Source organism: Amblyraja radiata, chromosome 37, assembly GCF_010909765.2.
Source record: "Amblyraja radiata isolate CabotCenter1 chromosome 37, sAmbRad1.1.pri, whole genome shotgun sequence".
Taxonomy (NCBI): Eukaryota; Metazoa; Chordata; class Chondrichthyes; order Rajiformes; family Rajidae; genus Amblyraja; species Amblyraja radiata.
This window is the reverse complement of record NC_045992.1, coordinates 645,947-718,035: the sequence shown is the minus strand read 5'-3', so window position 1 is coordinate 718,035 and position 72,089 is coordinate 645,947. Positions and strand designations below refer to the sequence as shown.

The 72,089-nt window shown below is 46.7% G+C and overlaps 2 protein-coding genes and 1 long non-coding RNA gene across 5 annotated transcripts in view; all 3 read left to right on the top strand.

The window, feature by feature from the left end:
• Positions 1-4,740, top strand: part of echs1 (enoyl-CoA hydratase, short chain 1) — an 11,726-nt gene extending 6,986 nt beyond the window's left edge. The window contains 6 exon segments of the mRNA XM_033012866.1: positions 1-24; positions 27-68; positions 1,452-1,555; positions 2,770-2,890; positions 4,417-4,484; positions 4,568-4,740. The exon segment at positions 1-24 is cut by the window's left edge and continues 30 nt beyond it. Coding sequence (XP_032868757.1) covers positions 1-24; positions 27-68; positions 1,452-1,555; positions 2,770-2,890; positions 4,417-4,484; positions 4,568-4,633 — 425 coding nt within the window. The 3' untranslated portion in view covers positions 4,634-4,740.
• A 25,166-nt stretch (positions 4,741-29,906) lies between these two features.
• LOC116966533 lies at positions 29,907-34,600 on the top strand. Its single transcript, XR_004410046.1, has 2 exons — positions 29,907-30,059; positions 34,420-34,600. It is a non-coding gene; the product is annotated as an uncharacterized LOC116966533 (long non-coding RNA).
• Positions 34,601-57,453: 22,853 nt separating this feature from the next.
• Positions 57,454-72,089, top strand: part of caly (calcyon neuron specific vesicular protein) — a 15,372-nt gene continuing 736 nt past the window's right edge. Inside the window, exons 1-5 of one of the 3 annotated variants that reach the window (XM_033012425.1) lie at positions 57,454-57,627; positions 64,264-64,416; positions 65,565-65,684; positions 66,185-66,298; positions 69,445-72,089. The exon at positions 69,445-72,089 is cut by the window's right edge and continues 736 nt beyond it. In XM_033012425.1, the coding sequence (XP_032868316.1) occupies positions 64,288-64,416; positions 65,565-65,684; positions 66,185-66,298; positions 69,445-69,648 (567 nt within the window). In that variant the 5' untranslated portion in view covers positions 57,454-57,627; positions 64,264-64,287 and the 3' untranslated portion in view covers positions 69,649-72,089. Of the gene's footprint in view, positions 57,635-64,260; positions 64,417-65,564; positions 65,685-66,184; positions 66,299-69,444 lie in introns of all 3 variants that reach the window. The other 2 variants (XM_033012424.1, XM_033012423.1) reach the window with 2 other exon arrangements.

Sequence of the window (72,089 nt, the reverse complement as noted above, 5' to 3'; positions counted from 1 at the left end):
GTGACATCATCTACGCTGGTGAAAAGCACAGTTTGGACAGCCGGAGATTCTACTGGGAACGATTCCCGGCAAGTATCGTATCCGGTTTACCCGGCGGTGAATATGCGGTGGTTCTGCAGGGCAGAGGCTGCTGGAGGTGGTGGGAATCTTTCCGGGTGTGTTCACAGCGTTTAGTTTAGAGATACAGCACAGAAACAGGCCCTTCGATCCACTGAGTCCATGCCAACCAGCAATCACTGCATACTCTAGCATTATCCTACATACTTGGGACAATTTACAATCTTTGCTGAAACCAATTAACCTACAAGCCTATACGTCTTTGGACATGTGGGAGGAAACCAGAGCACCCGATGAAACCCACACAGCCACGGGGAGAACGTACAAACTCCGTACAGACAGTACCTGTAGTCGGGTCACCAGCGCTCTAAGGCAGCAACTCTACCGCTGCGCCACCCTGCCACCCATACCGCTCAGTGCCAGCCTCTGAGGGCCCAACGTCCACTCACCAGGACCTCCCGTGCCGAGGGTTCAAGACCGGCACAACGACAGTTATGGACTCATTCACAGAGTCACACACAGAGTGGAAACAGGCCCTTCGGCCCAACTTTCCCACACTACCAACATGCCTCATCTCCCACCTGCCTGCGTTTGGCCCATATCCCTCTAAACCTGTCGTATACATGTACCTGTCCAAATGTTTCTTAAGTTGCGATAGTCCCAGCCTCAACTACCTCCTCTGGCAGCTTGTTCCATAGACCTATCAACCTTTGCATCAAAAAGTTACCCCTCAGGTTCCTATTAAATCTTTCCCCCCTCATCTTAAACCTATGTCCTCTGGTCTTCGATTCCCCGACTCTGGCCAGAGACTCGATCTATTCCTCAGTGGAGCTGGGGATATCGTACTTGCATTTCAGAGTTAGTCATTTTTAAATATTAGTCATTTTTTGCTAAGATTCTTATGGGGACTACTGGTGTACATTTTGATTGCGTGTGCATGTGTATGTGTGTGTGCATGTACACATGTGTATTTATGTGTGTGTGTGAACACAGCCGTGGTTTGTGTGTGTGTCTGACTGAGGGAGAGGAGGGGGGCGAGTCGAGTATGGGGGGAGGGTTCGAGTCTTTGGGCGAAGTGTGGGGGGCAGGACTTTAGGAAAGAGACAAAGAGGATTTTCTTTAGCCAGAAGGCGGTGAATCTGTGGAATTCATTGTCACAGAAGGCTGCGGAGGCCAAGTCAATGGATATTTTTTAAGGTGGAGATTGACAAATCTTCTTGATTGGTACGGGTGTCAGGTTATCAGGAGATGGGGTTGAAAGGGAGAGATAGATCAGCCATGATTGAATGGTGGGGTAGACTCGATGGGCTGAATGGCCTAAATCTGCTTCTGGAACATATGAATGTATGAAGTGTGGGATCATTAAAGCCTGTGTCCCTGTGCTCTGCGGCTAGGTGCCGGGGGAACACAGAGGTTGACTAAAGCTGTGGGCAAGTCGCTGGCCATGGAAATGGTGCTCACCGGAGACCGCATCTCAGCTCAGGAAGCCAAAGCAAGCGTAGGTGGTCTGTGTTTCTGCATCATCGCCATCTCATGGTTCATGCTGGCTCACCCACTCCACACCACTGGGGGAGCTAGAGGTACTGCACCTGTCAGCTTGGCTCTGTAGGTGGAGCTCCTGCCTATGTGTAGCTGTAGGTGTAGTCCCCACCTGTAGGTGTAGTCCCCACCTGTAGGTGTAGTCCCCACCTGTAGGTGTAGTTCCCACCTGTAGATGTAGTTCCCACCTGTAGGTGTAGTTCCCACCTGTAGGTGTAGTTCCCACCTGTAGGTGTAGTTCCCACGTAGGTGTAGCTGTAGGTGTAGTTCCCACCTGTAGGTGTATTCCCACCTGTAGATGTAGTTCCCACCTGTAGGTGTAGTTCCCACCTGTAGGTGTAGTTCCCACCTGTAGGTGTAGTTCCCACCTGTAGGTGTAGCTGTAGATGTAGTTCCCACCTGTAGGTGTAACTGTAGGTGTAGTTCCCACCTGTAGGTGTAGCTCCCATCTGTAGGTGTGGCTCCCACCTGTAGTGTGGCTCCCACCTGTCAGTGTAGTTCCCACCTGTAGGTGTAACTGTAGGTGTAGTTCCCACCTGTAGGTGTAACTAGGTGTAGTTCCCACCTGTAGGTGTAGCTCCCACCTGTAGGTGTAGCTCCCACCTGTAGGTGTGGCTCCCAACTAACATCATACGATTGAATAATTTCTTCCAAGCTCCAATACGTACCAAAGCCGTCCCGGATTTCTCAAAAGGCTAACCCTCTGTTTCCACGAGCCTAGTGACTGTCTCCAATGTCACCATATCCTTGTTTAGATAAGAGGGCCAAAACCATGCACAGTATTCCAGATGTCGCCTCACCAATGCTCTGTACCACTGGGGTCAGGCAGCATCTGTGGAAGGAATGGACGGATAATGTTTTGAGTCTTCCTCGTCAGATGCTGCCTGATTTGCTGAGTTCTTCCAGAAGATTTTTGCTCTAGATTCCAGCATCTGCAATCTCTTGTGTCTCCCTCTCAATGTCACATACTTGCAGTTCCTCCCTTTAGATAATCTGCCCTCTGATCCCTCTTATCAAAGTGCTTGACTTCACACTTCCCCACATTAAACTCCATTTGCCAAGTCTATGAACCCAGCTCACACACAAGACTCTGTTTGCGCCCATTCTTGGTGTTTCGCCACCATTATCCAGGTCCCAATGCCGGACAGTCACGGTTTGCCTTTTGTTCCCGCAGGGCTTGTGAGCAAAGTGTTCCCAGCATCTGACGTAGTGGATGAGGCCATCAAGTGTGGAGAGAAGATCGCGTCCAACTCCAAACTCATTGTGGCAATGGCAAAAGAGGCGGTTAATGGCGGTGAGCAGACTAACCATCTAACGGCAACACTGGATATTGTTCATGAACCGATGACACGGCTTTCTCTGGGTCTACACCATACGTTATCTCTTCATGATATGAATTCTTCACGACGCAATTATTTGGGAGAATTATTTCATATTGAGATTTATTGCACCTGATTTATTAACTGTGGGATGACTGTGTAAAATGCATTTATTTATTCTAGAATGTGTACAGGGTGGCACAGTGATAGCGTTGCTGCCTCACACCACCAGAGACCTGGGTTTTATCCTGACCTCGGGTGCTGTCTGTGTGGAGTTTGCATGTTCTTCCTGTGACCCCCGTGGGTTTCCTCCGGTGCATCGGTTCCCTCAGACGTTCCAAAGGGTTTGTAGGTTAGTTGGCCCTCTGTAAATTACTCCTAGTGTGTTGGTGAGAGAGTGGGGCAGCATAGAACGAGTGTGAATGGGAGAGCAATCTTCTTCTTTCGTGTGGCTTGCACAGCCTAAAGTTGTTGGACAACTTATTCTATTTGATCTTCCGTTTGTGCACGTCGAGTTGATTGCATTAGTCGAAACAGGGCGGACCACGTGAAGGTTGCAATCTTCCACCCCGGGAGAGCAATGGTCGGAGTGGACTCGGTATCTGAACTAATCCCGACTCTGATTCGAGTTGGCCGGAACTGGGAAAGTCTTGATGGGCTGAATGGTGGTCTCCTCTACTCTGGTTCAGTTACACCAATGGTGTTACTGTTTGATATACTCCTGGGTTAGCCTTCCACATCATTTCAAAGACTGAATTTCTAACTATAGTTCCATGTAAAAATCTTGATCTTATTTATCAGCTTGCACCTTTATTTCTAACTGTTTTGTCTGGTGTTGCTGTTTCACAAGCCCTGGCCAGTGAGTTCCCACCAGCCTCTGTGTGTGAGGTTTAAGCTGAGTGGTCACAGTTTGAGGTTAGGACAGGGATGAGAAAAACTGCGGTACATTCTCACCACCAGGGAGACGTGGAGATTGACTTTAGGACATGCTGTCCCTGTAGATCTGACAAGATTAGCTCTTGGGGAAAGTCATGAAACTTAGTTTAGTTTATAGATGGAAACAGGCCGTTCCCCACTTCCTCATCCACTCCCCACACACTAAAGGCAATTTACAGAAGCCAATTAACCTACAACCCTGCACATCTATGGGATGTGGGAGAAAACCAGAGCACCCGGAGGAAACCCACGTGGTCACAGGGAGAACGCGCAAACTCCACACACACAGCACCAAGGTCGGGATTGAACCCGGGTCTCTGGCGCTGTGAGGCAGCAGCACAAACAGCTTATTAATGTAAGTCACTACTTCAGTCCAAATTATCTCTAAAAGCCTCAACACAACAGTGGGGATTGAATATTTTATGATAAACTTTGATCTGCGATATCCCAGACAGTGTTGCTGTAACTCAGTAACTCAATGTTCTCCTGGAGAGCCACACTGCAAAGATCATAGTGTTTATTAGTGTCGATCCACTGTGCGTAACTATTCCATACTTTATTCCAGCATTTGAATTAACATTGGCGGAGGGAAACCGACTGGAGAAGCGTCTGTTCCATTCGACATTTTCCACCGTAAGTGACTTGCCTTCAATTAAACTGGAACTTGCATCTCATCCTCAAAATGTTCCAACTGTGACGTGTAAACTTTGTTTCAGAACGATCGGAAAGAGGGGATGAATGCATTTGTTGAGAAGCGGAAGGCGAACTTCACAGACCAGTGAATGAAGTTGTGAGTCTTGAATTGTGGGAACGCAAGGCTAGAAATGGCATGAAAATACATCCATTATAACATGCCTCTTCACTACAAATAAAAATCCTATTTTTAATACTTACCGGGTACATATTTTGTTTTTTTAATCTTTATAGTGGTGAAGGTAGGAATGTGAGCAATGATTTATCACAGTTACCCAGCATTGAAACAGGTCCTGCAGCCAACTATCTATCCTGCAACTAATATATAAACATGAATCCTTCCCAATCTTTCCTCTGCATGTACCTGACCAAATGTCTTTGTTAATCTTGTTATAGTACCTGCCTCTGGCTGCTATTTCCATATTTCCATCACCCTCAAAGGACATTCGTGGGGTAAGATATTTTTTACACAGAGGGTGGTGGGTGCCTGGAACGAGCTGCCAGGGGTGGTGGCGGCAGATACGTTAGTGCCGTTTAGGAGACTTTTGGATAGGCGATTGGCTGTGAGTGGAAGGGAGCGATTTGGATAAAGTGCAGGCAGAGGGAATGTGTGCAGCTGGTATCATATTCACAACAGGTGTTGTGGGCCGAAGGGCCTGTTCCTGTGAGTCATAGAGTGGAAACTAGCCAACTTGCCCACACCGGCCAACGTGTCCCATCTACACTAGTCCCACCTGCCTGCGCTTGGTCCATATCCCTCCAAACTTGTCCTATCCATGTACCTGTCTAACGGCTTCTTAATGCTGTACTATTCTATGTCCTATATAACTTTTATAGTTTGAAATGCAATGTTAAGGCCCTCTGTATATCAAGATGCCAAAAGCTAATTAATGAATGAATATTAAGGTTGACTGTGTGCCAGCTTGCTAGAGGGGTGAACACTGCTGTTGATGCTGGTCTAACGGGTGCAGTACATTAGTATTGAGCCTCCACCGCAGGTGAGTGGGGTATCGGTCACCCTGAGGTTTCTCATGCCCGGCCCTACGTCAGGCTGATGTATCAGTGTGGACCATTCCCTCAGCACTGGTGATGTCCACTGATGCTAGTTGCCTGCATCCTTACCCAGCCCACAATCTGCTCAATAATCATATACGGCACCTGATCAACTGTTTCCTGAATGTCCACATACTGTAGTCCTGTCATAGTCACACAGCACAGCACCAGGCCTTTCGGCCCAACCTGCCCATGCCCACCACCATGCCCCGTCTAAGGTAGTCCCACCTGCCCACTTTGTATCCATATCCTGCTAAACCTTTCCAACCCATGTTCCTGTACAAATGTTTATAATGTCATTATACAACCTGTCTCTCAGAACACCATCAAATAGACTGCAGTAAACTCCACATCTGAAGAAGGGTCACCCATTCCTTCTCTCCAGAGATGCTGCCTGTCCCGCCGAGTTACTCCAGCATGTTGTGTCTATCATCGGTTTAAACCAGCACCTGCAGTTCCTTCCTGCACATAGTATCTGTGATGTTCCGGCCGCGCTGGTGAGCGGGTGGCCGCTGGGTGGCGCTGGTGAGCGGGTGGCGCTGGTGAGCGGGTGGCGCTGGTGAGCGGGTTTAAGTTTAAGTTTTATTTGTATAGGGACAGTGCATATTAATAAACATTTACATGTAATACGCAAGATTGTAGCCAGTAGCTAATTTCCATCTTTAGTCCCTCTGGTAAACAAGGTAAACACATCACAACACAATCAATCAATAAGAAAGAGACAAAACAAAGACAAAAACAAAACAAAACAAACAATATGGTTTAGCCTGCAGTCAAACATAGGATAAATAACAAACACTCAACACAGTTTAAAGTCCCAAAGTCACTGTCCCTTCCCTCCTTGCTCTCCCTCTGCGCTGAGGCAATCCAAGCCTCCGATGTTGTGACCCCGCCGGGTGAGAGTAGGTGGCTGAATCCGAGCTCCGCAAACGGGCCGGTTCAAACTCCGCGGCCCGGGCGGTCGAAGCTGCCGTCCTCCAGTCCAGCGGACGCAGCTGTAGTTGCGGGAGCTCCGGAAAACAGAACTCGAGCTCCCGATGATGTCGTCCACTGGCCCGCGGCCGAGGCTCCATAGTCGGGTCGGAAGTTGGGTCGCCCCGCAACCACAGCCCCGAAGTCGGCCAGGCTCGCGCCGGTAATCCTGGCTCTGCCTCCACAGCCTCGAGGTCGGTCGCAGTTGGAGGCCGCCAGCTCCGCGATAGGCCTCAGCGCAGACGGACACGGAGACGGGGATACGGCAGGAAAGGTCGCATCCCCCTGAAGGAAGAGTAAAAAAACATGTTACACCCACCCCACCCCCCCCCCCCCCCCCCCCACACACACACAGCTAAATAACCGAAATAAACTGTAAAACAGGACAAAAGAAAACAAAAACAGAAAAGACAAACGGACTGCAGGTGAGCCGCAGCTACAAGGCAGCGCCGCCACTTCCACCTGGGTGGCGCTGGTGAGCGGGTTGGCCGCTGGGGGCGCTGGTGAGCTGGTGGCCGTGGTGAACGGGGTTGCCGCTTGAGTGGGTGTTGGGGCCGCTGGTCTTCGGGGCTGGTGGAGGGCAGGGGTGTGGGGGGTGTGTGGCCGCGGGTAGCGCGTGGTGTAGCGGGGTGGCCGCGGTGGGCGCTGGGTGAGCGGGTGGCGCTGGTGGACCGACCCGGGACGCGGAAAGTTGGGGAAAAAGTGAACTTTGCAGCAAATGCGGGGAAGGTGAAGTTGGCTTGGCTTGGCCCGGCTTGGCTTGGCCCGGCCCCGGTGCTGGGAGAAGACAAGAGGCCTGCGGGCTCCCTGGGCCGCTGCATAAGACCCACAGTGCTGGAGAAACTCAGCGCGTCAGGCAGCATCTGTGGAGGGAATGGGCAGGCGATGTTTCGGGTCGGGACCCTTCCTCAGACTGTTATGGTTCCAACCAGAGACATCGCCCGTCCGTTCCCCCCACAGATGCTGCCTGACCCGCTGAGTTACTCCAGCACTTTGCGTTTTTCTCCAGACTCCAGCATCTGCAGTTCCTTGTGAGCTCTAATTGAAAGCTGCGCGGACTGGTCATCAGAGATGTGTGTAGTTTAGAGATACAGCACAGAAACAGGCCCTTCGGCCCATCGGGTCCGTGCCAACCAGCGATCCCTGCACATTAACACTATCCTACACTAGGGACAATTTTTATGTTTACCAAACCAAACCAAACCTGTACGTCTTTGGAGTGTGGGGCAGCACCCGTAGTCGGGATCGAACCCGGGTCTCCGGCGCTGCATTTTGCTGTAAGGCAGCACGGTACGTAGACACAATGAACTACAGATGCTGGTTCACAAAAAAAGGACAGAGTGCTGGAGGATCTCAGCGGGTCAGGCAGCATCTCTGGAGAACATGGATGGGTGATATTTCGGGTCGGGGCCCTTCAGGCTGTGTTTGACGAACTCAGACTTTAGTGATTCCCCATTCTGGTTAAAATAATCTGCGCGTTCACCCGATCCATTCCCCTCATTATTCTACACGCCTCTATAAGATCCCCCCTCCTGCGGTATACTTGTCAAATGTTCTACTTTTTAAAAACAGGTCCAAATCTTCAGGCAATCTCGTCTCTTAATCTGGAAAACCCTGCACCCAACTAACCCGAGGCCGAGTGCCAGGGGGTGGGGGTGGAGGAGGGGGAGGGGGAGGGGGAGCTGGAGCTGGGGAAGGGGGGGGGGGGAGTTGAGCGCTGTTTCGCTCCTCATCTCCACACACAAAGCGGCGCTGGAAGCCAGAATGCCGCCACTTTGATGTCTTTCCCATGCCAGTTAAAGGTCAAAATAATAAATGTAGACTCAAATTGAAGCGTTTAGAGCGAACAATGAGGGCAAAACGGTACATTCTGACTGTGTCTGCCTCTCGGAGCGTGATCTACGCGTTTGAAGAGCGGGACCAAAGGCGGAACAGCGTGGTTCCCTGGCGAAGAATAGCGCATTGAGGCGATGATAAGGCGCCCCCTCCCCACCCCACCCCCGCCAGCAGCTGCCCCGCTCCCCCCCTACCTCCCCCCCCTCCCCCTGCTCTCCCCTCGCATCCCCGCACCCCTCCCCGCTCTGTTCCCCCACCTCAGCCCCCCCCCCCCCCCCCCCCCCCCCTGCAGCTGCGGGCTCGGCTCCACATATTCATCCTGGCGGGGACATTCTCCCCTCAATGTTCGCGCAGCTGCGGGTCGGTCGCATTAGTGCATGGTTTGTGTTTGTGAACGGGTGGGGGTTGGTGGGGGGGTGGAGTTGGTAATGGGAGCAGAAAGCCATCATTTATCCCCGGGCCGGGCCGGGCCGGGCCAACCCAGGGCTGTTGTGCTGAGACGCGGCTCCGGTGAATGCCTTCACACGGCAGGCAAATGATTGATCACAATCCGTGGGTTGATCGATCAAAGCCGCCGCCGACGCCGCCACCACATCCCGGCCGCTTCTCACCCGGTGACAGCGAGTCGGTGAATCTGTTTAAAGGGCCCGAGTGACGGGAGCAAGAGAGAGGGGTTTTATTTACCGGGCCGGGGTGTAGCCACGGATCCGCGACCCGACGGGACACGTCTCACAATTACACCGAGATTCAACTCCTACACACTTTGGTTCAACTCATTCACCGAGTTTACTCCCCACGCGACCCCATTCAACGCCCGAAGCCGCTGCTTTTATTCTGGGTAGAAACACAAACAGTTTGAAGCCACAAAGTTTACACGAATTTTAGCCACAAATGACAAGTAATCAGAGCGGTGGGCGGAGAGAGTGAGGGAGAGTGAGGGAGTGAGAGCAGACTGGAGTTGGGAACCGCGCGGAAAACCGCCCAGCAAAGAACATTACATTACAGTTTTGGAAGAAAAGACTCAAAACAACGGAGTTAGTGGAAAGATGGGGATTGTCAGTATGTTTTAAGTTAAATTAAACAATTTCAGAGTGAGTGTAAACTTGTGCCAAGTGTCGGTGAATGAAAGTCGCGTTTTAGAAAGGAAGGCGGCTGGGTTTCAGCGGCGGCTCCACTATTGAGCAGCGCGGATGAAGCGTGAGACGGGTGTGAGTTTGTCTTTGGGGAAAGATACAGCAGCTCGGCGGCGGCCCTCTAATTGATTGATGGCCGCGAATATAAGTTGCTGATAAATGACTGACATCAAAGAAATGATGGAGTCGGCCTCGGCCGAACAACAGCTTCCCGGCTCATGAATAGACACTTTCCACCACAAATTAGCCGAATAATTATTGAAATATTCTCCAGCAGCAAATTCCTGCCGAGGTCCCGCCTGTGCTGTTTAATTGAAGTGAATTGATGCGAAGTTGCCTCGTCTGCGGCTGCAAATTAATATTGGAACCGAATTAGAACTGAACTGATATTTTCCACTTTGAGTGAATGTATTTTGATCAGGTCAGGCCGCTCCAATCGGGACTTTCTCAAATCCGCTAGTGATATCCGCGCCGCTCGCGAACATTAATTTCATCACAACAGGTTAATTAATTTATTTTACAATATGAAACCATTCTTTGGGCGGCATCGGGCGATATTTATTTATTCTGGCGGGGTTCTAAAGAACACAACGCATCGAAATCCCTCCTCAAATATAAGACTTTTGCTTTACGAGTTTGTTTGGATCTGTGTTCGCATTATCGGATCGCACAACTCGCCGCGCTAATAGCGAGTCAAATCTTTCATCTAACTCAAGATTAAACCATCGGGGAACCCGCGCCAAGGAAGTCTCATCTGAAATAGTTTCTGCTTTCGTTTCTCGGCACGTTCCTGGAATTCTCCGCGGCTCCTGAAACCGGGAAAACTCTCTCCCCGTTTAGTGATGCGGATTAATGGTGAAGATGCGGATTAATGGGAATATTGAACCGCGGTCGCTCGGGATGAGAAGCGCCGCAATAGAACAAACTCTCAGCTTCCAAACAGGCGAAGCGAGTGTTTCATGTTAGAGGCAGCAGCAGCAGGCAGCAACTGGATGAGGAAACACAAGGAGCAGACGGCGAGCGCGGGCGGAGAGCGGCTGGGTGAAACTTTGTGGATAATTCGTTCATTAAAGTCGGGGCGAGGTGAGTGGGCGCGGGCCGTCGGTGGCAGAAGAGTTGAACCGTCAGATGTACCGAGACTGAGGTCTGTGAACAATTGGTAATGTCATAAACAAACGTGAAAACGTTCGATATATAAAACAATATCATGCAAAAAGAAAGTCCTCATTGCGTTGCAAAAGGTATTTTCTCACCGGAGAACGGAACCCGCACCCGCACTCCCACCCCCACCCAGACCGGCTTCCCCACCCAGACCCGCACCCAGACCCGCACCCCGACCCGCTTCCCCACTCCGCCAGGTTGTTTGTGTCCGTCTCAAAATTAAAGTGGAGTTGACGTTGTGAACTAACATCGGGAAATGTCCCCGGAATTGTATTTTTGAAGAAGGGTCCCGACCCGAAACGTCTCATTTCCATGTTCCCCATTAACAGCTACTGTAGATTAAACCGCGGCCAGAACTGGTCAATTAGAGCCAGTTACACCGAGCCTCTCAATCCTTCTGAAATGTATTATTTACCATTTTTAAAGCGAGTTTGTAAGACGAGTTCCGCGCGGCCGGGGCGAGGTGAACACGAACTTACAGTAACAAATGTTCACGTTCTTACACAGAATATAATTCCCAAATGATGCATCTTTTAAAAGAATTCACTCGATTCTCCGTCTGCTGTTTTTTTCTATGTGATGGACTTGAATATAACCCACAGGCAGCTCCATCCCTGGAACATGATGTCACCAACAAACACTAGTTCCCAGCCCGAGGCTCCAGACCACTTTGGATCGAATAAAGTATTAATTAGTTAATAAAATGCTCATAAAATATAGGGGATGATCTGGTAAAATTGTACAAAAACTTGCGGTGAATAGACTGGATAAATAGACAGAGACTTTAACTTATAGTTGAAGAATCAGGAACCAGGGGACATGGGTTTAAGGTGAGAGGGGAAAGATACGAACCTGAGGGGAACATATCCACTCAAGCGGGGGTGGGGGGGGGGGGTTTATGGGGGGTGGGTGTTTATGGGGGGGGGGGGTGTATGGAACGAGCTGCCAGAGGAGGTAGTTGAGACAGATACAATGACAGCATTTAAAATACATTTGGACATGTCCGTGGATCGGAACGGCTCAGAGTTATTGACTGGCAAATGGGTCTGACCTTCACGATATTCCTTGGTCATCATTAATCTCTTCTCCGTGAATGTTACCTGTGTAGTGGAACACAACACAGGGGAAGAGGCCGCTGCGATCCGTGCTTGCATTTAAAGTTAAGAGAACGTGTTTAGAGAGAGTCTTAAACGCTCTCAGGGATTCACGTTGACCCCAGAGTTAATGAGAACAGCAGAAATTAAATTAAAAATAATGCTCATTATGCCTGATTGTGACAACTCATTAAATCGTAAATTGATCAAAAAAATCAATGAATCAGCACTTTGGACAATTGCAATCTACAAACAGGGTGAGAGGAACAGGTGGAGAGAGAGAGGCCATCAGACAAGGTCAGGTCAAGAGAGTTTAATTGTCATTGGTACTTAAATGAAACAATGAGGTTCTTACTTGAGGCAGCAGCAGCACAACGTAAACACAGTAATCAATAAATAATATCATAAGCAAACCAGACAAACGGAGTTCAATTAAAAAGATATCGTGCAAAACAAAACATGATCCCAAGTCTCCCGCACAACCAGGGAAAGATTGCAAATGATACACGGACACAAAGTGCTGGAGTAACTCAGGGTCAACTCAGAGTAACTCAGCGGGTCAAGCAGCATCTCTGGGGGAAATGATGGGTGACATTTCGGGTTGGAACCTTTCTTCAGACCCTATTCTTTTTCTCTAGAGATGCTGCATGACCCGCTGAGTCCCTCCAGCACTTTATGTGCGTGTTTGGTGTAAACCAACACCTGCAGTTCATTTCGAGACAACGTTTGCAGCTTTAGTGAAACCAAGAGAATTCAGGTAAATAGTGTAAAAAATATAAAAATATATATAAAAGCAAAGAAACAGAAGAATAGATGGAAATCCAAAGGTCATTTAGATAAGAGGCTTTTAGACAGGCACATGGCAGTGCGGGGAATAGAGGGATATGGATTATGTACATGCAGATGAGAACTTGGCCACACATTGTTCAATAGTAAAGGTTAAACAGACTGAATATCTAATGTCAAGAACAATCAGATATCAATGTGTAAAATAACTGATGGATCAGCTGGAATCAACAATGAAGAATTTTATAAATCAACTTGGAAATGTAGACATGAAAAAATCCTCAGGCAGCAAAAATGTTCATTTTACTTTAAGTTTGTGTATTACAATGAAATCCTTTGCTTTGGATGTGGTGTTTAGTTCAGTTTAGTGTATTATTCTCACATGCGCCGAGGTACAATGACAAGCGTTTTGTTGTGTGCCGTCCACAGTGTGCAGATACAGAGTAAAGGGGAGGAGATCAAGAAGAGCGTTGTTAGAGTAAGGCGCTGCTGTGGAGTAGAGGTTTCAAAGAGTGGATTGATTGTAATGGATGATAATGGATCTAGTCTGGGACCAGCACACAAAGAGTCTCCTGGCTTTGGGGCCATCTTGTTAAAATGCCCAGACGTGTAGGTCCAGTGAAATAATCTTCACGTTTGCTGACACACGTGATCTGTGAAGGAAGGGCCATCATTTACACGGTCTTCACCAAACGGTCTGAAGAAGGGCCTCGACCTAAAACATCACCCATTCCTTCTCTCCAGAGATGCTGCCTGTCCCGCTGGCATTTTGTGTCTATCCTCTACTAATTCACCTCGCTTTATTGCCTGATTTGTATTCCTGAAGCATCCACAACAAGAACTGAATACTCCTTTCATCAAAGTTCAACCTGAAACCTTCCTGGAAGAAGCAGACAACATTGTTTTTTTGGCAGCAGTTTTTAAATTGAACCTGTGACCACTTAAACTTTGATCAGAAGAGTTTGTATTCCTTCATAGGACAACAGGCATGGCTTAAAGGACAGAATTATTACCATCCATGATGCATATTGTGGCACATTTCAGATGGTTGGCCAGTATTTGAAGGAGAGAAGTGGTTGACATTTTTGTCACGTGTGTAAAGTATAAACACACAGTGGAATTATTTTGGTATGAATAGTCCAGTAAAATGTTGCCAAATCCAAGCACGTAACCGATTGGCAAATTGTACAGAAATAGTCCACTGATCCCACAGGTAAGAGGCACCATGCTTTGAGTCCAGTCCATGTTCTAGTGATGAGCGATGCCCAACCCAGGCGAGCTCCAGGCTGCTGCAGGGCCTCCAGTCATCACCTTCCCTAGGACGTGTGAGTTGACCCGTGAACCCATGTCCCTCTCCTCACCCATCCACCTTGATGTCCCGGATTTCAGGATTTCAGGATGATGGGGAGCGAGGTGGATAGGGAACAATTGATTTGCTCTTTCATAGAGACAAGAAAACCAAAGTGAAACAGTTAGCTTCCTCCTGTACTGTAACATGTAATGTTTCTACGTAAAGGATTCTACACCCACACTTGCCACCCAGTGAGATATGGGAGGCTGCTTTGAAGTAAGACATCATTCCATTGGCAATATAACTGTAGCTGACTGGGTGTGGGTGTGATGCCACTCTGTGTATCAACACCTGCAAGTGTGTTTACCTGAACTTTGCATTTGTTGCATCCTCACCTATATCTAACCAGGGACCATTCCATGATGTACAGTGTTGATCTCATCACTTTGAGTTCACCAGATGTCAATCCTTTGTTGAAGAAGGGAAATGAGATAAAGCAAGGAATTATAAACATGGGAGCTTTACAGCAGTGATAAGGAAGCTATTGGAGAGGATTCTTAGGGATAGGATTACTCACATTTGGAACAGTATGCGCTAATTAGGGACAGTTTCATTTGGATAGTTTGTGTCATGCTGATAAAGAAGAAACGTAATAGCTTTAGTTTAAATTGTCAAATGTTTAATTCATCCGGAACAGAAGGAGAGTGTTGAAGGAGTGGTGGTAGGCAGGTAGATCCATGGAAGAACCTGGGGGAAGGGTGATTACAATGATTTACTCCAGCAATGTGGTGGGACTGGGCATGTGGTCAGATTGAGGGTTGATACCATATGCAGAGCTGTTCCTGGCAACAACCTCCACGTTGAGCATCTGAGCAGGAACACTAGGTTTCTCTTGTAGAAAACGCAGGTGCTAGTTTATACCAAAGTAAAACACAAAGTGCTGGAGTAATTCTGGAATATCTGTGGAGAAAAAGGATGGGTGATGTTTCGGGTCGGGACCTTTCTTCATCCTTTCCCCCCAGAGGTGCTGCTGACCCACTGAGTTACTCCAGGACTTTGTGTCTATCTAGGAGATCCTCTTGCTCCACCACTGACATTTACGCGAGGCCTCTGTACAATTTCATTGCCAGATATGCAAGCTGCAGAATCCATTTATCAGTGAAACTGCACTGAAGCGATTGCAGCTGCTGCATTAGCACTTGCATCTGGGAATACTTTGGCTCCTTTGCCTTGGAGGACTTTGCGTTCCTTAAACAAACAGCATTTCAATTCTGGCAGCCACCTCTTATGGCAAAGGAATCGTTGAATTGTCAGCTGCATGTTCACAACTCTGCATTCTAGACTGCATCATTCCCCTCCTCTCTGCAGTGGGCTTTTGTGAAGCGCTGTCCCACGGGGACTCATTCATCTCCAGAGTTGTGACATTGTGTTCTTGCTACGCTCATTTTCCAGCTTCCACCGCGTTACTCTGGTCCAGCTGAAGTGGGAGCCTGCGGCAGGCGTTACCATGGATCCATCAGTGGCCGTTCAACGCACGGCAACAAATAGCAGAGATAGGAGGTACACAAAAATGCTGGAGAAACTCAGCGGGTGCAGCAGCATCTATGGAGCGAAGGAAATAGGCAACGTTTCGGGCCGAAACCCTTCTTCGGAACCCGAAACGTTGCCTATTTCCTTCGCTCCATAGTTGCTGCTGCACCCGCTGAGTTTCTCCAGCATTTTTGTGTACCTTCGATTTTCCAGCATCTGCAGTTCCTTCTTAAACAAATAGCAGAGATAGTTGCTTTCCCAATATCCATGATTACAGAACAGAGTCACAGAGCTGTACAGCACAGAAACAGGCCCTTTGGCCCCACTTGTCCACGCTGGCCAAGCTGAAATGCTGGCCTGGTCAGCCCATTTGTCTGCATTTGCCAACAATCCCACTAAACCCTTCCTATCCATATTGACCAATCTGAACAATTGTGTTTTCAAAAGTCGTGATTGTATTGGTGAACAAAGGAGGTTACATAAAGTGGTGGACACTGCCCGGTCCATCACTGGTACTGACCTCCCCACCATCGAAGAGATCTACAGGAGACACTGCCTCAATAAGGCAGCCAGCATCATCAGAGACCCACACCACCTTGGCCACTCTCTCATCTCGCTGCTACCACCAAGGTACAGGAGCCTGAAAACCGTGAGCTCCATGTTCAAGAACAGCTTCTACTTAACACTACACAACACTAACCTCAGCCACTGTGATCTACTATGGACTGTGACTTTTGGTTACTCTACGGACTTCAGTTTTGCACCATTACAATCTAGTTATCGAGTATTACTGATGTAATGTATTGATTTATAAATGATTGTGCATTTATTTATCTATGTTGGTCTATTAGTAAAACTGTAGTCAGTAAGAATGTCCTTGTTCTGTGCCAAAACACTTTACAATTATACACTCCCGACAACATTTCCAACGGAGTCAGACTCCAGGAACAAAAGTCAGTCTGAAGAAGGGTCTCGACCTGAAACGTCACCCATTCCTTCTCTCCAGAGATGCTGCCTGTCCCGCTGAGTTACTCTGAGTTACTTGTGTCTTGTCTAAAAGCAAGTCGATATTTCTGCTGTGGAGCCAGCAGGTGGCGCCCGTCTCCATACAACCCAGTGTTGGTCTCTGATGCATCCACAACAGTTCACGTTCCCTCGTGTTTCACACTCAGTCCTTCAGCTCTACACACGGAAACAGGCCCTTCGGCCCACCTTGTCCATGCCAACCAATTCCCATTTGTCTGCATTTTTCTCCTAGCCCTCCCTATCCATATATCTCAGTCGTACCTTACAGAAACAGGCCCTTCAGCCCAACCTGCCCATGGCGACTAAGATGCCACATCTACACTACTCCCACCTGCCTGTGATTAGCCAGTCTGAAGTCTGAAGAAGGGTTTCGGCCTCGAAACGTTGCCTATTTCCTTAGCTCCATAGATGCTGCTGCACCCGCTGAGTTTCTCCAGCACTTTTGTCTACCTTCGTTTTTCCAGCATCTGCAGTTCCTTCTTAAACACATGTACCTTTCCATATATCTTTTAAATGTTGTGATAGTACCTGCCTCAACGACCTCCTCCAGCAGCTTGTTCCATACACCCTCTGCCGCATGGATGAAGAAATATAAAGACAAAGATGTTGAGGAAGATGCTAGAGACTTCTGGACCAAGGAATCAACATCCCGCTGAGTTCCTCCAGGTGTGTTTTTGCTGCCCATCAGGGAATACTTCTTTAAAATGAATACTTTGTTGTCTTTACAAATGTTATATCTAATATTTCACGGTGTTACAATCAGGAGAAGGTGCAGGTTGCATCTTTATTTAGCGGCACATAAAGTGGGTAAATATTCCATCGGAGATTGAGTCCAAGTTTGATGTCAGTGACGACGATTCTTCAATGTGATTGGCTGCTCACACACTCAATGAGATCACGGCTGCTGGAACACCATTGGACTGTTGCCTGTGGGGCAATAAATATTCTGCAAAATTCCACTGATAATCCCAGGATCAATCCTAATCCCAGGTTGAATCCTAATCCCAGACTCAATCCTAATCCCAGGATCGATCCCACTGCAAATCCCAGCACATGATGCTGAAGAGGCTGCGAACAATGAGGGAATGTTGCCCCATTTAAACTTATCGAATACTGAAAGCCTCATTGAAATTTATTGAACAGTGAACGGCTTGGAGTGGATGTGGAGAGGATGTTTCCACCAGTGGCAGAGTCTAGGACCAGAGGTCACAGCTTCAGAATTAAAGGACGTTCCTTTAGGAAGGAGATGAGGAATTTCTTTAGTCAGGGGAGTAATGAATCTGTGGAATTCTGCCAAAGAAGGCTGTGGAGGCCAAGTCAATGACAGAGAGAGATTGATTCTTGATTAGCACGGGTGTCAGGGATTATGGGGAGAAGGCAGGAGAATGTGGTTAAGAGGGAAAGATAGATTGAATGGCGGAGTAGACTTGATGGGCCAGATGGCCTAATTCTCCTCCTATAACTTATGACTGGCCCACTGCAGACTGCAGGAGTACGTGCTGAGGGACGCACTGAAGCTCGGTGCAGCCAACGCCAAGGCTCTGTGGGGGAGGACCACAGTCGAGGGTCCTTCAGCTGCTGGACATTGGTGGACACCTCTCCAATGAGGGAAGGGATATCACGCCAAGAGGCCACATGAGTTGCAAGGGTGGGGGGGTATAATTATGGGTTTTTGGAACACTACAAAATATAAAGCTAACAAATATATGTTTAACTGTGGAAAATGTTGGAGGAATTTGGCACAGTCCTTGTTTTGTACATATTTTTTATCCTGAATAAAATTTATTTTGATTAATAAAACAGATGATTTCTCAAGCCCCTTCCATGGTTTTCCTGGAACCAAAACCTGCTACAATCTCCTCCTCAGCATTACTGATGTCCGCACCTCTGGGCCGACATCTTCATTCGAGTATTGCCAGTAAAAAAAGGGGGAGGCAATGCAATAAATTCTAATAACATTTTAGTTTGAATTATCACCTCAGCTATTCGGCGAATTGTAGAGATACAGTGTGAATGCCAGGCCTGAAGAGATTGTAGAGATACAGTGTGAATGCCAGGCCTGAAGAGATTGTAGAGATACAGTGTGAATGCCAGGCCTGAAGAGATTGTAGAGATACAGTGTGAATGCCAGGCCTGAAGAGATTGTAGAGATACAGTGTGAATGCCAGGCCTGAAGAGATTGTAGAGATACAGTGTGAATGCCAGGCCTGAAGAGATTGTAGAGATACAGTGTGAATGCCAGGCCTGAAGAGTCTGAAGAAGGGTATCGATCCAAAAACGTCACCCATTCCTTCTCTCCAGAGATGCTGCCTCACCCGCTGAGTTACTCCAGCATTTTGTGTCTACCTTTGGTAAGAATACAACATGATGATCATTCCTACTCCACAGTTCAAAGCAGTGGGGATGATCCAATGAGTTTGCTGAGTTAATGATAACAGCAAGTCTCCGAAAATATTTACATGAGATTTGTGTGGCAGTAAGTCTGAAATATCACTGGAGATAGACGCAAAGAGCTGGAGTAACTCAACGGGACAGGCTGCATCTCTGGAGGGAAAGAATGGGTAACGTTTCAGGTTGAGGCCCTTCTTCAGAAATATCGCTGGCTAAACTGAGCCAAGAGGAGTGGTGACAGGCAGTACTTAGTAAACATTTGTCAAACACTTTAATACAATCTGTGCAAGAGCAGATGACTAAGTTTCCCAAAATACGGAGCCTGTTTGTGGAGCAAGTGATAGGTTGTTGCTTGGAGACCAATGTTTCCTGAGCCTCTGAGAGTTTATGAAAGATTCTTGGGATTGTGTGGAAATTAGTAACAATGCCGAGCGTAGAACCACTAATACAAGTGCCAGCAGTGACTGAGATATGTGGCAGTTCATGGAGTCATAGAGTCTCACAACATGGAATCAGATCCTTCAGCCCACCTTGTTCCTGCTGACCAATATGCCCCATCTAGGCTGTTGTCATTTGCCTGTGTTTGATCTGTATTCCATATACCTATCCAACCCCTTTTATATATCGTTATTGTATACTTGTCTCAACTACCTCCTCTGGTGGTTCATTCCAAATGCCCACCACCCTCTCTGTCCAGGCGTTGCCCCTCTGGTTCCTATTAAATCTTTCCATTTTCACCTTTTATCTGTGTCCCTTTGGACTGTAGACTTTGAGATACAGAGTGTAAACAGGCCTTTCGGCCAACTGAGTCTGCATCGACCAGCGATCACCCCGTATACGAGCATTATTCTGCACACTGGAGATAATTTACAATTTACAGAAGCCAACTAACCTACCAACCTGTCTGTATTTGGAGTGTGGGAGGAAACTGGATCTCTGGAGAAGACCCACGCGGTCACAGGGAGAAGGTACAGATAAGCACGTTGTCAGGATCAAACCTGGGTCTCTGGAGCTGTCAGGCAGCAACACTGCCGCTGTGCCACCATGCCGCCCCCTGGCTCTAGATTTATATGAGTAAAAGCTGTGTATTACCACTCATGGTCCTATACATCTCTATTAGATCACCCCTCTGCCTAACCTATTCATCCTCACCTTACAGCTCAGGCCCTCAAGATCTGGCAACTTCCTCCGTCCAGCTTAATGGCATCTTTCATAGCAGGGTGAGCAGAACTGAACACAATACTCTGCGCAACCTCACTAATGTTTTGCACAGCCATAACATCACGTTCCAACTTCTGTACTCAATTCCCTGACTGATGAAGGCCTTCATTTCATCTTCACAGATTTGCAGAACAAACTGACGTAAATCTGCGGCTTGATTTAACCGCAAGAGAGATTCATTTCTATTCGAAGCAAATTTAAAATCCTACTTGTTGTGAAAAGAGTTGCGGTTTCACCATGGGACAGATGAAGCATAATTTTACTTCGGAGTCACGTGAGTGATTCCGTGAAGAACCCGTTCAGCACGCATGCACGGCATTACGTCCAGCAGAGCAACAGCGGCGCAGCGGGAGTCAGGCGCTCCCGCTATGGAGGTGAAAGAACGGACCGTCAGGTAAGCTGACGTCGGGTTTTTCTTTCACAGGGAGCCTTCTGCTGTCCGGCAGAGAAGAAAGGCTCTACAACAAACCTGTCCCCGCTCGACTCCACGGAGGAGCGTTCCATCTGGGGGGCAGCATCAAGGCGGTAGGACCACTTACCCGGCGCTCCGCTATCCCGACACCGTGCCGAGCCCAGCCCCGCTAGCGCCTGAGCAGCGGGCTGGATGTAAAGCCAAGGAAGATGCATCCAGCCGGTGGCTCCGACTTATCAGACGGGGACGTCTCTCCACCCAGGCGGGGGAGAGATAGCCGCCTGAGCTGCATGGAGCGGCTATTGGAGCAGGAGCTCCAGCGAGGTGCACCCCAGGAGGGGCGCTCTCGCAGAGGGGGGTCAGGCACTCCCTCCACAGTGCCTTGTGCACTGTCCATTGCTTCCTCCTTTCCAGAGGATAGCTTTGGTGACCAGGACTGGGCTGGTCAAGAACAGGGGCAATGGCTGAAGATCTCGGGAGTATGCAAGGGGTGCAGGAACAGGAAGAGCTGCTAGGTGTGGTGGACAGCTACGTGGAAACCCCACGTGCAGGAGGCCGTTAAAAGCCTGACGACAGCCATCACATCGTGTTTTCCTCGTTCCGTGGACAAATACGGAGATGACCACAACCTTCGTAAACAAGTCATAAGACCCCAGCCACTGAGCCAGGCCCACTGCTCTTTGGCAAAAACCTCACAAAGCATATGAAGGACATGCAAGAGGTTTTACAAAACTTTCGGCTCATGAGGGCAGGGCCGGGACGAGTAACCAAAAACAGTAATTCCTACGCAGCAGCACCCTATTGCAACCATCAGTCAATGTCTAACATATCGGACTGATGAAAGCTCGGGGTCCGCATTCTATCACCGAAAGTCTTCTTTAGACCAGGGCCCAGAGCGGACCCCATGGAAAATGTGCCACCCCCCAACGTCACCGCCACGTCAGACGACGTGCAACACTCGTTGGACCGGCAGGAAACAGAAGAATACCCATAACCATGGAGGTAGGTGGGTCTGGTTCCTACCAGTATATAGAGTAATACTAACACATGGGAGTCTATCAAGAGTGACCAGTATACACTCAATGGCATTAGTGAATACAAATACAATTCATACTAGAAAAATTGCCACCAGGTCAACATTCACCCTAGAGGGTATTTTCCCCTCTCCGTTAAAGAAACAAGAGGGACAAGCTGAACTGGTGAGAATAATTACAAAGGGTATCATGGGAAAACCTGAACCCTTGCAATTCGTATCAAATATATTCACTAAACCCAAAAAAGATGGTGGATGTCGCATCATCATTGACTTAACTTCACTAAATATGTTTGTTAAGTATATACATTTCAAAATGGAACCGGTTGTTACTGCCAAACAACTAAATTCCAAAGGATACTTCATGGCAAGCATTCATCTTAAAGATGTTTACTATTTAGTACCATTCACAAGGATCATCGCAGACACCTGAAATTTACCTGGATGGGGCAGCTATAGCAGTTTAAAGCGTTACCCAATGGGTTCACATCAGCCCAAGAGTGTCACCAAGACACTAAAACCAGCTCTGGCAATATTCAGAAGACAAAAACATATTGTCATGGCATATCTTGATGATATCCTAAATGATAGGCAAGACCATGAATTTGACTATGTTAGCTGTTCAGCTACCAAACAGTTATTCGAAACCCTGGGGTTGTCTTACATCCAGATAAATCTAAGTTGAAGCCATCCTCTATCATGGACTACTTGGGCATCACAATTAATTCAGTCTACGTGACTGTAACATTGCCAAGAGACAACATAGTTGAATTGGCACAATCATGCAACAATTTAATGGTCAACAAACTACCAACTACTCGACAAGTAACAGAGTAATTGGGAAAATGGTAGCAGCATTTCCGGCTACATAATTCGGACCTTTGTACCAAAAACGACATACAGGTCATTATGATCGTTTCATGAAGTTACCCACTGAAGTAATATCAGAACTACAGTGGTGGGCAAAAAACGTTTGACATAGTTTCAGCCTATTATCATCACTAACCCTATGTCAGTTATCCAAACAAATGCCAGTGCTCAAGACTGGGGAGCAACTAACTCCATATCCAGCACAAGTAGTAGATGGACTAACCCAGAATCATCGTTACCACTTACACTGGGCATTAATTATCTAGAGATGTTGGGTGACTTTTATGGTTTAAAAGCATATGCATGAATATGCATCACTTGCATGTACGGTTATAAATAGATAATACTACGGTGGTGGCCTACATTAACCATATGGGCGGCATAAAATCGGTATCATGCGACAAGTTGGTCAACACAATTTGGCAATGGTGTGTCCAAAGACATATTTGGCTATCAGTAACTTACCTGCCAGGTAAGCTAAATACAGTGGCAGACACCAGGTCACATAAATTTAATGACAACATCGAATGGATGTTAAAACCCAAAAAAAAATGTTCACAAAAGTTATCAAGCAATATGGCACGCCAGATATCGATTTATTTGCATCAAGGCTAAATCACCAGGTACCTATGTATGTCGCTTGGGAACCAGACCCTGAGGCAGCAGCGGTAGATGCGTTCGCGCTGGATTGGGGAAATTCTTCTTCTATGCATTTCCTCCCTTCTGCCTCATCAGTCGGGGACTACGCACAGTACAAATGGACTCTGCTTCAGGTATTTTGATAGTACCTGACTGGCCTACACAGCCATGGTTCCCAATACTCCATGACATGGTTGTTGAAACTCCGATGGTATTCCCCAGTGACCCAGAGTTGTTAACACCCAGTGTCGGGCACAAGCCACCCGTGCCATGAAAAAATCAAACTCCTGGGTTGCAGATTCTGCACAAACCACTTCTGGGACTGGGATTATCAGAACAAACCGTCGACACCATGTCAGCATCCCTCCGAACATCCACTAAAAAACAGCACTTGTCCAGCATCAAAAAATGGGAGAAGTACTGCTTGGATACAGGGACCACCTACTCAACCGCTACAGTTACCAACGTACTGGAATTCCTGGCGAACCTTCACCACGATGAAGGACTCGGCTACAGAGCCATCAACACAGCTAGAATTGCCCTGCCTGTCTATTTAAAACCAGCTCCAGGACAACAGGCCATGGGGTCCCACCAGCTGGTGGTCAAACTAATGAAGGGTATTTACAACTCTAACCCCCTAGACCAAGGTACACCCATATATGGGATGTCAGTGTGGTCCTGACATACCTCAGGGGATGGCCACCAGCCAGATCCCTCAACCTGGAACCATCTATGCTCAAAACACTCATGTTGATGGCACTTGTAGCTGCACAGAGGGTCCAGTCACTACACCTATTGGGACTGGACACCATGCTCACAGCTCCAGACCAGATCTCTGTCGTTATCCAGGGAATGATCAAACAGAGCAGACCAGGAACACCTAATCCAGTCGTGGAATTCCGGGCTTACCCGCCAGAAACACGGTTATGTGCCATGACCCTATTATCCTACATAGACACAACCAAAATATTCGAGGGAGATGAAAAGCCTTGTGGGTCAGTCATAAAAAACCTTATGGACGGGTGACGAGCCATTTCGAGATGGCTCAAGCAGGTGCTAAAAGCTGCTGGGATAAAAAAATAACATGTACAAATTTCATTCCACCAGGGCAGCATCCACGTTGACGGCTAAAAGAATGGACGTGCCTATAAACCACATCCTGGCTACAGCAGGATGGTGGGGAGGAAAGACCGTTCAGAAATTTTATAATAAGCCGTTGGCAAAACCTGTTTTATTTGCAGGAAAGATTTTACAGACTGCAAATATTTAATTTAAGCCCAGGGGAGCAATTTAATTTCTTTGTTGTTATTGTTAAAAAATAACAACAAACAGATTCATTGGTTGGTTACGATAACACACTTCCTCCCTCAAAGACTTCGGCAGTGGTGTAGTAATAACTGTTACACGGTTTGAAATCACAGAGCTTTGAAATCTTCACGGAATCACTCACGTGACTCCGAAGTAAAATAGTTAGATTAAACGAGAACTCACCAGTTTGAAGTTTGATCTGTATTTTATGAGGAGTTACGATGAGGGATTACGTGCCCTCCGCTCCCACCCTCAATAATATGGGTCAAATTCATAAACTGATGTCTCCTTATCTTTACTATGTTTACTTCAATAACTGTGTCTATCTGTGATTCCACACCGCTGCTTTGAAGTATGCCACGCATGCGTGCTGAACGGGTTCTTCACGTAATCCCTCATCGTAACTCCTCATAAAATACAGATCAAACTTCAAACTGGTAAGTTCTCGTTTAATCTTACTATTTTACACCATCACCCTTTGTCAGTGTCCGCTCAGCAGCCATCAGGTGGTTCAGAGCTGTTCGCAGTTTGAATTGGCTTTGTTTGATATGTATTGTGTGGTTCAGATCACATTGTAATTACATCCCGACATCACGCTGCCATTTGAGCCAATGCTTCGTGCGATCCGAGAAAGAATACTTGCAAGAATGGGAGTGGAGGATCCTGGTCGCTCCTCTGCCCAGGGCACGACATGGTAGAATGATGAACAGCAAGGTGGAGATGACTCATGCAACAACACATTTGTATTTCCCCAGAGACCTGGAATCACAAGATGCTGGTTTACAAAAAATGGCATAAAGTTAGAAAAGGTACAGGGAAGATGTACAAGGATGTTGCCAGGACTAGAAGGTCTGAGCTACAGGGAGAGGTTGATTAGGCTGGGTCTCTATTCCTTGGAGCACTGGAGGATGAAAGGTGATCTTATAGAAGTGTATAAGATGGTGAGAGGAATAGATCGGGTAGATGTTCAAAGTCTCTTGCCCTGAGTAGGCGATTCGAGGACCAGAAGACATAGGTTTAAGGTGAAGTGGAAAAAGATTTAATGCGAACCGGAGGCCAAACGCAGGCATGTGGGACTAGTGTAGCTGCAACATGTTGGCTGGTGTAGGCAAGTTGGGCCGAAGGGCCTGTTTCCACTCTGTATCACTGTATGACTCTAAGTCCTGGAGTAACTCAGTGGATCAGGCAGCATCTCTGGAGAACATGGATCGGTAACGTTTCAGATCAAGGTCTTTTATATTGTGAAATTGGCACAAAGAGCTGAATATTGTTCATCTATTTTATTATTTTGGTAAAGGAAATTTCTCAGGATCATTGTTTAGAAATTGTATTTTTTTCAGTCACTCAGCGTGGAAACAGGCCCTTCGGCCCAACTAGCCCGCACTAACCATGGATTAGATTTTTTTGTCCTAATGGACAGTGATGCTAAAATGTGTAATGGGCAAATCCAGATCAATATTAATAATCTGTAGTTCAGGGTGACTGCAATGTAGCGAGAGGGAAGCATCCTTGCAAGTAACTCGGTGCAGTCTATGCATTGAGAACCAAAAGCCTTCCAATCCCCGTACCATTGTTGGTCTATTGTGTTGGGGTGTGACGGGCTGTGTATTGTGTAGACATTGTGTTGTTCGCAGAGAGAGGATGCTTTGTCACGAGTCACACAGTTGGTGATGTAGCAGCCTTCCTCTGTTGGAGCTTCACTTACTGCCATGCAGAGCCAATGTTGGGCTCTGCGCCAGTGTTTTCCCGGGATGAAGAGACTGCCAATTTGTTTCATATCGGAAGCTCTTTTCGGCAAGAGATAGAGGAAATGTTTGTTCCATCACTCTGGGTTGGATTTATTCCCAGATCGCAGGGCCTTTTACAATTTCTTTATTTGAATTGGAAAATAAATGCAAGTTGTATATTATCAGCAGTTTCTTGTTTCTGCATCTCCAGAGATAATCGGCAATAAGAGAGGTGCTGGCCTTCTGAGCCTCATTTTGTCATTTCCAGCAGAAAATATAAGGTGGAGATAGGATAAAATAGTCTAAGGTAGATAAAAACTCAGCGGGTGAGGCAGCATCTATGGAGCGAAGGAATAGGCGACGTTTCGGGTCGAGACCCTTCATCAGACAGAAATACAGTCTAATCATTATTCAGATGGAGGCAAAATATAGAAGAACTGTTTGCTTGTCTAAATCTCTAATTACAGAAAGGACAACTTGCTCAGTAAATCTAAAACGACACAAGACTGTTCTCTATCGGGTTTCTGACGCAGACTGAATCTATAATTCAAGACACCGCATTAAACGAGAAAATGAATTAGGCATGGAAACATGATAAACAAATTAGGATGATTTAAAAACCATATTGCTTCAGTTATAAGAATTAAATTTGGAAACTTATCGCGCGTGCTTATTATGCTAAACAGTTATAAGGGACGGCAAATGGCCCTTCGGCCCAACTTAGTTTGTGAGTCATACTACAAGCAGCGGTTTCTCAGAATGAGCACAGGAATTTAGAATCTTCTCCCGGTTGGGATTTGACACTATGTTTCCCAGGTTGGTGGTGCACTAGTATCATGCATATGTGAAGGTAGACAAAAAAGCTTGAGAAACTCAGTGGGTGCAGCAGCATCTATGGAGCGATGGAAATAGGCAACATTTCGGGCCGAAACCCTTCTTCAGACTCACACGCATATGTGAGCTGACACATCACTGTATCCTGTGTGGATGTGTGAGATAACGGAGCCCATTTGTTCTCATTGGGTCCATTCATTGCATTGCTCCCACTATCTGGAAAGTGAAAGGGCATTTGTGCAAGATAGTTATGTAAGTGTACCTTACATACTGTAGCCTAGTCTGCTTCCATCAGTGTGTTCTCCAAGGTGGAATATGTCACTCTGCGGGCCAGTTCCCATACTCTATCTCTAAACTGATAAATTAAAATCTGTGAAGCAGAAGAATTTTGATTTTAACAACTATACGAAGGTGATGCAGTTTTAGAAAATATGCAGTCTATTTTGTCACAAGGAAACTGGTTCCAGTAGAGTCATAGAGTGATCGAGTCTTACAGCATGGAAACTGGCCCTTCGGCCCATCTTGCCCACTCCGGCCAACATGTCCCACATGCCTGTGTTTGGCCCATATCCCTCTAAGCCTGTGCTATACATGTACCTGTCTAAATATTTCTTAAACGCTGCGATTGTACCTGCCTCAACTACCTTCTCTGGCAGCTTGTTCCACACACCCACCGCCCTTTGCGTGAAAGTCACCCCTCGGGTTCCTATTAAATCTTTTCCCGTTCACCTTAAACCTGGGTCCTGTAATTCTCAATTCCCCTACTTTGGGCAAGAGACTCTGTGTGTCTACTCGATCTATTCCTCTCATGATTTTGCACAGTAGTGGGTAGTACCAGTGGTAAGCTGCTGACAGGATGCAGTTCCTACTGAAGATAGACCAGCACATAATTCCACATACAGACTATGTCCATGAGGGATGGAAGAGTTAAAACCAACACCAATGGGTCTGTGTTTCTTAAACCTTCCATCATTTCAATGTAACAATTATAAAGAGTGAGTCTTCAGTCAGCCTTGGTTATCCACTTCTTGTCAAAACGAGTCATATTAGAGTTTGTGATATTCGTCCTTTCAAACTGATTCCCTTGCTACCCTGGATGTGCTGATTCAGTGTGAGCGTTCATTGCCCCTTCAGGTAAATAATTCACTCTCTATAACACGTTAGAATCACACATTACCCCTGGCTGTATGGAGCAGTGATGCTTGGGATCTAGCTGCTAAACATGAGATAGGAATTAAAACAAGACACAACCTGCTGGAGTAACTCAGGGACATGGAGGCGAACAGTGTGGAAACAGGCTCTTCAATGCAACTTGTCCACTATGACCCTTGAAAAGAATGTGCCTTTCCTCCCACGGCCCTCCTGCAGGTTAACCGTGCAAATCAGCCTTTGCATTATCGATCCAACTCCCTCGTCACTTATTATTCAATCATCCCTTTCCCAGCAGGATTGGTTGCCTCAAGGCCTGTCACACATTCCCTTTGACCATTGACCCTTGTCTAATGGTGACCAAGGCAGTCTGAAGAAGGATCTCGACCCGAAACATCACCCAGTCCTTCTCTCCAGAGCTGCTGCCTGTCCTGTTGAGTTACTCCAGCTTTTTCTGTCTATCTTCGGTTCCCTCCTACACATTCCTGCCTCCGGAAGTTGCCCCCCCTCGTTACTTTGTTAAACACCATCCTGGTTTAAGTGCCAATTCCAAACCTTTGGCATCTCGATTCTCCACCCTGGACCATCTTGGTCAATTCCATTGGTGGAAGCTGGGATATTCCCCCTAAAAAGTGGTGCTCAGATTTGTACAGGGTACCTGTATTCCCAAACTGTCGTTTATATAAGTTTATCTTCTCAATTCAAGGGATATAATTAACCTTGGTTATATTTGAAACACACCTGTAGAGGTACATGGGCAGGAAAGGTATGGAGGGATACGGGCCAAATATAGGTAACTGGGACTAGATTAGTCATCTAGGCATCTAGTGTTCAAAAGGGAACTGCAGATGCTGGAATATCGAAGGTACACAAAATTGCTGGAGGAACTCAGCGGGTGCAGCAGCATCTATGGAGCGAAGGAAATAGGCGACGTTTCGGGCCGAAACCCTTCTTCAGACTGATGGGGGGTGGGGAAAGAAAGAAGGAAAAAGGGAGGAGGAGGAGCCCGAGGGCGGGCGGATGGGAGGGTGGGAGGAGACAGCTAGAGGGTGAAGGAAGGGGAGGGGACAGCACAGGCTAGCCAAATTGGACAACCTAGGCATCTAGGTTGTCATTGAATAGTTGGGCCGAAGGGCCTGTCTCCCTGCTGTATAACTACTTGCCTCTGGTTGCGAAGCAATATTCTTTGGTTGTTTGTTTTAACAGATTTTGATTGTTTTCTCACTTTATGAATTGTGAGTGTTGCTGTCTGCTTTAACAGTGATATCATTCACTTCCTGTTGCCCAAGTCAACCACTCACTCACTGCCAGGCATGTTCCCAGCTCACAGCTCTGCCATATCTGACTGCAGCTCGTGCCCACCTCTGTACTGTTTCCTGCATCGCTGAATGTTGAAACCATGCACTACATATCCACATCATTAGTGGGGAATGTAGAGGAGTCGCTGTGGTGGATGTTCATGTTAAACATTTATTTGGGTGTCTTGTTATTGGTATGACTGTACGGTAAATCAAATCCCTCGTATGTTGCCAAACATACTTGGCTAATAAAGTATGATTCTGATTCTGATTCTGATTTTGAAGGAGCACTCCAAATACCAACAGTCAAGACACCCCAGAGTCAATTTCTCATTTAGTTTAGTTTAGTTTAGAGATACAGCACGGAAACAGGCCCTTCGGCCCACCGAGTCCGCACCGACCAGCGATCCCCGCACATTAACACTATCCTACACACACCAGGGACAATTTACACACACCCTAAGCCAATTCACCTACAAACCTGAAAGTCTTTGCAGTGTGGGAGAAAACCGAAGATCTCTGAGAAAACCCACGCAGATCACGGGGAGAACGCACAAACTCCGTACAGAGAGCACCTGTAGTCAGGATCGAACCCAGGTCACTGGCGCTGTGAGGCAAAATTCTACCGCTTCGCCACCGTGCTTTCAAGACCCTGTACCCGACACACATTTCCTACATTTCCAAAGCCAGTATTTCACGGACAGACAAGAACTTTGGGACATCCTGAAACTCTGAACGGCACTGCACAAATGTAAGTCTCATTTTTCTTCTTTTAAAAGCCAACAGCACAAAGAAGGCTTACTTCTGGAAACCCCATCAAACTGTGATGCTATTGAAATTAATTCCAAAGGCTCTGTTGCAAATTCCAGTCATGTTTATTTTGTACAATCACTGCCTGGCTTTTGGAGAAAGGGTAGCACAGAACTTCCTGACCTCTGGAACATGCTAAATGGCCCAACGCACAAACCAGTGCTATAATCATCAGAGTTGGGTGAAAATATGCAGATGCTGAACAGAACAGACTATTTATTTGCTTTAACAGGAACCATCCAAAAATGATTTCAAAGCAACAGTTGTGATTCTGTTTGACAGATAATGCAACAAATGAAATGTCAAAGTCTTACAGTGTGGAAACAGGCCCTTCGGCCCAATTTGTCCATGCTGACCAAGATGTGACATCTAAGTTTGTCCCATTTGTCTGCGCTTTGCTCATATCCCTCTCCACCATTCCTATCCATGTATCTGTTCAATTGTCTATTAAATACTGTTATAGTTTCTGCCTCAACTACCTCCTCTAGCAGCACGTTCCATACACCCACCATGTTATCCCACTTTCTCTGATAGACCATAGAACTGTACAGCAAAGGTACAGGCCCTTCAGCCCACAAGGTCCATGCTAAACACGATGCCAAGATTAACTAATCTCCTCCGCTTGTGATTCATATCTTTGCACATCCATGTGTCTATCTGAAACACCGTTAATGTTTTCACCTGAGAGAAAGGTTCTGACTGTCCACTATATATACATCTCTCATCGTTTTAGATACTTCTCCCAAGTCTCCTCTCAGCCTCCGGCATTCCAGAAAAAACCCAATCCAAGTCTGTCCAACCTCTCCATGTAATTCACACCCTCATATCTAGGGAGTTTTCGAGTAAACCTTTTCTGCACTGTTTCCAAAGCCCCCACATCCTCCTGTAATGGGGTGACCAAGGTGTAATGAGGTATCAAGGGGGGTAATAACGGCAGGGGTAGAGGAAATAGAGCAGGGTATCAGTGGGGAAGCGGTAAGTCAAAATGAGACAGGAGACAGAATGTGTGAAGATAAAGCTCTAGATGTAAAAGGGGCAAAAACGGAAAGGAAGGGTAGTAAAAATCATCTGAAAGTGCTTTATCTAAATGCACGGAGTATTCGTAATAAGATAAATGAATTAACGGTGCAATTAAGTATATATAGTTATGATATCGTGGCCATTACGGAGACATGGCTGCAAGGGGATCAGGACTGGGAGTTAAATATAGAGGGGTACTCGACAATTAGGAAAGATAGACAGGAAAGAAAGGGAGGAGGGGTGGCCCTTTTAATAAGGGAGGGAATAACGGCAATAGAGAGGAAGGATATTGCGTTGAAGGATCAGGATAGTGAAACAGCTTGGGTACAGATAGAGAATAATAAGGGGAAAAAAAACACTAGTGGGTGTAATTTATAGACCTCCAAATAGCTGTGACGCTGTTAGTCAGAACATAAATCTGCAAATAGTTGACGCATGTAAAAAGGGAACTGCTGTAATCATGGGGGACTTCAATTTTCATATTAATTGGGCAAACCAAACTGGGCAGGGTAGACTAGAGGAAGAGTTTATAGAATGTATTAGAGACGGGTTCCTAGAACAGTATGTCACAGAACCGACAAGGGGGGAGGCAATCTTGGATCTGGTCCTGTGTAATGAAGCAGGATTAATTAAAAATGTCATAGTTAGGGACTCGTTGGGAACAAGTGACCACAATATGGTCGAATTCCATATTCAAATAGAAGGGGAGCAGGTTGAAACTCAGGCTAGGGTGCTTAGTCTAAATAAGGGGGATTATGAAGGTATGAGGACTGAGCTGATCAAAGTTGACTGGGATAGCAGACTCAAGAATAAGACGGTACATGAGCAGTGGTGTACGTTTAAGGGTATACTGTATAACCTTCAAGAAAAATTTATTCCTATGAAGAAAAAAAGGGGTAAGGGTAAGAACAGTCAGCCATGGCTCAGTAAAACTATAAAGGATAGTATTCGGCTGAAGGCAAGGGCATATAAGGTAGCCAGAGATAGTGGGAGGGTAGAGGATTGGGAAGCATTTAAAGGTCAGCAAAAAATAACTAAGAGATTAATTAAGACGGGGAAAATAGACTATGAAAGGAATTTAGCGAACAACATAAAAACTAATAGTAAGAGTTTTTATAGCTATATAAAAAGAAAAAGGGTGGCTAAGGTGAACGTTGGTCCATTGGAGGGTGAGACTGGAGAGTTGTTGGTGGGGAACATGGAAATGGCAAAGGCATTAAACGAGTATTTTGTATCAGTCTTCACCATAGAAGACACAAAAAATATTCCAACGCTGGATAAACAGGGGGCGGTAGGAATGGAGGAGCTAAATACTATTAAGATCACCAAGGAGGTGGTATTAGGGAAATTAATGAGACTGAAGGAGGATAAATCCCCTGGGCCTGATGGATTACATCCAAGGGTCTTGAGGGAGATAGCGGTGGGGATTGTGGATGCATTGGTGATAATTTTCCAAAACTCCCTGGAGGCAGGAACGGTCCCAGTGGATTGGAAAATGGCCAATGTAACACCTATATTTAAAAAAGGAAGTAAACAGAAGGCGGGTAACTATAGACCGGTTAGTCTAACATCGGTGGTGGGTAAAATGTTAGAGACAATTATTAAAGAAACACTAACGGGGCACTTGGATAAACATGACTTCATCGGACAGAACCAGCATGGTTTTGTGAAGGGGAAGTCCTGTTTAACGAATCTGCTCGAATTCTTTGAGGAAGTAACAACCCGGGTGGATAAAGGGGAACCGGTGGATGTGGTATACTTGGACTTCCAAAAGGCTTTTGACAAGGTGCCACATAAGAGACTATTGCTAAAAATAAAAATTATGGGATTGGGGGTAATATATTAGCATGGGTAGAGGATTGGCTAACAAATAGGAAGCAGAGAGTGGGGATAAATGGTTCATACTCGGGATGGCAACCGGTAACTAGCGGGGTTCCGCAAGGGTCGGTGCTGGGACCCCAGTTGTTCACAATTTATATAAATGATTTGGAGGAGGGAACCAAGTGTAATATATCAAAATTTGCGGACGATACAAAAATGGGAGGAAAAGTAGGGGATGAGGAGGATAGGAAGAGTCTGCAAAAGGATATAGATAAGCTAGGTGAGTGGGCAACAACTTGGCAGATGAAATTTAATACTAATAAATGTGAAGTCATTCACTTTGGGAAAAAAAATGATAGGGCAAGTTATTTTCTAAATGAGGAGGAGCTGCGTTGTAATGCAACGCAAAGGGATCTAGGGGTATTAGTACATGAATCACTAAAAGTTAGTATGCAGGTGCAGCAAGCAATCAGGAAGGCCAATGGAGTTTTGGCCTTTATTGCTAGGGGGATTGAGTATAAAAACACGGAGGTCTTGCTGCAGCTGTACACAGTATTAGTGAGACCACATTTGGAATACTGTGTACAGTTCTGGGGTCCATACTTAAGAAAGGATGTACTAGCCCTGGAGGCAGTGCAGCGAAGGTTTACAAGATTAATTCCTGCAATGAGGGGATTGACATATGAGGAAAGGTTAAGTAGGCTGGAACTCTACTCTTTGGAGTTTAGAAGAATGAGAGGCGATCTCATTGAAACATATAAGATCGTGAGGGGCCTTGATCGGGTGGATGCACCGAGGATGTTCCCAATGATCGGGGAAACTAGAACTAGAGGACATAGTTGCAGAATAAGGGGGGGCTCTTTTAAAACTGAGATGAGGAAGAACTTCTTCACCCAGAGGGTGGTTAATTTATGGAATTCACTGCCCCAGGGAGCAGTGGAAGCAGAAACTTTAAATATATTTAAGACTAAAATAGATGTTTTTTTAGCTGCCAATGGGATAAGGGGCTACGGGGAGAGGGCAGGGATATGGACCTAGGTATGGTTAGTATAGTAAGACCTGAGTGATCTCCTGGACAAGTGTCGATCGCCTGGATTGGGGTCGGAGAGGAATTTCCCGGATTTGTTTCCCGAATTGGACCTGGGTTTTTATCCGTTTTTTTGCCTCCCCAGGAGATCACGAGGTTCTTGGGGTGGAGAGGGGTGATAGCGGTATAAAGGGGAGGGTAGTGTCTTGTGTTCTGTGTCTTGTGTCTACTGTTTGTGGGTAAGTGTGTCTGTTTAGTGTTCAGCCATGAGCGAATGGCGGTGCGGGCTCGACGGACCTGGTGGTCTACTCTCGCACCTACTTTCTATGTTTCTATGTTTCTATGTTTCTATGTTTCTATGACCACAGGTACACACAATACTCTTATAAAACTGCACCAAAGTCCTGTAACGATGTTTGATTATTTCTCCCAGGAAATCCAACCAACGTGCCTGCCCAGCTGCTGACTGACACCTTCACTGCTGGTAATTAAAGGGAATTATGCATGGAACATGTTCTGGAATGTTCAGTGGGTGATTGCAACAGTACAGCATCATCAATGAATTATAACAACAAGCTGATTCTCAATTTAACCATTAAAAAGATGACTCTGGATTTCTCGTAAAATTCTTGGTGTTAAACCATCACCTTGTGATTGAACCATCCTATCACCAACTAGAAAGCAGTCCTGACCTATCATCTACCTCATTGGAGACCCTCGGACTATCTTTAATCTGAATATTACTGGACTATCTTGCATTAAACATTATTCCCATTATCCTGTCTCTGAATTCTGTGGAGGGCTCGATTGTAATCATGTATTGTCTTTCCGTTGACTGGATAGCATGCTACAAATGCTTTTCACTGTACCTCAGTACATGTGACAATAAACTAAACTAAACCTCCACTAGGTATCCAACTCATGTTAAAGAACTGGATACTCTTTAACATGTGGGTCCTTTAAAGAAGATGTTAGGCTGAAATAAAATACCGAGTCAGGAAATGGCAGAGAATTGAAAAGCATTTTTCATGTCAGTCCCCATAACTCAAACCTTGGAAATGTTCTGGACTTAGTCATCCGCAGTTTGTGGAGGTCAGTAAATCACAGGGTTATGTAAACGTTCAAGAGTGAAATGTTAAAAAGACACCTGTTTAAAATATTATGCACCTTGACGGTTGACAAAAAGCCAAGGAGTTCTGGTGAAACTTGGTTTTATTACTCCTATAAATAAAGATTTGCTGAGATCTGCAAGTGTCATCGCAGGTGTACAGAGCTGTGGATCTTACCCTGTGATCATTCACTCTCCACTAGTTTAGAGATACAGCGCGGAAACAGGCCCATACGTCCACCGAGAACGTGCCAACCAGCAATCCCCGCACATTAACACTACCCTACATCCACTAGGGACAATTTACAAATATACCAAGCCCAGTTAACCTACAAACCTGCATGTCTTTGGAGTGTGGGAGGAAACCCAGGCTCCCTGGCAAAACCCACGCGGTCACGGGGAGAACGTACAAACTTTGCCTGGATCGCTGGTCGGCACGGACTCGGTGGGCCGAAGGGCCTGTTTCCATGCTGTACCTCTAAACAACTAAACTAAACTATCTGGGAAAGAAGTATATTTTGAAAAAATAGAAAGAATATAGTCGTAAGTAAGCAAAAGTGGTAGAAATTAAAATTACAAATAATATTAGTGTGTACAGGAAGGGTGTGTTGTAGTGAGTGAGATTGTAATTGTCTGAGATTGAAATTATGGTGTGATATAGAACATAAAACATTGGCGATTAGTACAGGACAGGACATGCTTGTGCTGGACAAAATGTCAAGTGATCTCCTCTCCCTGTATGTGACCCACTTCCCTCCATTGCCTCCCTGCATATTCATGTACCTACGCAAAAGCCTGTTAAACCTTTGTCATATCTGCTTCCACCACCACCCCTGGCAATGCGTTCCAAACACCCACCATCCTCTGTGTAAAAGTACTTTCCCCACAAGTCTGTAAATGTTGCTCCTCTCACCTTAAAGCTGTGCCCTCTAGTCTTTGATATGGAGACTGATTGGGAATTATGGTTTGGGGAAGTGAAAGGGAATTCCAATAGTAGATGTGGTGGAACGGGGTTAATGAAGGAAGATGTAGAGGTTCTTATTAAAGACAAAACCAATGCCCCCCAGTCTATGTAGTTCAGTACATTGGAGGTTTAGTTTGTTTTAATACAACAACAGAAAGGAAGCTTACTACTGTGAAGTTTACTACATTTTCATTTGCTTTAGATTGTCTGGCTGCTGTAAACATTAATGCCTGGAGACCTTCGTTCGAGAGAGTTAAAAGCTTCACAAACTAAGATCCATCACGAGGTCTTGTTTAAAAATATGCGTCTCATTTCACTTCCCCATGCCATTGTGTGACTTTAGATTTCTCCCATCGCTCCCGGAATCAAACAGATTGCAATCAGCTATCTCTAAGCTCACTTGATCCATCTCTGAAATCACGGAACATACTAGATATTATAACCAACCAATACCAAGTGCCAGATTACACACGGGTCGTTTATGAAAGGGAAATGCTGGCGAATAGCATGAGATACAGACCCATGTCGAGACTAATGCTGCCGTACCCACACCCACTTCTCATCGACATTGCAATGAAATGTGAGAGATACGGTTGGGTTTCAGACTGGTAATTAGTGTTGAGCATATAATTAAGGCCAGGGAAAGCAAGACTGCGGCCATGAATTACAGCTTTGTTCACTCATTTCCCCTCTTTCTCCTTTGAGGAATGGCATAGCTTTGTTGTGGGTGTTGGCTATTTGCTCAATCTGGTTTTAATAATTCAATTTTGAGAACAACATTCACTCCCTATTAATTTCCCTCAGCACATAACCGGATAACAGAGATGCAATTGCAAGGTCATATTTCAAAGCTAAGTTACACAACACACACGTTTAATTCAGCAAAACATTGTTGCCCAGGGTAGCATCACCTAGATGGTGCAGGACACCGAGCCCAGGTGGGTATAAAGTGGAACTGCACCAACATGCCCACAGGTCCAGCTGGATTTTAGACAAATACCTGGCTTTTTTTTTACTGGATGCTCTTATAACATTCCCCTCAACATTAAAATGTATATTGCCCAAGGCTGGCTGGAAGGGCCGAATGGCCTACTCCTGCACCTATTGTCTATTGCCTCTTGGCTTGTGGGGAATAACAGGAAACATTCCCCGGCCTATGAGCTTGGTCACCGTTTTCCAACATTATGTGGCTTTTACTGTTCAAAGTCACCATGAAAAGTTGGCCAACTTCACCAGCCAAATTCCAGTGGATAATAGTCAGTCTCCACACTGCAGCCTCTTCAACCAAAGTCACACCCACACTCTAATGTAAAGCTCAAATTCGTCACATAAAATGGGGCGGGAGATTGCAACTTTCACGTGGTCCACCCTGTTTCGACGAATGCAATCAACCCGGCGTGCACAATCAAATAAGATCAAATAGAACAAGTTGTCCTACAACTTTAGGCTGTGCACGCATACGCAAGAAGAAGGAGAGTCACATAAAATGCAGACACCAGAATCTTGATGTGCTGCAATCCTGATCAAACAAACACACACATCTCCTTGGGTCAAGATGGGACTTTTCAGAGACTTGGAAGTTTCAAGATGGCGCTGGAACGTGGCGACTCTCTACGTGTTGTTCCAGAAGAGGATCTATTGTACTCATGTACAGTGGGATTGGACTGGATAGCACACAGAACAAGCTGCACACTGTATCTCTGTACACGTGACAACAAATAAACTAGACTAACTAATTAAATCCATTGCTTGTATTTATTATTAAATAGTAATACAATTTGACGCATTGTATTTTAACAAATGATAATGTACTGAATGCAAAAATGTCCCCACAGGCAACGTATGCTTTTAAGGAAACATTGGATGTTATTATTCCTAATTGTGACAACCATGTCCTATTATCACTGTGGTATTAATTGCCGCAATAATAAATAAGAGAAAATTCAAGAAACAAATTGTAGATTTTGGAATAATTGAAAGGGTTTCATTAAACAGAATGTTTTTGTGAAAGAAGGGACACATGTACATTACATTCAAGCACAATTGGTTGTAGTTCAACATAATCATTGTCATTTTGTCACCTGGAAAGAGGAATGTAGCAATAATTTCAGGTGCTACACAGATCATTTTATATATATTTACTGTATCTTTTAAACTCATAACAGTTGTTTCAACCATGAAGTCTACAAGAAATCTAGTCATTTTTTATCTTTTAATTGTCTAAAGATGCTGGTAATAAAAGGAATTGTCATCAACCATTCTAATATGATGTTAAGGCCAGAACAACTGAATATTCTACAGCAAGTAATCCCCCATCAGGGAATGTAATGAGCCTATAATAAGGCAATGTTGAACCTGCTTAACAAAGGAAGAGAGAGCACAGCGGGAGGGAATGAACAGGTGATGTTTCGGGTCAGGACCAGATTGATAGAGTAGGGCGAGAGAAAGGGGTGGACAAAGCCTGGCAAGTGATAGGTGTATGTAGGTGTATGTAGGTGTATACTGGTGTATACATGTGTACAGGCGAGGTGGGGGGTGGGGTGGGGGGGAGGGGGGGGGGGGTGGCAGATGGATGCAGTAAGTGAAAAAAGCATGAGGTGGAAAGGAATCAAAGGGTTGTCAGATAAGGAGGAAGAGGAGTGAAATGTAATGCTGGAGGAGATATATGGATGGACTAGCCTTCAGAAAGATGACAGGAGATGTCAATGAAATACAGAATATTTTGATGGACCTTGGCAGCTGGCTGTGGAAGATGGGAGATTGGCGTTCTCACCCCACAGCATCTTTCCAAGCCCAATACATTGTCATGCAAAGGCTGTTACTGTGACCTGGTTGATAATATCTGCAAGTTCGATTGTGACATGGCTGTAATAAATCAGAATTAACTCCAATACCAAAGCAGTGATATTATCACAGACTATTTCCTCCTGCTCTGTAATTAGGCTTCAGAGTAACGAATTAGCAAATAATTGTCACTTCTTTCTCTACAGATCATACCGCATTCACTGTTGAGCTCATTTAACATTTAGAATAAAGGTTTCGAACCTCCTACATTTGCCGGCCGAAACTGATCAAACGAGGACTTACAACCCTTATTTAAAGACAGCATGAAGATGGGTCTCGACCTGAAACGTCACCAATTCCTTCTCTCCATAGATGCTGCCTCACCCCTTGAGTTTCTCCGGCATTTTTATCTACCAATGATAAATTAATTAATAATCTGTCAAAATTATTTGCGTTTTCAGAAGATTTTATTTTCGCCTTGTAATTTATCATTCAAAAAAATCAGAGCATTTTATAAAAATCAAATTACAAAATTGAAAACAAAATTAAGGCAAGAAATAAAAATGTTTGACGGTCTCACAGCCCTTTGTTGCTGTAGGTTGGGGCTCAGCGATTTAGACGGTGGTGTTATTACATCCTCCTTTAGCCTGTCACCACTGAATGGAAATGTGGAGGTTTTCTCCATGTGTGCTGCCCAGGTGTAGCGAACCTTCAGCTTGGCTTGTTGTGGCCGTTTGGACCATTACATCTCGTGATAGATCATATCCCGATCTTCCTCAGGCTCGTTCATTACCTCCTCCACTAAAACGACTCTGCCTGCCTGGGCTTGATGGTGGGGAAGGCTTGGAATGCCGTGGTGGATCATATCCCGATCTTCCTCTGGCTCATTCAGTGGCCCAGGAGGTACGACCATCTTTAAGCCACGTCCCTGCTGTGCTCTAATGACACGATCAAGACTTGAGTCTTCATCTGGCGAGCTCATCCTCGGCAGGTGAGGAATATTGGAAGAACCATGATGGATCATATCCCGGTCTTCCTCTGGCTCATTCATTGGACTCTCATCCAGCACCAAGGTGCGCACCTGGAGTTGGTGTTGGGGAGTATCTGGGGCTGAGTGGTAGAGCCAGTCCCGATCTTCCTCTGGCTTATTCACCAGCTCATCCTGAACTGGCACCTGCTCTGAGTGGAATGTCTGGAGGTTTAGATCAAAAGAACCTGCATTAGTACGGGTATCATAGGTTACAGGGAGAAAGCAAGAGAATGGGCATGAGAGGGAAAGATAGATCAGTCATGATTGAATGGCGGTGTAGACTCCATGGGCCAAATGGCCTAATTCTCCTCCTATGATTTATGACCATATGAGGATGATTGAAATGTAATACTAACTGAAGGACTGGATGTCACAGTGAGTTACCACATTACCTCTTGCTATGTATCCTGAAGTTCACACTACTAATAAATGACTCTTTCTCAGAAGGCTGCAAGACTCCTTCAGTAAACCAACTTCACAATCCATCATGATCGACACAGACATTGTGACCGATGTGCCTGTTACTATGCTGCATTGTTGTATGATGCACTGTTGTATGCAGCACTGGTGTATGCTGCACTGGTGTATGCTGCACTGGTGTATGATGCACTGTTGTATGCTGCATTGTTATATCCTGCACTGGTGCATGCTGCACTGGTGTATGCTGCACTGGTGTATGATGCACTGGTGTATGCTGCATTGTTATATCCTGCACTGGTGTATGCTGCACTGGTGTATGCTGCTTTGTTATATCCTGCACTGGTGTATGCTGCACTGGTGTATGCTGCATTGTTATATCCTGCACTGGTGTATGCTGCACTGGTGTATGCTGCATTGTTATATCATGCACTGGTGCATGCTGCACTGGTGTGTGCTGCACTGGTGTATGCTGCATTGTTATATCCTGCACTGGTGCATGCTGCACTGGTGTGTGCTGCACTGGTGTATGCTGCACTGTTGTATGTTGCATTGTTCTATGCTGCACTGGTGTATGCTGCACTGGTGTATGCTGCACTGTTCTATGTTCTATCATTCAACATCGATCTGGTTCTCCAACCATCTGACATAGACATGTTAAACTTGTGTTAGTATTCGAAGGACCACAAGGCAATGTGAATTACGCTGATATTTTATAGAACAGGTGGCTCTATAGACAATAGTTGCAGGAGTAGATCATTCAGCCCTTCGAGCCAGCACCGTCATTCAATGTGATCATGGCTGATCATGGCGCTATTCTGAGCGAGTGTCTACAAATCACTATTGTGGTTGGTTGGAGGTTCCTTCATTCATGAAAGGCATAGGATCATCTGTCATTAATATTTAGTGCAAATAAAATCCCTTGGGGTTTGCACATGATTGCTATCATCTTCATGGATTCAAACAGGGAAACATTGACTATAGAAGCATGAATACCTTGCCGTTTGCTATAAAATATTGATCTTTATTAGCTGAGTAATGCTGGTAGACTGTTCTTGCTGGGTCACACTAGCTACACTTTGGACATGAAGACTCTGGCAGGAGATAACATGAAGATCACAGTCTTAGTTTCACTGTTGATTTTCATGATGGCATCACGGATCTCAGCTGGATATCAGAATCAGGAATGATACTTGTGAGGGCTTTATAACAGGATGAAGTAGAATATGAAGTTCATATTTTTGGTTTGATCTTTAATTTATATTGGATATTGACTTTGGTCATAATTCATGGTCAGACATTCCTGGACTGGTTGATCTGACTGACTTCACCCACTGCTGCTGTCAGGAGGCTGCTTAATGTACGAGCCATCAATTAAATACAAAGATCCCAGAAGTACTAAACAACCCTTGTGGCCGTGACCAGAGTCAGTGATGAAGCTCAGCTTCACCGACAATACAACTACACTAGTGGTCAGTTAACAAGGAACAGCGAGGAATATGGGTGTTGTTGGCTGTTGTGTGTATTGGGGGGCTTTGATCACCCCGACTGTGGATGGCTTGACTGCCCCGACCACGGGAGAACATGAGGAAGAAGATGGAACTTTATTGCCTTCCATCACAGTGAGGAATGTGGAATCCACTGTGATGGATGGTTATGTGAACATTTATGTGACTGTGTGTCTTGTTGCTTTTCACTTAGTATGGCTGTATGGTAACTCAACTTTCATTGTACCTTAACTGGTACATGCAACAATAAACTGACCTTGAAACCATGAAACTTCAGCATGTGGGGCCGGCCAGTCCTCAATAACACACATTTCTCCCACGGCACTCACTATCCACTCACCCAGCTCCTTGCCCTTCCTTCGTACACTCATTTCCCAATGCAGTGTTCCCTATGCTCCTTTTCCCCACCCTTTCTAACCGCCCCTTGTCCCCTTCAACCCGTTTACCTTCCTCCAACTTTAGATTTCACTCCTCTTTTCTCCACATCTGACACCTTTCTGTCTCCTTTTCATCTATAGCCTTTGCCACCTAATCCACCGTTCTGCAATCACAGCACCCCCCTTACCTGTATCCACCTATCACTTGCCAGCCTTTGCTCCATCCCTCTTCTTTCTTCCAGCTTTCTCCCCACTACTTCATCAGTCTGAAGATGGGTCCCGACCTGAAATGTCATCTGTCTATTCCATTCACAGATGCTGCCTGACCCGTTAGGTTCTTTCAGCACTTTGTGTTTTGCTAGTGACAATTCATCTCTTGACATGTAACTACGGTCATGGTCTTTACATTTATTTGGCATGTTCCGGAACTGAATTTCATTTCTTGGAAATAAATAACCATTGCAATCCCACAATCATGACCATTCCTGGATTTATTGTGATGTCATGGGTACATCTCACCTTCATTACTAATGCTGGAAGAAGGATGCCTACAATCTCCAGGCTTGGTCTATGTGGTCTATTTTTACTCTATGTGGTATATGTGGTCTATGTGGGCACTGCCCCTATATGGCCTGGAGCAGATAGGCATTTCCTATTGTATTTTTGCCAAGGTTTATGTCACTAAACCTTGGTCATCCATGCCCCATCCACATCAGTGTCACACCAACATTTTGTAAGTGGCTTCCATTTGAGGGGATTCCATTATCAGGGAAATTCTCTTCAGGAATCTGCTTCCCCCATTTCCTCAACATAATGTTGCTCACCTGTGGACAGGAGCCGGCAGCTTGGAGAAGAAACATCAGCCCAACCACAGGAATAAATATCCTAAAATACAACAGGGCACATTAAAACAGGAGCAGAAATTAAACTGATCAATTGTTGAGCTTTTCCCTTGTCACAGCAGTAATAGTCATGGTCATACAAGGTGGAAATAGGCCCTTCAGCCCAGCTCATTCATGCTGACCAAGATGCTTCATCTAAGCTCGTCACATTTGCCTGCATTTGGCCCATATCCCTCTAAACCTTCCCTATCCCCTTACATGTCAAAATTTATTTTGAGTTTTGCTATAGTACCTTCCTCAACAACCTCCTCTGGCAGCTCGTTCCATATACCACCCTCTGGGGAAAAAGTTGCCCCTCGGGTTCCTAATAAATCTTAACCTTCTCACCTTAAACTTATGCCCACTAGTTCTACATTCCTCAATCCTAGGAAAAAGACTGCATTCACCCCATCCATTTCCTTCATGATTTTTTACATCTCTATAAATTCATCCCTCAGCCTCCTGCGGTCCATGGAATAATGTCTGAGCCCATCCAACCTCTCCCTATAGCTCAGGCCCTTGAGTCCTGGCAACATCCTCATGAATATTCTCTGCACTCTTTCAACCTTAATTGCATCTTTCCTACAGCAGGAGACAAAAACTGAACAGAATACTCCAAGATAGAGCCAAAAAGCTGGAGTAACTCAGCGGGTCAGAGATGGTCTCTGGAGAGAAGGAATATGTGACATTTCGGGTCGAGACTCTTCTTCAGTCTCCAAGTGCAGCCTCGCCAATGCTGAGTACAATTGTAACATGGTGGCACAGGGCAGGTTTCATACACAGAGGGTAGTGGGTGCCTGGAACATGCTGCCAGGGGTGGTGGTGGAGGCAGATATTATAGTGGCATTTCAGAGGCTTTTCAGACACGCTCATGTACAATCAACACTCCACCGCTGCTTTTTTCTTGCAAAAATAAACCTGCAAGTGCTTCTGCCACTGAACCAGCCTGCAGCTGGATCTCCTGCTGCGGTGAATCAGTGCAACACACGGCTGGAAATTTTAGTCAATTTTATATCGAGTTAGAAAGTTTCCGTCCCTGAGTGGAGCCGAGGGTAAGACGGAGAGATCTCGATGCCCAGCTACACAGTTGTACTGTAATGGAATGTTCTGTTGCCTCCGGTCCGCGTGGGCAGTTTAAAGCTGGGTGTAAAACATTCAACACAAGCATCAACTGCATTCACAAGTTTAGCAATTTTCACAATATTCCAACACAGCGCAAGGGAACCAGTGACTTCATTTTGCCCGGAGTGACTGCGGAGAGACTGAGTCACCGTGCTTTGTGCCGCTTAGTGCTGGCCACTTGTATATCATGGGCTGTCAGCTACCTGCTGGGAGACAGACACAGCAGAGAGGGAATATCGGGCTTGCTGCCAAGATGCAACCTCCTCTGTCTCAGCTGCTCTGCAATCCGTCCACCTCCCTCGCTCCCAGGGAAACCACTCTGTAAATGTGGCAGAGAATTGGGTGTCAGTCTCCCGGTGATGTGACTGTGTTACTGTCAGGATTAGAGGTCATTATGTCTTGCCTTAATGTCAGCACCTTCTGGGGCAGGAGCTTGTACTGAACATGTGCGATCACATTGACATCCGCAGCATAGTCCTTAAACAAGCTGTATCAGGGCAACAATGTCAAATATTGTTCCTGTCCTCAGACTAATGATGGATTGTTGCTGACTAACCAACGCTGGATGGAACTGGCCTGTAATTACAAGCTGAATGGAGCTGTGAGACACAGAGAGACTCTGTGCCAGCATGGTGTGTGATCTGCAATGCGAATTACAGCCCCTCACATCCTTGTATATCGTTTAAATAGCTCGGTGCAGACTGAAGACTCAAAGGTAATTCAAACACCTTCTTCACCAGCTTCGAGCTGGAGATCAGCTTCAGTACCAGGAATGAAGGGAACCATTTATAGATCAGTTTTAGTTTAGTTTATTGTCACCGCGGGGTACCGAAATACAGTGAAAAGCTTTTGTTGCGTGCTAACCAGTCAGCAGAAAGACAATACATGATTACAATCGAGCCATTCACAGTGTACAGATACATGATAAGGGAATAACGTTTAGTGCAAGATAAAGCCAGTAAAGTCCGATCAAAGATAGTCTGAGGGTCACCAATGAGGCAGATAGTAGTTCAGCACTGCTCTCTGGTTGTGGTAGGTAATAGCTTGAAAACAGATGGGAAGAAACTGGGAAGAGTCATACAGTACAGAAACTGGCCCTTCGGCCCAAATCATCCGTGCTAACCAAGTTGCTTCACCAAGCTCACGTTTGGCCCTAAGCCCTCTAAACCTTTCCTATCCACAGAGGAGTCCAGTGTATTTTATTTGTTCCGCATACTCATGTGATGAAACACGCGTGGTTGTATGACTTCCTCCTGTCACTTCACTAGCAGCTTGTTTGCTAAGTGTCTGAGCCTGAATCTCACTCAGAGGTAACATGTAGCTGTTGGCTCAGCACCAGAGACCCGGGTTCGATCCTGACCTCGGGTGCGGTGTGTCGAGTTTGCATCTTCTCCATGTGGCCACATGGGTTGCCTCCCACATCCCAAAGGCGTGCAGGTTTGTAGGTTAATTAGCCCCTGTAAACTTGCCCCTAGTGTGTAGGGAGCGGATGAGAATGTGGGGAAACATAGAACTAATACCTAGGAAGGAACTGCAGATGCTGGTTTAAACTGAAGACACAAAAGGCTGGAGTAAATCAGCGGGTCAGGCAGCATTTCTGGAGAAAAGGAATAGGTGATGTTTCGGGTTGAGATCCTTCTTCAGACATGGCTGACCGATGGTGGGTGTGGATTCGGACCATGCCCTCTCAATAGTCATCTAACAAAGTTATTGTGGACCATGAAATACTCATAGATTGGCGACTGATTGACAGGAGGTTGCCACATCATGTGTGATCATACACAGTATTAATATTGATGTAAAAATGGGAATGGGCGGAAAGGCCATTTACTGTGTGTGTGTGTGTGTGTGTGTGTGTGTGTGTGTGTGTGTGTGTGTGTGTGTGTGTGTGTGTGTGCGTGCGTGCGTGCGTGTGTGTGTGTGTGTGTGTGTGTGTGTGAGGGTGTGTGTGTGTGTGTGTGTGTGTGTGTGTGTGTGAGGGTGTGTGTGTGTGTGTGTGTGTGTGTGTGTGTGTGTGTGTGTGTGTGTGTGTGTGAGGGTGTGTGTGTGTGTGTGTGTGTGTGTGTGTGTGTGTGTGAGTGTGTGGGCAGCAGGTGTTGCTGGCTCATTGTTTCGGTGTTAGGGGTCATGTTACCCCTGAGGGTCAGTAGGGAGTGAGTGAGGGGAGCCTCGGGCACACACCGGCCCATTGAGGGCGCACGTGGACACCTGGACAGGAGAGGTCAGGAATGACATCTAGTGTGGAGCGGAACGACCTGATCAGAGCTCAGTCATAGGACAAGCATGTTCTCCAGAGATGCTGCCTGACCCACTGAGTTACTCCAGTACTTTGTGTCATTTTATAGTCCAGCATCTGCAGTTCCTTGTGTCTACATTCACAGTTATAGATCACTGATGGAGCCTGGGACCCCACCCCCCCCCCCCCCCCCCCCCCTCCTCTGGTTTTCTACTCGTTGCATTTAAAACACATCTCCTGAACTCACTCTTGGCCTCGTGCCTGTTGTTTTAGTTCTATGTGCCCTGCTTACTGAGCTGACACCCAGACACTGCTGCCTGCATCTTCCACACACTCTTCACTTTCAAGTACAAGACCGGAATTGGGAAAGGAGACACAATGTCTAACCAGTGATTTATGAAGAGTTGCCACAACCTGGCTGCCTTTGTGCTTTATTTAGCCTGACCAGTCCTTGAACAGCTTCATCAACATCATCGACCCGAAACGTCACCTATCCATATTCTCCACAGAAGCTGCCTGACCCGCTGAGTTACTCCAGCACTCTGTGAAACGTCACCTATCCATGTTCTCCACAGATGCTGCCTGACCCGCTGAGTTACTCCAGCACTCTGTGAAACGTCACCTATCCCTGTTCTCCACAGATGCTGCCTGACCCGCTGAGTTACTCCAGCACTCTGGGAAACGTCACCTATCCCTGTTCTCCACAGATGCACAACACTGCTCCACCTCTGCTACATTACTGCAACAGTCCCTCTGTAATCTGTGTGTTGCTTTAGGACATATCTTTCCTACACCAGCAAGCGTTATGACTTCTGTCAGTTTTTGTTTAGCAGTGTCAGTGCTGGCACAAAGTGAGCAAAATATTACAGACAAGAAGCATATTTGACTGACAGCCATTAGTGTCGGAGGGATCAGACTTGCAGGAACTCCTACAACATGACTGCACTTTTAAAGAAAATATTCTTTGCCAGAGAAGAACTTAGTCCAGAGATGAACTCATCCTTGGCTATTTGTCACCGTGTGAGACGCACAGCAAGAACTCAGGCATCTGTGCCTTCGGTGGCCAACATACAGAGCTAGTAATTGGTGTTATGGGAGGGGGTGAGCATCCAGAGTTGGGGAGCTTGGGGAATGTGTCTCTGACCTTCACAAACCCTCTCCCTTCAACATGTAACTCCTGGCACTGCTGTGTCCACAGCTGGAACAGTGGCCATCTACCACGGGACAATGATAAACAGCTCACTGCAACATTATTAATGCAAACACAGGCTGCAATGCCACCCTGGGCATCTTGCGGTGAACAGTCACTCTGTAGACTTGTGACTTGGTCCACTACACCAAACCCAGCCAAACCTTCAAATCAAAAGCTCTCTAAATAATCTGACAATGAAACACCCTTGACACCAGCCAGGTTTATGTTGAACAGTGAAGAAGGGTCTCGATCCAAAACGTCACCCATATCTTTGTGCATAAGTCTGTCACTGTGTGTGTGTGTCCCTGTGTGCCCCATCATGTCTGTGCTACCACCCCCCCTATCCTAAATGGTGACTCTTTATCTGAATCCATGTCCCTCCGTTCTACATTTCAAAACTAGGAGATAAAATGAACACCAACTTTAAGCTGCCTGTCCGGCTGAGTTACTCCAGCATTTTGTGCCCATCTTCAGTGTAAACCAGTATCTGCTGTTCCTTCCTACACATTTAGGTTGTAACCGCCTTACATGTAACTTATGCCCAACACAGTATAAAATGGAGCAAGATAATAAGAATGTAATTCTCACTTTACCTCTGCATTGTCGAACAGGTGGGTTCCCTTGGATCTCAAATGGCTGTACCTGAGCACGCACCTGAGCATGCACCTGAGGACTTTTATTGCATTAGACCTTTCGAACAATGGCCAAAGTTCAAAGATATACATGTTCATGGAACAACAGTGAACATGTGGAAACTCTGCTGTGTGTCACTACCATGTCAGGGGTACAGAGTACAAGCCCCAAGAGGCAATGATTCATTTGCGTGGGCTAATGCTGGCATTACTCATAAAACAACCAGGTTACGTAGGCAAAGGCTGGACTTTAGCCATAAGTAGGATAGATTCACCAGGGTGTAAACAAGGACGATGAACTATTGAACTATAAGATGAAGAAGGGTTTCGGCCCGAAACGTTGCCTATCTCCTTCGCTCCATAGATGCTGCTGCACCTGTAAGTTTCTCCAGCATTTGTGTGTACCTTCGATTTTCCAGCATCTGCAGTTCCTTCTTAAACAAGATGAACTATTGTATTGGAAACCCTTCAAGTTTAAATGTGACTGGAGAAAGGAAAGATACAAGTAGTGTGTAGGAAGGAACTGCAGATGCTGGTTTAAACCGAAGATGACACGCTGGCCAACCTGAGGAGCATCTTCAGCAACAGACTGGTTCCACCAAGATGCAGCACAGAACACCACAGGAGATCCTTCTTCCCTGTGGCTATCAAACTGTACAACTCCTCCCCCTTCTGTCACGGGGGAGACTTTAATTTCATGTTTCATGCATTTTGTGTTTTTATGACTGTTGGCCAATCAATTTCACTCCTCTAACAAATAAAGTTTTATCGTATTGTATCGTAAAATGCTGGAATGGGTGATGTTTAGGGTCGAGACCCTTCTTTAGACAGTCTGAAGAAGGGTCTCAACCCTAAATGTTACCCATTCCTATCCAGAGGCGCTGCGTGTCCCGCTGAGTTACTCCAGCATTTTGTGTCCATCTTCAAAGAACGAAACAAGGTGATTTAATGAGAGCATTAAATTGTTGAGGAGTTATTGATCAGACATGTCACTGAGACTGAGGAGAGAGACTGAGAGAGACACAAGGAACTCCAAATGTAAGTCAGTTCATTGCAAGGGACTTCATTGGTAAAGTCAGTTTGATGTCAGGGATGATTGTGGGTTTGGAGAATTTATTTCCACTCAGTTGTCGTGGCAACGGAAGCAACTCAGCTACTGCTCGCCAAAGGCCAAGCACAGCGCTTAGAGGATGTGAGCGGACAGAATCAAGCAGATACCTGTTTATTTATTGTCACGTGTACCGAGGTATGGTGAAAAGCTTCTGTTGCGTGCTATCCAGTCAGCCGAAAGACTACAGATGATTACAATCGAGCCGTCCACATTGTACATGATAAAGGGAAAAACATAAGTAACATCTAATGAACTGAGATCCCAAGGTTACATGTTCCTGATAGACACATGGGCCTGCTGATGGAGAGTTGTATCTAGCAGCCAGGACCACCGAGGTGTCCATGTCCACAACCTTAAGGTCCTGTCCCACTTGGCGATTTTTTTGGCGACTGTCAGCATCATCGACGGGCGTATCAGGTCACCGTTAAAGTTGCGGCGTGACGAGGCGTGACGAGGCGTGACGAGGCGTGACGAGGCGTGACGAGGCGTGACGAGGCGTGGTGAAGTATTGCCGCACGGTGTCTCCTCAAGTACCGCGACATTTTTTTGTCGCCGCTGGATTTTGAAATATTCAAGATCTTTCGGCAACCCTGATATGTCAGTCAAAGACACCGGCAGTCGCCAAAAAAATCATCAAGTGGGACAGGCCCTTAACTGAAGATTGATTAGATAACAAAGTCCATCAGGTCTCAACCTTTCATAGTTCTCCTAACGAGTCTGGTCTCCTGACTCCAGCCTCACTTCCAAGCAACCCATTCCAGCTGGTCCTCAGCCTCTGTAACAAAACACTTCCTGATGTCTGACAACATTACTTTTAATCCCATTTTTAATAAAATCATACATGACTTTCCAGAATGATCTGCAGCTGTGAGTCCTTCTGTTTGGCAGCAGGAAGATGCAAGCTGAAAACAACAACAAACCCTGAGTCAAACCACCCCCTCCTCCTACACCACCCCCTCCCCCCTACTGCCCCCTCCCCCTCCACCCCTACTGCCCCCTCCCCCCTACTCCTCCCCCTCCCTTCCACACCACTCCTCTGACCCCACCGGAACTCACACCCATTGCTCCCCTCCCCCTTCCCTCCCATCCATATTCATTCCTCTGGCTTCACTAACAACTCTTGCCTTTTCATTTCTGGCCTTTGTCCAACCATCTGCCTACACCCCCCCCCCCCCCCCCCCCCCCCCCCCATCATCTATATCCACATATCACTTGCCAGACTTTATCCTGCCCTTCTTCTCTTCCAGCTTTTTCCACCCTATTCCAACTACAATCAGTCTGAAGAAGGGTCCTGACCCGAAACGTCATTTATCCATGTTGACCGGAGATGCTGCCTGACCCGTTGAGTTACTCCAGCACTTTTAAGGAGTGATTTAGAGGAGAGCAGAGCAGAGAAACTGAGAGATTTTGAAAGAGAACGCCAGACTTTCTTTCAGATAAACTTTTTAAATATTGAAAATTATATTTTAAAAATTCTGCATTTCCAAGGTGTAATTTTATATAAACAGTAATGGAGACACAAGGAACTATACTTGCTGACTCACAAAAAAAAGACACAAAGGGCTGGAGTAACTCAGCGGGTCAGGCAGCATCTGTGGAGAACATGGATAGGTGACGTTTCTGGTCGGGACCCTTCTTAGAAACATAGAAACATAGAAAATAGGTGCAGGAGTAGGCCATTCGGCCCTTCGAGCCTGCACCGCCATTCAATATGATCATGGCTGATCATCCAACTCAGTATCCTGTACCTGCCTTCTCTCCATACCCCCTGATCCCTTTAGCCACAAAGGCCACACCTAACTCCCTCTTAAATATAGCCAATGAACTGGCCTCAACTACCTTCTGCGGGAGAGAATTCCAGAGATCCACCACTCTCTGTGTGAAAAAAGTTTTCCTCATCTCGGTCCTAAAAGATTTCCCCTTTATCCTTAAACTGTGACCCCTTGTTCTGGACTTCCCCAACATCGGGAACAATCTTCCTGCATCTAGCCTGTCCAACCCCTTAAGAATTTTGTACCTTTCTATAAGATTCCCCCTCAATCTTCTAAATTCTAGCGAGTACAAATCGAGTCTATCCAGTCTTTCTTCATATGAAAGTCCTGACATCCCAGGAATCAGTCTGGTGAACCTTCTCTGTACTCCCTCTATGGCAAGAATGTCTTTCCTCAGATTAGGAGACCAAAACTGTACGCAATACTCCAGGTGTTGTCTCACCAAGACCCTGTACAACTGCAGTAGAACCTCCCTGCTCCTATACTCAAATCCTTTTGCTATGAATGCTAACATACCATTCGCCTTCTTCACTGCCTGCTGCACCTGCATGCCTACTTTTAATGACTGGTGTACCATGACACCCAGGTCTCGTTGCATCTCCCCCTTTCCTAATCGGCCACCATTCAGATAATAATCTACTTTCCTGTTTTTGCCACCAAGTGGATAACCTCACATTTATCCACATTATACTGCATCTGCCATGCATTTGCCCACTCACCCAGCCTATCCAAGTCACCTTGCAGCCTACTAGCATCCTCCTCACATCTAACACTGCCCCCCAGCTTCGTGTCATCCGCAAACTTGGAGATGTTGCATTCAATTCCCTCGTCCAAATCATTAATATATATCGTAAATAGCTGGGGTCCCAGAACTGAGCCTTGTGGTACCCCACTAGTCACTGCCTGCCATTGTGAAAAGGACCCATTTACTCCTACTCTTTGCTTCCTGTCTGCCAGCCAGTTCTCTATCCACATCAATACTGAACCCCCAATACCGTGTGCTTTAAGTTTGTATACTAATCTCTTATGTGGGACCTTGTCGAAAGCCTTCTGAAAGTCCAGATACAACACATCCACTGGTTCTCCCTTATCCACTCTACTAGTTACATCCTCGAAAAATTCTATAAGATTCGTCAGACATGATTTACCCTTCATAAATCCATGCTGACTTTGTCCAATGATTTCACCACTTTCCAAATGTGCTGCTATCCCATCTTTAATAACTGCTTCTAACAGTTTCCCCACTACCGACGTTAGACTAACTGGTCTGTAATTCCCCGTTTTCTCTCTCCCTCCCTTTTTAAAAAGTGGTGTTACATTAGCTACCCTCCAATCCTCAGGAACTACACCAGAATCTAAAGATTTTTGAAAAATTATCACTAATGCATCCACTATTTCTGGGGCTACTTCCTTAAGTACTCTAGGATGCAGCCTATCTGGCCCTGGGGATTTATCGGCCTTTAATTCATTCAATTTACCTAACACCACTTCCCGGCTAACCTGGATTTCACTCAGTTCCTCCATCTCATTTGACCCCCGGTCCCCTGCTATTTCCTGCAGATTATTTATGTCTTCCTTAGTGAAGACAGAACCAAAGTAGTTATTCAATTTGTCTGCCATGTCCTTGTTCCCCATGATCAATTCACCCGTTTCTGACTGCAAGGGACCTACATTTGTTTTAACTAATCTTTGTCTCTTCACATATCTATAAAAGCTTTTGCAGTCAGTTTTTATGTTCCCTGCCAGTTTTCTTTCATAATCTATTTTCCCTTTCCTAAGTAAGCCCTTTGTCCTCCTCTGCTGGTCTCTGAATTTCTCCCAGTCCTCTGGTAGGCTGCTTTTTCTGGCTAATTTGTACGCTTCATCTTTTGTTTTGATACTATCCCTGATTTCCCTTGTTATCCACGGATATTCTTGTGTGGATAAGCAGATAAGGAAAGAAGAGGTATAAAATGTGAACCCATAGAATGGGACACAGATGGAAGAGAATGGGGGAATGGAGAAAGGGGGAAATGTGTGCACATACGGGTGGGACACGAGGAAGAGAAGGAAATATAATGTGGGAAGAAAGGTGACATCGCCTATTGATGTTCTCCAGAGATGCTGCCTGACCCGCTGAGTTACTCCAGCACTCTGTGTCCTTTATTTAAAGGCAAACCTCAACTGTGCAAAGCTAGATTTACTTCAGTGGACAGATATGTCCCTGCTACAATGTGAGTTTTTCTAGATATCTTATTTATCTTATGACCGGGGCAAAAGTTGTGCATTTACATCCCTCTGATGGACTGAAAGCTGACCTTGCAGTTTATCTGGAGTAGATAAGTCTCCAGGAAGACATTAAAACGCTCTTGCTGTTGACATGGCGACCGTGAATATAAAGAGTCGGGAGACACACATCTGCTGAATTACAATGTGCATCCTGCCAGCTTCAGCTGCAAGCATTCACTGTGCTTATGAAGAAATAAAATTAAACTGAAGGAGATAGCACGATCAATTTGTCAGTTTATATCACAACTCGTGCGTAACCCAGACAATTATTCTCCTACTAGATTCATTTTAAGAATTAAATATAAATTCTCCCAAAATTGGAACGGCTTGGAAGATGATGGAGTGTTTGAATACCTGCATGGGCTTTGCATTGTGGAGCAGGCTGGCATCTTCTGTCACACAAACCCTCACATTCTGTTTCTCAGAATGTTTCAGTGACATATTAAACAATTGAAAAACTTGTACAAACTCTTTGAAATTGTGAAAAAAAAACAAAACAAACGCTCTTGGACACTTTAGAGTTTAGAGATAGGACGTGGAAACAGGCCCTTCAGCCCACTGAGTCCGCACCGACCAGCGATCACCCCATACACTAGCACTATCTTACATACTAGGGACAATTTACAATTTTTACCAAAACTAATTAACAAACCTGTATGTCTTTTGAATACGGGAGGAAACCAGAGCACCAGGAGAACCCCCACGTGGTCACACGGAGAATGTACAAACTCTGCACAGACAGCACCTGTAGTTAGGATCGAACCCAGGTCGCTGGCGCTGTAAGTCAGCACCTCTACCGCTATGCTACTGTGCCGCCCACTTTAGTATCTAATAAAGTTACATCTTTAGGTCATTAGAGAGATATTAGAGTGTGGTCTTGCCATTAACTGTATACTCTCTCCTTACATTCAACCTACCAAAGTGCAACACCTCACACCTGCTCAGATTAAACTCCATCTGCCATTTCTTTGCCCATTTCTGCAGCTGATCTGTATCTTCTGACAGCCTTCCTCACTGTCTGCAACTCCTCCTATTTTGGTGTAATCAACAAACTAACTCACCAACCCAACTACATTTACATCTAAGTCATTTATATATATATCACTAACAGCAGAGGTTCCCACACAGATCCCTGTGAAAGTCCACTGGTCACAGACCTCCATCCAGAATATCTACCTTGCACCACAAACCATCTGTCTGCTCTGACTAAGCCAGTTCCCAATCAATACGACCGGGTCATCGTGAACCCCATACATCTTAATCTTCTGGATCATTCTATGATGAGGGAGTTATTTAAAAGCGTTACTAAAATCCATATTTACATCATTCACCATCCTACCTTTATCAACCTCCGCTGTTCCTGATCCTGGCCCCACTTCTTGCTGTGATTCCAGCAGATGCAGTCTGCCATGCCACTGTCTGAAGAAGGGTCTCGACCCGAAACGTCACCCATTCCTTCTCTCCAGAGACGCTGCCTGTCCCGCTGAGTTACTCCAACATATCGTGTCTATGAGGGTTATGTTGAAAGATAATGGTATGACATGACTTAATTTGTGTCATTTAACTGTCTGCTTGCAATCAGTAGAGAGAGGAAAGTTATTAATTTGCCAAAGGGCACGATGATTAGACCTCAGCCTTTCTGGAACTGAAGTATTAATAGGATATCTGTGTGCAGCAATTTTCTGACAGTACTTTATCAAGGCATGAGGCATTACAAGACTATGATAAAAATTAAAATGTCAATTTATTTATGATATTTCAAGACCTGGTTCAATCACATGCATATGATCCAAATCTTTATTTAGCTCTCTGCTTGCGATGTTAATTAAAATAGGTTCCTGTGAGAATTGTTCAGGCAGCTTGATGATGTTACAGATTTGTTGCAGTGTTTTGGACTTTAGTTAGGCTGCATGTGGAATGTTGGGTACAACGTAGGTTGCCCCATGATGCAGTGGCTATGGAGAGAAGAGAATGATCCCAGGGATGGGTGGGTTAACATATGATGAGCGTTAGACAACACTGGGCCTGTACTCGCTGGAGTTTAGAAGGATGAGGAGGGACTTCATTGAAATTTACTGATAGTGAAAGGCCTGGATAGAGTGGATGTTTAGTTTAGTTTAGAGATACAGCATGGAAACAGGCCCTTTGGCCCACCGAGTTGGCACTGACCAGTGATCCCCGCACATCAGTGCTATACCACGCACTTTAGGGACAATTTACATTTATACCAAGCCAATTAACCTGTATGTCTTTGGAGTGTGGGAGGAAACCAAAGATCTCGGAGAAATCGGGGTGAACGTACAAACTCCGTACAGACAGCACCCGTAGTCGGGATCGAACCCAGGTCCCTGGCGCTGAAAAGCAGTAGCTCTGCCCGCTGCGCCACCGTGCCACATTGTGGAGAGGATGTTTCCACTAGTGGGGGAGAGATGCCATGCGGGAGGGGTAAAGATAAAAGATATTAAGCCATTACATTCACTGCGTCAACACTAACACATGAAGCAATCTCCTTGTTTTGGCTCATAGGTGGCAATGACTCATTTGTAATTAATCACACCTGAGAATTGAAGAGAACTTCCAATAAACAATTATTAAAAGTCGTTTGATACTGCAGAGAAAATCAATACAAGGAAATGTGCATGACTGCCCACAACCTCACCGTCATGAGCTGAGAGTGTGCGGGGTTTGAGAATTGTGAGACTATGTTCTTCATCTTTATCATATCAGATCTCTCTGAAACGCTGCTGTCATTTAATTCATTAATTGTCACATTGTTTCCACCCGTGGGAGAGTCTAGGACCAGAGGGTACAGCCTCAGAATAAAAGGACGTACCTTTAGAAAGGAGATGAGAAGGAATTTTGTTCTTTAGTCAGAGGGTGGTGAATCTGTGGAATTCATTGCCACAGACTGGGGAGGCCATGTCAATGGATATTTTTAAGGCGGAGATTGACAGATTCTTGATTAGTAAGGCAAGTTACTAAGTTACCAAGGGCATTATAGGGTGAAGGCAGGTTGAGAGGGAGAGATAGATCAGCCATGATTAAATCGTGAAGTAGACGATGGGCCAAATGGCCTAATTCTGCTCCTGGAACTTATGCATTTCTGAGCGTGAGGTGCAGAGACTGCTAATTGTAAGCACCAGGATGAGACTGGAATCTGCATCTCCAATGGCCCCAGCCCATTCCACATGAGACCCATTCCACTGAGGTAGAACAAGCCCTTCACCTTCACTGGTGTCAGAAGAGAAGAACCAGCTGGGTGGTCCACAGATCCACCTTCAATTATCCAACAGTTCCGTGGTGGGATTTCATCATCATTTGTCTTCATCAGAATGCCTTTATTTTCCTGTACCTTATTTACGTGAAATATGGCCTACAAATTAAACGTACGGGTAGTTCAGAGTGGGTGGGACCAATGGATAGGAGCTAGTACAGGGAGTGAGGCCGAAGGGTAAACTGAAGTACGTGCAATGGGGCTGAAAGGTGGGGGTGGTACAAATAGTGGGTCAAAGGGTGGGGGTAATATCAAGAGTGGAACTGAAGGGGGATAGTACCCACAGTGGGGCCGAAGGGTGGTTATAGTACCCACAGTGGGGCCGAAGGGTAGTTATAGGAGGAGTGAACCATATAACCAAGATAATGTCGATCACACCAGCTCGGATTAAGAATGGCCACGAACGCTACTGAACAACAGCATGCTGGGGTTGGCTTGTCCTGTATATATATATTATTGTGAATAGACTTTATATTTGGATATTTTTTTAAACTGGGGTAGAGAGAAGCTGCAGATGCAGGAATGTGGAGCAAAACACAAAGTGCTGGAGGAACTCAGCGTCTGAAGAGGGGTCTTGACCATTGCCTCCACAGACGCTGCCTGAGCCGCTGCTTCTCCACAAACGTGTGCGGTACGGGGGGGGGGGGGGGGGGGGGGTGAGTGAGCGGGAGGGGGGGGGGGGGGGGGGTGAGCGGGGGGGGGGGGGGGATGAGCGGGAACTGCGGGCTCTGTCTGTGTAGCGGGGAGGGGGCTTCTGCATTGTGCTGGCGCCGCGCTGTAAACCGGCGCAGTCCATCTCTTCCCTCCCTCTGATCCGCCCACGGGCTCTCGCACCCCCACAGCCGGCGGAGCAGCAGCGCTGACGGGCATCTCCCTCCCTCCATCCCCGTCTCTCATTCAGTCTCCGCTCCACCGTCAACCGAGCGGTCGCCAGCTCGTCCTCGCCGCAGCCGCAACCTCGCCCGGTGTGTGGTGAGTAGCCGGTGATGCCGCCGGTGTGGGGCATGGAGGGGACATGAGGGGGTGCAGGGAGAGAAGGGGAGGGGGGAATTATCGCCACGGTTTGTCTCAATAACACGACTGGTGGAGCGGCTCCGGTGCGCGGTCGGTAACCGGGGGGGGGGGGGGGGGGGTTGAGGATGGGGGGGGGGGGGGGGGTGAGGGTGAGTGAGGGGTGGCCACTGTCTCCCCCCGGGGCGGGTGTGGGGACAATAGAGGAAGGATTGCGGCGGGGGCGCGGAGACGAGTTACTAACCCCCCGCAATGAGACGTGTTCTGTGGATCAGACTGGAGACGGAGACGTCCATTGTCCGCGGGGCTGGGGATGGATGGATTAGCGGGGGTCGGGCGCCGTGGGCGGGGTTCTGTCCCTGGGTCGCGGATGCTCCGAGATACGCTGGCCTCTGGAGGTGGTGGATAGGGGGGGGGGGGGATATAATTGGGGTGGGGGTTGGATGATAAGGGAGTTGTGTTGTCCCGGGAGGTGCGTTGGCCCTCCGTGATCAATAACATCCTATCATTAAGTTCTCTACTTGAACTCCGTCTCATCATTGTTCATGCTCCAGCCCACAACAGTGGTGTCATCTGTAAACTTGTAGCTGGAGTTGGAGCAGGGTTTGTCCGTGCAGTTATGAGCGTACAGTTGTATCGTGGGGGGACTGAGAATGCCTGACACCATGGTTGTAGAATTATCATGGAGGAACCGCCTCTATAAATGCCTCGTAAACGCCCCTGCCATATCTACATCCACCACCGCCACCACCACCGTTGGCAGCTCCCCTCAGCTTTATCATCTTTGCGCCTCGCTGCTCCTGTAAGCCCCCGGTACAGAGTGTACCTGTCTGATTGAGCTTCTGCGCCAGTGTGTGTTTGCTCTGCTGTCAGGCTTGTACACGATGCCAGGTGATGGCCCGTTGCGTTCATTGCCGCGGTTACGCGATAGACGGAGGCTTCTTGGTCCAGAACCCAGAGGGCTCAACATCTACAGATGCTACCTGCGACACTTCTCAATGCCCAGCCTGCAGTACAAACCAGGAACTGCAGATGCTGGCTTCCCAAAGAAAGACACAGAGTGCTGGAGTAACTCAGTGGGCCAGGCAGCATCTCTGGCGAACATGGATAGGTGATGGTTCGGGTCGAGACCCACCTTCAGACTGGTTGCAAGGGGAGGAGGGGGGGGGATTACAAGTTACATTAGCCAATAGGTAGTAATAACCGCCCCCCTCTCCGCTCCCCCCACCCCCCTTCCTACCCCAGGGGCTGCATGGTTCAATGGGCAACCTGTGAAAGGTAAACTGTGCACCTTGTACCAACTGGGCACCCTGTCTGAAAACAGCCCCCATCCTTGAACATCATCTATCCATTCCCTCTGCAGATGCTGCCTGACCCACTGAGTTCCTCCAGCACTTTGTTCCTTGCTCAGGATTCCTGCACCTGCAGTCTCTTGTAATATTGTTGATAGCACTGAAGGCTGAGCCTGCAATGAAGGAATCTAACACTGCAATGTTTCTGATAGACGCACTGTTCCGCCATATTGGGATGCAACAGATGGACTTGAAATACCACTTGATATTATATTATCATAAGTAATATTCCAAAAATGTGCTGGAGGAAATCAGCGGGTCAAGCAGCGGTGCTGGCTCGAAGGGCCGAGTGGCCTCCTCCTGCATCTATTTTCTATGTGGATGGAATGGACAGATGGTGTTTTGGGTGGGGATCCTTCTTCAGACTGATAGGAGTAGAGGGGAGAAAGCTGTAAACGAGATGTGGGTGGGGGTTGGGGGGAGGGGTGGTGGGGGTTGGGGGTAAAGGACAATGCCTGACCCACAGAGATCATAAGGACTAGGAATAGATTTAGAATTAGGCCATTCAGCCCATCAAATCTACTCCACCATTCATTCAATCATGGCTGATCTATCTCTCCCTCCTAACACCACTCTCCTGCCTTCTCCCCATAACCTCTGACACCCGTACTAATCAAGAATCAAGATCCTCCAGTACTTTTCTTTTGCTCCAGATTTCGGCATCCGCAGCCTCTTGTGTTTCTGAGCAATGTTCCGAGATGCTTAACAATCGATCAATGGAAGAAAAGGTCAAGGCATTGGGTCTGGGGACTGCAGGCTCACTCATGCTGTCATGAAGAGGGCAAGGATTTTAAAATGCAAGCATTGCCTGATTGGGAGTTAACGTGGCTGGGTAACAAAATACACGGTTGAGTTGAAGGTCCATCGCTGCTTACAGAGTATTGCAGAGAATTCCAACTTTGTGCAAAGCCGCAGAGTGTACAGAAATAATATTGGAGTTCACTGCTGTTACTGGCAAAGAAAAGACCACTCGAAAGTTCAGAGATACCTTCTGAGGTCAGCGTTATAAATGCCCGGATTATTATGATAATGACTTCAAGGGCTTGCAATGTGAAATTTGGGGATGGATATCATTGTAGTGATTGAAAATTAATTAGATGCAGAATAACAAAAGGGGTGAGTATGATATAACCCCCTGTGGAGAAGGTCACTTATTCTCTCCAGCATATTTGGAAGAACTTGTTTCTCATTAGTGTCTCCAGCCTGCATAAATTGGTGAGACAATATTCACCCTTTTGTTGCCTGAAGCTGATGCTTCATAGCCATAAACTGCTGTTGTCAGATCAAACAGAAACTAATTAGATGAATGCAAAAGGCAGTGGAATTTTAAGAATCTCCTGGCGTGGGGATTTGTCAAGGCTCAGCCGTGATTGACTCCAGGCTCTGCGTACTCAATGCTTTGCATGCAAGATTTTCAACCTAGTGCCTTTTTTTTTCAACGTCCTCCTCTGATACAAGCCTCCTTGTACATCAAACAAACATCAGACCTGCTTTCATGCTGAGCGGTAGAGAAACCGAGGAAATTGTTGCAAAGTGGAGTATTCTGAGCGCTCCACCGACAACCAGCCTTTCCTGATTCTGATTAGGAGCGTGAGGAGGTTGATGCAAACGCTGCAGCCAGGGCTGGGGAACCATGTCGGGCAGGTCTGGAAGCAAAACAGGATGACTTGTTCACACAACCTCCATCGCTGTGCAGCAAAATTACCTCGGCTAAAGCAACATCTAATTACATTTTGATTCGGTGCATTTATTTAAAATATATTTCCATTCCATTGTCTTATATTTAAAAAAAAGAATGTGTTATTAAGTGTTTCGAAACACGTTCAAATAACTTGCAAATGTAAAACATAGAACAGCACAGGAACAGGCCCTTCAGCCCACAATGCCTGTGCCAAACTCAACTAATCTTTCTGCCTGCAATTGATCCACATCCCTCATGCATGTGTATATCTATAAGCCTCTATTGTATATGCTTTCACCATCCTCCCTGGCAGTGCGTTCCATAGATTCAGCACCCTCTGTGTGTAAAAAAAAAACCTGCCCTGAACATCTAACTTAAACTATGCACTTCTCACCTTAAAGCCATGCCAATTAGTCTTTTGGGGGTCAGTACCTGTGATGGACCTTCGATGGTGTGGTGGTCAGTACTTGTGATGGACCTTCGATAGTGGGGGACCGGGTCAGTACCTGTGATGGACCTTCGATGGGGGGGGGGGTCAGTACCTGTGATGGACCTTCGTTGGGGGCGGGGGGGGTCAGTACTTGTGATGGACCTTCGATAGTGGGGGGCGGGGTCAGTACCTGTGATGGACCTTTGATGGGGGGTGGGGGGGGGGGTCAGTACCTGTGATGGACCTTCGATTGGGGGGGGGGGGTCAGTACCTGTGATGGACCGGGCAGTGTCCACCACACTGTGTAGTCTCCTTCATTCCTGGGCGTTTGAGTTGGTGAAGCAGGCCGTGATGCAATCGGTCAGTATGTGCTCTACCTTACACCTGTGGAAGTTAGAGAGACTATTTGTCGACCATTTGTCTATCTGAATCTCCTCACTAATTGACCAACCAGCCCGCCGCCTAACCCAGCAACAATGTGATCCAGAGCATGGAGCTGGTTCAGTTCCCGTGTTTCGTACATGTTCCACCAATGTGGCAGTGTTGGGAGCAGGGTTGTGTACAGGATACTGGCAGAGTAACCATGTGAATGGCTCCATGCATCTCCCGCCCAGTCTGTCTGCCAGCCTGGCATTGCCTTACATTGGGGAAGTGCCACAACTATCCTGCCCCATTTCACAACCCACTTTGGCTCGATATGAAAACAATAATAGTGCAAGTCATCTTCAGAATGAAGATAATGTGGAATTTATTTCACCAGAGGTAGTGAATCGATGTTATTTATGGCCACAGACAGCTGTGGAGGCCAAGTCAATGGGTATTTTAAAGTATTGACTGATAGATACATGATTAGTATGGGTGTCATAGTTTACAGTGAGAGGGAGATATAGTTCCGTCTGAATGGCCTCATTCTGTTCCTTATGGTCTGGCTCTGATAGGAATGGTTTAGAGGGATATGGGCCAAATGCAGGCAAATAGGACTACCTTGGTTGGCAGGAATGTGTTGAGCTGAAGAAGGGTCTCGACCCGAAATGGCACCTATTCCTTCTCTCCAGAGATGCTGCTTGTCCCGCTGAGTTACTCCAGCTGAGTTACTCCAGCTGAGTTACTCCAGCTGAGTTACTCCAGCTTTTTGTCCATCTTATTGTTAGTCTGAAGGACATGTTTCCTGGCTGAATGACAGACTCTATTTCCCTCCAAGGATGCTGTCTGACATGCTGAGTTTCGGAGACCAAAGAGGTTTCTAGTTAGAAAAGCTGCATGTGCGCAAGTATATAAAACCGTAGGCGTCCGGATATTTCACTCCAGTATCTCTTTGTGGCATCATTTTATTTTCTTGTTTCCCCAGATTAAATTGACCTAGATAATGTGTGAAGGTTAAGATGAGCTGTTTGTGATTATGTGAAGTTTTCTGACATTTGCTGCACATACATTTCATGCTGGTGATATTAAAACTCAGATCAGATGTGGCCTAGTTAGATTATACTCCAGCAGTCAGGACACAGCTGGAAACAAGGCAACAGGGCATGGAATATATAGAATAAGAACTGCCGTTCATAAAGCAGATGCTGAAATCTGGAGCAGGCAGCAAATTGCTGGAGTAACGCAGCAGGTCCAGAACCAGCGGCCACAGTTTAAGAATATTTAAGCCATTTAGAACAGAGACGAGGAAACACTTTTTCTCACAGAGAGTTGTGAGTCTGTGAAATTCTCTGCCTCAGGTGGAGGCCGGTTCTCTGGATGCTTTCAAGATGGAGCGAGATAGGGCTCTTAGAAATAGCGGAGTCAGGGGATATGGGGAGAAGGCAGGAACGGGGCACTGATTGGGGATAATCAGCCATGATCACGTTGAATGGCGGTGCTGGCTCGAAGGGCCGAATGGCCTACTCCTGCACCTATTGTCTATTGTCTATCTGTGGAGTAGAGGGATGGTCAACGTTTCAGGTACTGATATCGGCAGGATTCCTCACAGGGTGACTCAGTGAGGGGCAACCTTCAACACGAGGGCCACTGGTTGTTTCAGGGTGGTGGGGGGGGGGGGGTGCATTGTGCATTAGCCCCTCCCCACCCAAGGACCAGCACGGGAACCATTGGGGTCATGAGTCTCAGTAACTGCCCCAGCTCCTTAGCCTGGGACTGATCCAGACCTTCCTAAGGCCAGAGCTGGCAGGACACGCAACCATGGCAGGGACAGCTTTGCCATGTTTATCTTATTATCTTGTCTCAGAGAGGGAGGCCATTCGGCCCACCGGGTCTGTGCTCGTCCATCAGACCTGGGTACATGTGACAGTAATAATCCTACAGCAGTAAGCCCGTCTCTCATAAGCTGCAACCCTGTCACCCACCCACCCCAGAGGAGTGAGCGGCATCTTTCTATTCCTCTCCCCTGCAATCTGACTTAAGAAGGGTCCAGACTAAAAATGTTGCCTATCCATGTTCTCCAGAGATGCTGCCTGACCCACGGAGTTGCTCCAGCACTTTGTTAATTTTGTTTATCTCCACGAGTCTATTCTACTTATCTTGCTGTTTGGTAGCACACTCAGTTCTATCTTCAGTTAACGGTGGTTACTATGGCTGATGTAACAGTGAAGTGTCAAGTGACTAATCTCCTTGACATTGTAGTATTTGTTCTGTAATGGGATGAATGAATTGTGGGCTAAACACATATGGATCTACTTTCATCAGACATGACCAGAGGAGCGGGCTGGATATAAACAGAGCGGCCAATACTAGAACCAGCAAGTTACCCAACTATTTAGTCAGTAAGGAACGTCTCCCATCAAAATACGAAATTGATTGATTGAAAGATGCAGCATGTTAACAGGCCCTTCGGCCCACCGTGTCCATGCCAGCCATCGATCACCAGTTCACACTAGTTCTATGTTATCCCACTTTCTCATCTTTGGAGAGAAGGAATGAGTGAGGTTTCAGGTCGGAAGAAGGGCCTCGCCCCGAAAGGTCACCCATTCCTTCTCTACAGAGATGCTGCCTGTCCCGCTGAGTTACTCCAGGAGGGTCTGTCTTCACACGCAGTGGAGTGTGTGACTGCTTACCTGGGGCCATGTTAACATGCACACAGTTCCTTGTTCAGAGCGAGTTCCTGACAAACCCCTCCCCTCTTTTGCAGGTGGTGCCAATTGTCAGCTTCATCATGGTGAAGGCCGGGTACAGCTTCTCCGACAAGCCACTGAAGGAGCAGGGAGCAGACGATGGCTTTGATAACATCCCCCTGATCACTCCGCTGGATGTCAACCAGCTAGAGCAGCCCCTTCCTGAGAAGGTATGTGGACATCCAGTCAGTACACAGGCCCCATGTACACATGCCCCCATGTACACATGCCCCCCTGTACACTGGCCTCCCTGTACACTGGCCTCCCTGTACACTGGCCTCCCTGTACACTGGCCTCCCTGTACACTGGCCTCCCTGTACACTGGCCTCCCTGTACACTGGCCTCCCTGTACACATGCCCCCATGTACACTGGCCTCCCTGTACACTGGCCCTCTGTACACTGGCCCCCTGTACACTGGCCCCCTGTACACTGGCCTCCCTGTACACTGGCCCCCCTGTACACTGCCCCCCCCTCCCTGTACACTGGCCTCCCTGTACACTGGCCTCCCTGTACACTGGCCTCCCTGTACACTGGCCTCCCTGTACACTGGCCTCCCTGTACACTGGCCTCCCTGTACACTGGCCTCCCTGTACACTGGCCCCCTGTACACTATGCCCCCTGTACACATGCCCCCTGTACACTGGCCCCCTGTACACTGGCCTCCCTGTACACATGCCCCCTGTACACTGGCCCCCTGTACACCGGCCTCCCTGTACACTGGCCCCCTGTACACATGCCCCCATGTACACTGGCCTCCCTGTACACTGGCCTCCCTGTACACTGGCCTCCCTGTACACTGGCCTCTCTGTACACTGGCCTCCCTGTACACTGGCCCCCTGTACACTGGCCCCCTGTACACTGGCCCCCTGTACACATGCCCCCTGTACACTGGCCCCATGTACACTGGCCCCCCTGTACACTGGCCCCCCTGTACACTGGCCCCCTGTACACTCCCCCCCCTGTACACTGGTCCCCCGTCCCCCGTCCCCCCCCCCCCGTTTGGCCCAACATGCCCCATCCACACCAGTCCCATTTGCCGGCATTGAGCCCATATCCCTCTAAACCTTTCCCATCCATGTACCTGTCCAAGTGTCTATTAAATGTTGTTATAGTCCCTTCCTCAACTACATTCTCTGGCAGCTTGTTCCAAATACTCAATCACCTCTGTGTGTGAAAAGGTTTTCCCTCTGTTCCTGTTAAATCTTTCACGTCTCCTTAAACATATGTCCTCTGGTTCTTGATTCCTCCACCCTGTGTGCATGAATCCTACTGCTCTCTGGTGCTGGCTGGAACTGACCTGTGCACCGTCCACTGCAGGTGGTGGTGAAGACTCGGACCGAGTACCAGATCCAGCAGAAGAAGAAGAGGAAGCTTCACCTCCCCGGCATCAAGAAGCTCAACATCAACTTCTACGCCGAGTTCTCTGACAAAGTGAAGGTAATCAGCACCACCCGCCGCATGTCCAAACCTTCTGCCCCTTCAGCCCTCGCTCTGGCCACTGGACCATTAGCCCTCTGCCAAACCTGACCAAACCTGCATGTCCAAACCTTCTGCCCCTTCAGCCCCCGCTCTGCCCGCTGGACCATTAGGTGACCACCTCATGGGCAGTACTGGATATTCCCCCTAGTGGGAGAGTCTAGGACTAGAGGGCAAAGTCTCAGAATAAAAGGATGCACTTCAAAAGAAGATGTGATGGAATTTCTTTAGTCAGAGGGTGGTGAACCTGTGGATTTCATTGCCACAGACGGCTGTGGAGGCCAAGTCAGTGGGTATTTTTAAAGCGGAGATTGACAGATTATTGATTAGTAATGGTGTCAGGGGTTATAGGGAGAAGGCAGGAGAATGGGGTTGAGAGAGAAAGTGGAGCAGACTCGATGGGCTGAATGGCCTCACTCTGCTCCTATGTCTTATGGTGTTATTTGCTTTGATTTGTGCAGCTGACAGGGCTGATCCTCATCACCATGGCCTTCCTTGCCTGCCTCTTGATGCTGGTCATGTACAAGGCCTTCTGGTACGACCAGCTAAGCTGCCCTGAAGGATTTGTATTTAAGGTAAGCCGACATCAGCATTTTACCATACTGATTAGAGATATTGATTGGTTGAAAGATACAGCATTGAAACAACCTCTTTGGCCCACCGAGTCCACGCCAGCCATCGGTCGATCACCCCTTCACACTGGTTCACAGGCAGGACTTTGGTGAATCCACATCTGTAGTACTGGATACAATTTGGAGATTTTCCCTCCTGGTTTAAGCATTGATTTATTGTGTTGGGGGGGAGTTCAGGGAAGGTTCACTAAGTTAATTGCCAAATCAAATAAATATTATTGCCAGCATTTTATCGTGCTCGTTGGATGGAATACAGCAGAAAGAGAGGTCTCGTAGAAATGTAAATGGCTCTGAGGGAGATAGGCAGGTTGGTTGGAAGGAACTGCAGATGCTGGTTTACACTGAAGATGGACACAAAATGCTGGAGTAACTCAGCCGGACAGGCAGCTTAAAGTAGGTGTTGGTTTTATCTCCTAGTTGTGAAATGTAGAACGAAGGGACATGATTCAGATAAGGAGTCACCATTTAGGATGGCGGGGGGAGGGGGGTGATAGCACAGACATGATGGGCCACACAGGGACACACACACAGTGACAGACTTACGCACAAAGATATGGATAGGATAGAAACTATGGTATTTCCCCCAATAGCATATACTCTAATTGTGTCCACTAATCTCCTGTGTGGGACCTTATCAAAGGCTTTCTGAAAGTCCAGGTACATGCACTACATCCACTGGCTCTCCCTTGTCCATTTTACTTGTTACATTCTCAAAAAATTCCAGAAGATTCGTAAAGCAAGATTTCCCCTTCGTAAATCCATGCTGACTTGGACTGATCCTGTTACTGCTATCCAAATGTGCGGCTATTGCATCTTCAATAATTGACTCCAGCATCATCCCCACTAACGATGTCAGGCTAACTGGTCTATATTAATAATAATAATAATAATAATATCTTTTATTGTCATTGCACTTCAGTGCAACGAGATTTAGTATGCAGCTTCCAACCGATGTAAAAGAAAAGTAAAATAAATAAATAAGCTGTGTGACGTGACCATCCGAGGGAGACAGTCCAGGGGGGGTGGGGGGCACTCAGCAGGGCCGGTTCAGAGCCGCTATAGCTCTGAGGATAAAGCTGTTTCTGAGTCTGGAGGTTCGGGCGTAGAAGGCCATGTAACGTCTGCCGGAGGGAATTAGTTCGAACAGTCTGTTACAAGGTTGCGAGGAGTCTTTATGGATGCTGACGGCCTTCCTGAGGCACCTAGTTGGCTGGAAATTGGCAACAAAATGGAGGTTTGAGTGCATCGTTCTTGGACAATGTGGCATGGGTGAGTGTAGCAACGTGCTGTGCCCTGTTGAGAAGTGGCTTGAAAATTCATGATTCACCATGGCAACCGTGTGCGACAGGATGCATTGTCAGTCTCTGCAAGCTCCTTCTCTCTGCTATGGAAATTTATCCATCAATTATTCAGGGCAGAAACGCTGTTGGTGTCAATGCAAACACTGTGGTTTCTTGCACAACCGTTGTGTGACTAATAAGCCGGTGTGCAGTAGGATTTCTTGCACTTGTTTGAAGAGCAGAGCCCACTGATAGCAAAGCAGCATTGAAATCCCTTATAGACACAGAGTGCTGGAGTAACGCAGTGGGTCAGGCAGCATCTGTGGAGAACATGGATAGGTGACGTTTCACAAAGTGCTGGAGTAACTCAGCGGGTCAGGCAGCATCTGTGGAGAACATGGATAGGTGACGTTTCACAGAGTGCTGGAGTAACTCAGCGGGTCAGGCAGCATCTGTGGAGAACATGGATAGGTGACGTTTCACAAAGTGCTGGAGTAACTCAGTGGGAAAACCCATCGTTTGCATTGTTGCACCATGTGAATGCCCCAGTCGGGCTAGCAGAGTTTTGATGGGCCAAATGGCCACCTATGAAGATAAGAAATAAGGGAGACATATCTCCAATGACATATCTTAGCAGCAATCTACTCCGGACTTTGTGTAGGTAACACGACATACTATGGTTTGCATTATTAAGGTGTGCTTCACCTGGAATAACTGATAATTTGAGTTTAGCAGCATGAAAATAAACCCTTTGGCCCACCGAGTCCACTCTCAGCATTAATCACCTGTTCACACTAGTTCTATGTTATCCCACTTTCTCATCCACTTCCTTCACTACGGCCAATTAACCTACAAACCTGCGCTTCTTTAGAACATGGGAGGAAGTCAGAACACCTGGAGTAAACTCACCTGGCCACGGGCAAACTCCACACCGACAGCACCTGTAGTCAGGATTGAACCAGGGTTTCTGGCGCTGTGAGGCAGTAGCTCTCCAACTGCACCACTGTGCCACACCACTGAATATTTGTACTTGTTGCATTTTTGCCTGTAAAGCTGTATTGTTCCCCAGCCTGTGTATGTGTGTGTATATGTGTGTGTATATGTGTGTGTATATGTGTGTGTATGTGTGTATATGTGTGTATATGTGTGTGTATGTGTGTGTGTATGTGTGTGTATATGTGTGTGTATGTGTGTGTATATGTGTGTGTATGTGTGTGTATGTGTGTATATGTGTGTATATGTGAGTGTGTATGTGTGTGTATATGTGTGTGTATATGTGAGTGTATGTGTGTGTATATGTGTGTGTATATGTGTGTGTATATGTGTGTGTATGTGGGTATATGTGTGTATGTGTGTGTATGTGTGTGTATATGTGTGTGTATATGCCCTCCCCTTCCTTCACCCTCTAGCTGTCTCCTCCCATCCGCCCGCCCTCGGGCTCCTCCTCCTCCTCCCTTTGTCCTTCTTTCTTTCCCCACCCCCTATCAGTCTGAAGAAGGGTTTCGGCCCGAAACGTCGCCTATTTCCTTCGCTCCATAGATGCTGCTGCACCCGCTGAGTTCCTCCAGCAATTTTGTGTACCCTGACAATTCAACATGTTTGACTCTTGATATGTGGCATTTGTCTCAGTTGTACGTGTGTCAATGTAGTGAGCAAGGTTTTCACATCTTGACCTGAGCAGCAGCTTGTGGTAACGTCTGCAGGGCACATCCCTTACCCAGGACGTGCGTGGTCTGTTGTGGGGGATCTATCGGTCGGCGCCCCCTCTCACTGGGCCCTGCAGTCACATTTGTCTTGTTTCTCCCACAGCACAAGCACTGCAGTCCGGCAGCACTGGAGATGTATTACTCACAACAGGAGACTGGACCAAGGGGAAGCCTCCACACCGTCATTAGCCACTTAAGCCAGGCCAAGAGAACCATCCCCAATCTGTCCTCACCATGGCTACCAGTGCTTCCTGCCTTGAAAGCACCAGCGAGATCAAAGGACCAGCTGGACGCCCCTCATCATTAGAGGAGTCGAGAGGGAGAACACCTTAATCTCTTCTTGTTTATTGAAGTACTCCAGTATTATATAAATCTCCTTGCCAGGAGCCAGGCTTTCTATTGGGGATGTGTGTGAGTGTTTGTGTGAATGCCTGAGTCTGTGAGTGTGTCTGTGCAATAATATAGGTGTGTGCACTGCACACGCATAGTGTGTGTGGTCATTTGTTTCTGTCTGTGCAATAGTGTGCATGAGAGAGTGTTCATCTTTGTGTGTGTGTGCGTGTGCGCATGCGTGTGTGTGTTTGTCTGTGTGTAGTTTTGTTTACCCGAGTCTGGGGTATCAGAGAGACACACAGAGATGGGGAGAGAACCACAATCAAATCATACAATATAATTAACTTGGTTAGTTTGCCCAGTTAATGTTGGGGTCAAAGTGAAGGTTAATGTGGCCAGTCATGTATAATCCAACCCGACTGAGCAGAACTGAACTGTAAATGCATTTTCATCCAAATCAGCTTCAGGGACCAGGTTTAAGGGCCTGTGGAATACATTGTGCAATCCTGCAATGTAATGAGGCCACAGTTGCTCCATTCTAACTTCGGCCCGAAACTTTGCCTATTTCCTTCGCTCTATAGATGCTGCTGCACCCGCTGAGTTTCTCCAGCATTTTTGTGTATCTTTGGTCCATTCTAACTCCTGCTAGCTACTACAATGCTCGCTAGTATTTCTGTGATGGTGTTGTGATTATTTCCATTGTTGCACCAGACTCCAGTTCCCAAATGCGATTGGCTTCCTCCTTCTCCCCGACCCAACAGCAGAGTTCTTGTTCTCTCTTCAGAGTCCCGCAGTTAGAGCAGGAAGGGGTGCCTGAATTAAAGGGCCTGATCATCAGGGTTACAGCTGAGGAATGATGAGGTGATTCACAGATGCAGCCTCACATTAACAGGCAAACATGTAGATTTCTTGCAGCTCTGCACTGGTGATGGAACCAAATGTTGGTCAGAGCCGTGGGTCAGTCTGGCAACAAGGAGGGGGTAACTCGCTTGGACAACGGCGTGGATGGCAGATGGATGGAATCCCCACAATGCAGATACTGGGTGACGAGTATGTGAACAATGACGATTTAAATGCATAATGTTATTTGCTTATTTATCTCCCCCCCTTCTAGTTTCCCACCTACCAGGCCAGCATACTATTGCTCTTGTACTTGTGACATGCATTACTCCTGTACCTACACTGTAGCCCAGTGCCAGGATCGCCGAGAGTTACCATCTCTGGAATCGCCATGCCTATCACCGTTAAAACTGTCTTGATTTACAGTAATAATGAAATGTGATTTGTTCTCTGTGGTTTACGAACAATTTTGGTCTTCAGTAATTGTAATTGATTTTATGTCCAGTTTCCTGCAGTCACAATGTTTGATTTACACATCCTTGTGACCGGGTTCATATCAGGGTGTCAGAGCAGAGGCAAACAGAGGGATAATCTTTCCACTCTGAGGGCAGTGTTTATCTGGATCGATCTGCCAGAGGAAGCTATTGAAGAACATAATAATACAACTTGTAAACAACATTTGGATAGATGTGTGAATAGGAGGGGTTTATGAGCCAAACACAGGCAAACTAGCCCAGTATGCCAGCATGGTCAGCATGGACAATGTGGGCCGAAGGGCTTGTTTCCATGCTGTACAACTCTGACAATGTTGAGACACCCACCAGTAGATCCACAGGAGGAGGGACTGGGCAATGGAGAGACTGAATGGGGCAGGTTCTCTGCCAGTAGGGGAAAGTAAAGGACATATTCTGTCCGGCTTGTCCAGCATAGTGGTGAGGGAAGAGCAGTATCCAATGCACTTGACAGTTTTTCACAGCAAAGGATCTATCAGTCTGAAGAAAGGTCCCATCCCGATACATCATCTATTCCTTCTCTCCAGACATCACGCCTGTCCCACTGAGTTACTCCAGCACGTTGTGTGTTTTTTGTTTTTCTCAGAGTCCTGAGCAATAGGGCAGACAGTTCAGCCCTGCCACTGACCACTGACCACTGACCACTGCCTTCCCATTGCAAAATGAGTAGATTCTACAGAGTTGGGTAGATGCACAAAGCTCCTTCAAGCTGCCCGGAACAGTGATACTTGGAGTTCAGCAGCAGACTGGGCAAAGCAGATCCCCCCCCCCCCCCCCCCCCCCCTTGTCTCTGGAGGCTGGCTGTCCCAGGATACACTCAGACTAACTAGCAGACCTAAGGAGAAATGTGGCAGGCCGTGTTGACTGGGTACCTTCAGGCGATCACTGTGTTTTAAGGGCACGTAGTTTAATCCAGCTCTAGGGTGGGGGGGGGGGGGGGGGGTGGGGGGGGGGAGGTATATGAGAACACAGAACACAAATCTGCTCCAAGCTTCCACCTTGCATTGTAGATTACCACAGTTGAGGATTAGGTATCACCTGCTCAGATGTGTCAAGAATGACA